A 72,089-nucleotide genomic window follows, 5' to 3' on the forward strand; every position below is an offset into this window, starting at 1 on the left:
GCTCCTTCTGCAGAGGCGAAAACCACCTCAGATGAAGGTGGGGATGTGTACTTGGCTTCTTCAAGTACACATGTAGATCATGAGGCATGGTTGATTGACTCAGGTGCATCCTTTCACTTCACTCCCCATAGAGAGTGGTTCTGCGAGTATGAGAAATACGATGGTGGTGATGTCTTCTTAGGAGATGATAGGAAGGCTAGAATCATTGGCCGGGGAAAAGTAAAGTTGAAGTTTCAAGGTGGAAGGGTTAGAACACTTCTGGGTGTTCTACATATAACTGCATTGGCCAGAAATCTGATTTCTGTAAGCAAGTTGGATGATGCAGGTGTAAAGATAGTGTTCGAGAAAGATACCTGCAAGATGGTTCGAGGAGCACTGATATTGATGCAGGGAGTTCGGATTGGAACTCTGTACAAGCTGCAAGGTAGCACTGTTGTTGATGGGTGCAATAGTTCTATGGTTCCTGAAAATGGAGTAGAAAATCTAGTGGTCTCTGGAGAGAAGACCATGTTGTGGCATCAAAGGCTTGGACATATTGGAGAGAAGGGCCTTCGAATACTTCATGGTAAAGGTATGGTAGAAGGTATGAATGATAGATCTCTGGATTTTGATTTCTGTGAAAATTGTGTGTATGGGAAGCAAAATCGGGTGAGTTTCCTCTCTGGTGGTAAGAGGACGAAACAGATATTAGAGCTTGTGCACAGTGATGTGTTTGGACCTGTGAAGGTTCCATCACTGGGTAAGTTTGTGTACTATGTATCATTTATAGATGACTTCTCAAGGAATACATGGATATATTTCCTTAAGAAGAAATCTGAAGTCTTTGACAGGTTTAAAGAATTTAAGGCTTTGGTGGAAAATCAGACAGAGAAGAAGATAAAGGTGTTGAGGACAGATAATGGTGGAGAATTTTGCAGCAAGGAATTTGAAGAATTCTGTAAGAAGTGTGGTATAGCACGGCGGAAGACTACTCCATATACACCTCAGCAAAATGGAGTCGCAGAAAGAATGAACAAGACGTTGATGGAAAGGGCAAGAAGCATGCTCAGTGGTGTTGGGTTAGGACATGAATTCTGGGCAGAGGCGGTGGATACTGCATGTTACCTGGTCAACAGGTCACCTTCATCAGTGTTGGAGGATAAGACTCCACAAGAAGTATGGACTGGTAAGAAACCCTCTCTTTCACATCTGAGGGTATTTGGATGTGATGCATATGTACATGTTCCAAAGGAGAAACGAACCAAGTTGGATAGTAAATCTAAAAAGTGCATCTTTATTGGGTATAAGGATGGTTTAAAGGGTTATAAGCTTTGGAATCCAGTCACACGGAAGGTTGTGTACAGCCGAGATGTGGTGTTTAGAGAGGTAAAAGATGTTATTCAACATGAAGTCCAACCAAAGGAACCTGAGAAGATAGAATTTGAGCCAAAGGAGGAAGAATCAGACTCTACAGCAGAGGAGGAATCAGAAGATGAAGAGCCACAAACTCCGGCTGTGAGAAGATCAGTTCGAAAAAGAAGGCAACCAGAAAGGTATAGTCCATCTGCTTTTGCTTTGTCTGTTACTGATGATGATCCCAGAACTATGAAGGAAGCAGTGGATTCAGAGGATGGAAAAGTCTAGAAAGAGGCCATGGTTGATGAAATGGCATCTTTGCACAAAAATGAAGCTTGGGATCTGGTGGAGTTGTCGGTTGGAAGGAAACCCATTGGCAGCAAATGGGTGTTCAAGAAGAAGACAAATGCGGAAGGAAAGGTGGAGAAATACAAAGCTCGGTTGGTAGCAAAAGGTTATTCCCAGGTGCCGGGAATTAATTTTGGTGATATTTTTTCTCCTGTTGCCAAGGTAACTTCTATTAGATTACTTTTATTTGTTGTTGCTGCTTTTGATTTTGAGGTAGAACAGATGGATGTGAAGATAGCATTTCTTCACGGGGATTTGGAAGAGGAAATCTACATGAAGCAACCTGAAGGATTTGCGGTGAAGGGTAAGAAAGAACTGGTATGCAAGTTAAAGAAGTCTTTGTATGGGTTAAAACAGTCACCAAGGATGTGGTATCAGAAATTTGATACACTTATACGGGGACTTGGCTTCACCAGAAGCAAAGCAGATCATTGTGTGTATTTTAAATTAATTGGTGAACATGTTATTTATCTGGTCTTGTATGTGGATGATATGTTGCTGGTTGGAAATGACAAAGAAATTATCCAGGATTTGAAGACCCAATTGTCCTCCAAATTTGACATGAAAGATCTTGGTGCTGCAAACTATATTTTGGGCATGGAAATTAAAAGAGATCGGTCAAAGAGGAAGCTCTGGTTAAACCAGAGGAAGTATGTCGAGACAATACTGCATAGGTTTAATATGCAGGATAGTAAACCGGTGAAAGTTCCTATTCCTGTAGGTGTGAGGTTATCTGCTGAACAGTGTCCCAAGACACAAAAAGAGGAAGAGGACATGTCTTGTGTTCCATATGCAAGTGCAGTGGGTAGCCTGATGCATGCAATGGTCTGTACTAGACCAGACATTGCACATGCATTAGGAGTATTGAGCAGGTTTATGTCAAAACCTGGGAAGGAGCACTAGACAGCGATGAAGCGAGTTTTCAGGTATTTGCGTGGCACTAGTGATTATGGTTTGTACTACCAAGGAAGACCAGGATTGGATAGAGTGTTGGATATTCATGGCTTTGTTGATGCAGACTGGGCTGGAGATCTGGATCAAAGAAGATCTACAAGTGGGTATGTGTTTAACCTATTTGGAGGTGCAGTCAGTTGGATGAGTAAGAAACAATCTGTAGTGGCACTATCAACTACATAGGCAGAATACATGGCAGCCACTCATGCAAGCAAGGAAGCAGTTTGGTTGCAGAGATTGTGTTCAAGTATGGGGTTAGTACAGGGAGCTATAAGAATAGACTGTGACAGCCAAAGTGCAATTTTCTTGGCAAAGAACCCTGCTTATCATTCAAAGACAAAGCACATTGATGTTCAATATCACTTTGTGAGGGATATGATAGAAGACAGAAAGGTGTTGCTGGTAAAGGTGGACACTTTGAAGAATACTGCAGATGCATTGACAAAATTTGTGAGCTCTGAGAAGTTCTCTTGGTGTAGAGAAGCAATGGGAATCTCAGGGCTGAAAAATGACTAAGCTCTCCTGTGGCCCCCTGTGGAAATAAAACAACAAGTGGGAGATTGTTGGGTTGTGTTATATTCTTTCCACATAGTTAATAGGGGGTTTGAAGGGCACCCATAACCCCACTTTATGGGGTCTGGGGCAACGCCCCGGAAAATTTTGGTTTTGGACCATATGTTAGGTTGGGCGGACCCACCTATGGTTTTGTGCATGATTTTCGCACATGTTTTTTGGATGCGATGGTTTTCGGTCCATGGTATTGGATGCTTTGGCATGTATAAATATGTATTGTAACATTGAAAGGAACATAATGAAAAATCAAGCTTGTAGTCCTGGTTTTGGGATCCAAGGAAAAATCTTTGTGCATATGTGTTTTATGGGTTATGCTCTCGCATTGTTTATTTTCTTTGTATAAGAATTCGTATGCAGGTAATTTCTATACAGGGTTAAAACTTACAGAGTCGCCATTTTGTTTCTGGGAAAACTAGTGTCTTTTCGATCGACTAGCCCTCTAGGTTTGGTAGCTACCTAGAAACAATAGTTCAAAGTAATTCAACGATTTCTTTTATGCACAATAGATAAGAGAAGGATGAGAGGACCAACCTGGAACTTTCAATTAATTCTTTGCTCGATCTTTCTCCCCCTTGACAGAGCTTGCAACTCCTCTCCGTACTTATCCCACTTGAAGAGTACCTGTAGAAACACAATAGCAAAGAACCATCAAAGCATCTTGATATATTGTAACATAAACACTATAGAATCAGATATATAATGAACATACATTGGCATTCACAAATAATAACATTCACAAGTGCACAATTATATGGAAGAAAACTTGAAGAACTTTATTAAATAGAATTGAGAATTACAACCCAGTTGTCTAATCCAGCATCATCCTCCCAGCATCAAGCCCTCTTCACCTCATGAAATAGCAAGATCACACCAACAATACAATGCTCTTATCTCAAACGCAGACTATCAACACTTCCTTGCAATTCACAATATTCCAACCCCCAGATCTCTTAGATGAGGGATCCATTTATAGATGTGTGCAAGGGTGTGAGTCATCTATGGGGTTTTGATTAGTGTCATTCCACTTGTTGCATTTGGTTCCACTTGGAAATTTCTTGGATCTCTTACTCATCCTTAGGCGAATTTAGAGAGGTGTCATAGGAGAAGTTTCTAGAAGATTCCCTGAGCATCCACTTAGCAAACTGTCTCGGACATTTGTCTGTCCTCGCTCATCACACCCTACAGAAGACTTTATCAGTATGCATCGCACCTGGCTAGTGTAGAAGTCAGTATGCATCACACCCTGACAGTGGTGCAGTCAGTATGGTCTAATTTACGCCAATTATGGATGTTTTTTCAGGTGGAACTTTTAGGGAATTATGTAATCAGATGACCATGATCTTTTAGGGTATGAAACAACACTTTTAGGGGTTGGAGAGCCCTAGTTTATCGACATATAAGATTGGGGTTGAAGTGCCCAAATATTTCTATACCACATGGGCCCCGGGAAAGGTTCCTTTAAGCAGCAAAATTAGGTGGATATGGTCATCGAAGAATACAGGGACATCTTCTCCTCACCCGCCGAGGTACACTTGCATTGTTAGGTCAAGCATTCAACTGGTCTGACTCCTGGAGCACCTCTACCCAACAGGCCAATATATCACCACTCCATTCTGGAAAATGAAGAGATCAAGTGGAAAATCCAGGAGTTGTTGCAAAAAGGGCACATCTAACCACGTTCTTCACCTTGTGGGAGCCCGATTGTACTTGTACAGAAGAAGGATGGAACATGGAGGCTCTGCATTGATTATCGGGCACTAAACAAAATCACTGTCAGGAACAGGTATCTAACCCCACGGATTGATGACCTACTAGACCAACTCAAGGGGGACAAGTATTTCAGCAAGGTCGATCTGAAGTTTGGTTATCACTAGGTTCCAATAGAGCCCACAGATGTATGGAAGACTGCCTTTAAATCAAAGGAAGGCCTTTTTTAATGGTTGGTTGTTATGAAACCAGCTCACAAAAAGATAGAAAAGAAATATCAACGCCTTTGAATTCAACCTCTTTGAGGGGGAAACCTCCTTTACATTACACAAATGAAAAATTCTTGGATGATACAAATGACAAGACCTTCTTTCCATATATAGGAGTCTAAGGGTTCATAATATAATCAGAGCCGACATAACAATAATAATGTAAGGGCACAATAATAACAATAGTGGGCTTCTATGGGGCACAATAATAACAATATGGGGACTACATGGGCACAAAAATATAATAGGGGGGTTGCAATAATAACAATAATGGGTTACACTAGTATTATAGGGACCTAACATTGGTTATGTCCTTCCGGTTCACAAATGCCCCTACTACTTTTATGAGGCTAATGGATGACATCTTGCGGCCCTTCACCAAATCATTCGTGGTGGTTTATCTCAATGATATCATCATCTTCATCAAGAGTTGGGAAGAACATGTGCAACACTTTTTGCAGGTCCTTCAAACCCTTCAGCAGCACAAACTTTGTGCCAACTTCAATAAATGCACCTTTGGTTTGTGTTAGGACCTAGATTGACCTCAGGCTTAATTGAAGCAATTCTAGGGTAACCACAAACCACGCTTAACTGAGTAGCTAGCCCTACCAGGTCGGGAGAGGGCTCTCTCCTTGTGAATCTCAATCAAGATGACTGGATCAAATATGGATTTTAGGCTAGGTATAGTAGCTCTAGGGTTTTTTATTGATTTTGTTGAGTTTTTACTAGATCAAATGGAGCAGGCAGTTTTGGGTCTGGGAAATCAAGTCAGGATGCAGGGTGTTCTATGGGGCGAGGTAGGTAGGTGCTTTGGCACTTGAAATTGAGGGAGATGGTAGGTCTAAGACTGGTGAGGATCTAAGGAGGGCATGCAAAGATCATTTATCCTACTCAAACAGTAGAAAAAATCAAAAACTGAATGGTTTCCCAAGGCAGAGCACTGTAAACAATGAATTCTACCTATATAACTTGATATCATTTAGCTAGAAGTAATGTATTAGATTGTGGCACACATAAAACATGAGGAAAAATGATAACAGAAGAAGAAACTATGCAAAAATACCATACCACAAGTATCCCATAAAAATAGCTGCAAATCCTAGTTTATTTCCTTGCCAAACTGCTGATAAAGGTGTACAATATAGCTCAGAGCATCCAAGAGAGTCCAGCTTCACCAAATGACCAATAAAACACATAATATAGACATCTAAACTACTCATCCTAACCTTCAGGGGTTGAATCCATGAGAAGGGGTGTTGTTTCAACCATTTCCCAACTAAGAACTGGAATAGAGGCAGTCAAACAACTTGCCTCTATAAGTATGGAAACTGATTCACTGACCCCCAGAACCACCTCTAACTAACGAATCTACCCTATAAGGTCATTTCACAATTACATTTACATACCATGGCATTAATTACAATCATAAATTCATCCATGAAGAGAGAAAAAGTCAACTTGTAGTGAAAATAGGCGAAAACTGGATTTTTAGACAAACTGGCTCTATGCGCAATGCCACTGGCCAGGTGCGCAGAGTCGCTTCACAGGCACTTTAGGAGGCCTTCCCCTTAGCAAAATTGAGCAAGTTATCTCACTGGAAAGGTCTTCCTGTCTAGTTTCTGGAACATCATTAATTTTTTCATTTGGATGTCATTTGCCCCCTCAAAAGTGAAATCTCCCAAAGCTGCTTCTGTGTGTCCAAAAAGAGGCAGAGAGGTCATTTTTTGATATTTTTTGACCTTTTGGTGACCAAGTTTTGCTCCAAAATTGCTGATATTTTTTGGGTTTGATGCTCTGATCATTCTTAATCCAAATATACAAACCTTTCCTCCAACAAGTGCTCCAGGGAAAAGCGCAGCGCCACTAAGGGCAATTTCCTGTGTTTGAAAAATAAAATCTGAAAAATGCAAAATTTTCCCAAAATTTGTCTAAATTTGGCACAAGGCACCACCATCAACTGCTTTGATGGGCTAGAGAGGCTTTAGCCAATATTATGAGTCTATATTTCTCTTTCTTTCCCTCTAAGGCTCTCCTTAACCTAGCTTTCATCCTCTTCATTCTCACGTTGCAAATTTTGTTCCATGTCCTGTAGCGATAGGCCATATGCCTTATCATTTGGTTGTCCTTGTTAGCCTTCTGAAATAATAGCTTGGTGATATGGTGAAGGTATTCCGGCAAGGGTTACTTCAATATTGTGCAAATGTGTCACAAATAGCCTAGCCAACTCATGATGAAATTTGACTCTTTCTATCATTTCACAAAAATCAAAGCATGCCTGATGTTGAAAGTAAGAAATGGCAAGTGGACAGGATTGCAACTCCTTCAAACTAGTGGGCTCCTCTCTGATAATCCTTTCTCCTTGATGAGGCTTCCTTTGTTGTGTGTTTCTCTCCTTGGAACTATCACTAAGGGTGTCTTCTTCAAATTCATATTCACTGTCTCTTTCCATTGTTTTTATAGTCGTGAACACTTGTGGTCGATGATGGGAAGGGTAAATAGAATAAAGATGAGTATGAAGAGATTTTATGGAAAAAGAGTAGGGCTTATGGATATGAATATGTTTTTAAGGAGTGTGGGGTTTAGGGAAGATAGGGTTTGTAGGGTTTGGGGAGAGTGTAAGTGGGACTGTGGGAATGGGAAAAATGTATGAGGGGAATGGGATTTAGGAAATAGGTAAATGGGAATGGGATTTGGTCTAGGGAAGAATGGAAAAGATGGGGTAAGTGAAACAATGGAGAGATGATGAAAACTAGGGTTTCACCCTAGAGGCTAGGGTTTGAATTTTTAAAAATATGCTAAATGTCAAGCCTAGCAATAAAAACCCTAGATAACAAGATATTGTGAGTGCACGTACTTGTTAAAGAGAAAAACTGAGGATTTTGAGGTGATTTAGCAACTTGGGGAAAGATATAGGCTTGGCTGGGTAGGTGCACAGAGCCTCCCAAGTGTGTAGTGCCCATGTAATTTAACAAAGGGAATGAGTGCCAGGTGCGCAGCGCCTCCCAAGTGCACCGCACCGGTCTATGATGCGCAATTTCGTTTTACAGACCACTTTTTGAGGCCTTCCTGGTGTCCAAATTGGGTGTGTGATAGCTCGTTGGAAATCATGTCAAGTCTGATTTCTAGAAAATCTTGAATTTTTCAATTTGGAGTTCATTTTCCCTGTCAAAAGTCCAATCTCCCAAGACTAGTCAAAATGTGCAAAATGAGGCTGCCAAAATGCATAGTGTTGTTGCAGTCAACTTTTGAAGGTCTTCCGCAATTCCAAATTGAGCTCATGATAGCTCATTGGAGAGTTATTTGTGTCTACTTATCATTTGAATCATCAAGCAAGTCATTTGGTCATTTCATATAGGAGAAAAATGTATTTTACCAAGGTCACTCCAGAGGTGCAGCAACCCTCCGAAGGCAAATGATGTTTTTGATATTTCTCCCAAACCATGAAACCTGTGTAAAAACTGAAAGAGGTTTTTCTTCTTGGCTCAATGATGCCCAAAAACCTCTCGCACGTTTTTCAAATTCATCTTCTATTGCTCAAAAACATAGTTTGAAGAAAAATCATCCCTTATGTGTGGTGAATGGCTTGTTCTTCAGAATGAATTCTTGACAAATGATGGAGACCTGATGTTTGATGATATGAAATGACCTCATACCTTCTGATATCCCTTATGCCTCCTCTACTCAGATATCTCTACTCCCATAGCCAACCCTAGCTCAGTGGGAGAGGAAATTAGGGTTTAGTGTTTTTTCTCTTTTGCTTTTGCAGGTGGATTGATGCTCATGATGACTTGATTTTTGTAGTGGCAGGTGCTTGGAAACATCACAAAATGTTTAGGAGAAGCAGTCATTATGTCCTTGTTGATCATTATTGGCATGTAATCATCAAATTTTGACCATGGTGGGACCATAAAACCTAATGAGACCAAACCCTATGTAATTGATGGAATGAACTGCAAAATGAACATGAATCATGACTGAAAAGTATGGAAGTAGATCAACAAGTACATACCATGAGGGAAAAACTGAGTCAAACCCTACCACAAATGGGTCCATGACCTAAAGGAACGCAACCTCATCAAAATGAGACTCCAACTATAAAATGCAAAAGAGCAGATTTTGATCACTGATGGTAGTGTGAAGACACTGACACTAACATTGGCTCCAATGTGGATGGTAGCTCCTTGGAGGTGCCAAGAACCATAGTTCTCTGGGAACATGTAGATTAGTGCCTCATCTATTGGGTAACGAAGTAAAAAAAAACTCAAACTGAAATGCATGACTGAATACTGATGACTCAAAGACACAAACTGACTTGAAACTGACTCAATACTAAAACATAATTTACAAACTGGAAAATATGCTCAAAATGGGGCTTATTCAATAAAACCTACTCTAACTATTCCATTCATCACTTGATCAAGTGAAATGAAACAACCAAAGCAACCAAGTAATCATTCTGGTTGCTATTTGAATTCTCCGCAAGTGCTTGCTTATGAACAACAAGAGAGAACTATTGAAAGGCAACTCCCATGAAAACTTGTAAACATATCCATTCAATAATATGGATTCTCTATCCGACTCCAAAATACTGCATAAGGATCTTGAAATTCATATGCACTGGGGCTTAGCTCATCCAATGGATTACTTTCTTCTCCTCATACCATGAATGCAAACTTTCATATGAGCTTTGAGACGAGACTCCTGTTGAAAATGACAAAGAAACCGACTGCCAAATCAAGTTTGTATCAACATTTTTTTCAATCTCACAGTTAGCTAATGGAGAAGGACTTTCAATATGGATATCATCCAACACATTAGCTATTGGATCGTTAAAAACTTGAAAATACTATTGGAACCCATTTTCTGTTGGTTCTGATGAGATTGCATGATTTTCTACAAGATGCTCATCCTTTATTGAAGATGTACTATGCAAATTTCCCTTCAAAAACTGAAATGATTCAAAACAGAATGGTACATAATCATCTTGCATCATTTGATCATATGTTCCAGCTTCCAAGTCTTCATCTGCAACTTGACAATCAATGGCATTCGGGGGCTGGAAATCTAGATATGAGAAGTCTTGAACAAGGATTCCATTACCCTTTAGATGGTCAAGATCAAAACTTATTGACGGTTGATTTCTAATAGCACGAAATTTCTCTCTGATGATCTGAAATGAAGCAAAAAAAAAGGTAAAGATCCTTCACTTACTTCAAAATTTGTTGCACTTTCCTCCTCACTTCCATGGCTGATATGTAACGGTTGATCACTGTATTTGAGCTGCTGAAATTGAACTTCCTCCTTCCACAAACCAACTACTGATTTGTCTGCAGGATTAGCTTCTGTTTGGAGAACATAATCATCATCATACTGATCAAACTTAGGGAAATCATTAATATAAAAAACATCATCAAGCATACATGTCATATCAACAGATCTCTCTTCTCCAAGCTGATCCATAAAACAATCGTTATCTTATCTATGACAACTGGGATAAGAAAGAAAATTTTTTGGATTAGCCACTTGTTCGTCTTCAATCAGTGAGCCATGGTCTTGAACATCATACAATTTCCTTGTGGTAATATTTTGCATCATCTCTTCCACTGCAATTACCAAAATGTCGAGCTTTACCTCTAAAGATATCGATTCCTTTGGATCTATGTTCTTCATCTCTTCTTCCTTCAACTTTGCCCTTTTGATCAGAAAATTAACCTCTACATCTACTGCATTATTTTGCATCTCTTCAAGTGTTGCAAGGTTCCTTTCCCTCAGCTGAAACTCCATTTCCGAATCAAAGGCTTCTGGGTAGTGTAAGAGGGTGGATCCAGGAGAAGGTCTTATAGTAATAGGCATCGAAAAATAAACTTGGTTAAATCCGGTAGAAAACTGTTGTACTGTCTCCCCTGGCAGTCTTTTAAGCTAGGTTTACTGTTCTAGAATCAAGAAAGGGTTTTTCTTGACCAACCACTTATCGAGGAAAACTTTGACGAACTGTTGGAAATCTGAGATGCTCGCATCAGGCAGGGTTTTGAACCAACTCTTGACTTTGCCTTGCAAAGAAAGAGTAAAAAGCCTAACACTGACATCCTCTTCATCAACTTCAAAAAGGTTGAGAAAAGACTCAAAATTCAGTACATGTCTCTCAATAGTGATGTTGTCGCATTCACCATCAAATCTTGGCAGATATAGGTAATGATTTTTAGGGAAAGAATGGGATATAGGAGGTAAAATTAGAGGCTTGTATCTATCTGGAATTTTACAAGGTATAGGAATATGTATAGAAGCTGTAGAATTGGTCTTGGTCTCTTGAGGCTCATTAGTTTCAATACAGTCATCACAAGATTCGGAAGAAGGGTCTTGATCAAGATCAAAGGCATGTGAATATTTCGCAATCTTCAAAGGGAAAGAATCAAATGCAAGTCTAGGATCTTGTCTCAAATACAGTATACTTTGCAAAGCCTTCTTGACATTCTCAGGAAAAGAGAAGAAATAATTTATAACAAAGAACATAATGTCTTGGATGAAATTCCAACTTGAATACCTAATCTTTCCATATTGTCCTTTCATGTTTCTTCTGGTCAGGTTCATCCTCTAGTGGAGTCCTTGGATCTAATCTCAAAACTGATTTAGAGTCGCCAAGTGAATGATTTCAGCCTTCTAATGTCTGATCGTTGTCCATCATCAACAATCAGATCTAAACTTGATACATTTTACTGAGGAACATAAAACTACGTTCCCCAATATGGTTGCCACTATGTTAGGGCCTAGATTGACCTCAAGTTGAATTGAAGCAATTCTAGGGTAACCACAAACCACGCTTAACCTGGTAGCTAGCCCTACCAGGTCAGGAGAGGGCTCTCTCCTTGTGAATCTCAGTCAAGATGACTCAATCAATTATGGATTTTAGGCTAGGTATAGTAGCTCTAGGGTTTTTGATTGATTTTGTTGAGTTTTTGCTGGATCAAATGGAGCAAACAGTTTTGGGTCTGAGAAATCAAGTCAGGATGCAGGGTGTTCTATGGGGCGAGATAGGTAGGTGCTTTGGCACTTGAAATTGAGTGAGATGGTAGGTCTAAGACTAGTGAGGAGCTGAGGAGGGCATGCAAATATCATTTATCCTACTCAAACAGTAGAAAACATCAAAAACTCAATGGTTTCCCAAGGCAGAGCACCGTAAACAATGAATTCTACCTATCTAACTTGATATCATTCAACTCGAAGTAATGTATTATATTGTGGCACACATAAAACATGAGGAAAACTGATAACATAAGAAGAAACTATGCAAAAACACCATACCACAAGTATCCCATAAAAATAGCTACAAATCCATGGTTTATTTCCTTGCCAAACTGCTGATAAAGGTGCACAATATAGCTCAGAGCATCCAAGAGAGTCAAACTTCACCAAATGGCCAAGAAAACACATAATATAGACATATAAACTACTCATCCTGACCTTTAGGGGTTGAATCCATGAGAAGAGGGGTTGTTTCAACCATTTCCCAACTAAGAATTGGAATATAGGCAGTCAAACAACTTGCCTCTATAAGTATGGAAACTGATTCATTGACCCCCAGAACCACCTCTAACTAATGAATCTACCCTTTAAGGTCATTTCACAATTACACTTACATACCATGGCATTAATTACAATCATAAATTCATCCATGAAGAGGGAAAAAGTCAAATTGCAGTGAAAATAGGCGAAAACCGGATTTTTAGGCAAACTGGCTCTATGCGCAGCGCCACTGGCCAGGTGCACAGCGCCGCTTCACAGCCACTTTTGAAGGCCTTCCCCTTAGCCAAATTGAGCCCACGATAGCTCATTGGAAAGATATTCTTGTCTAGTTTCTGAAACATCTTGAATTTTTGCATTTAGAGGTCATTTTCCTCCTCAAAAATGAAATCTCCCAAGGCTGCTTCTATGTGTCTAGAAAGAGGCAGAGAGGTCATTTTTGATAGTTTTGTGTCCTTTTGGTGACCAAGTTTTGCTCCAAAATTGTTGATATTTTATGGGTTTGATGCTCTCATCATGCTGAATCTAAATATACAATCCTTTCCTCCAACAAGTGCTCCAGGGAAAAGCGCAATGCCACTGACGGCAATTTCCTGTGTTTGAAAATTAAAATTTGAAAAATGCAAAATTTTCCCAAAATTTGCCCAAATTTGTCACAAGGCACCACCATCAACTGCTTTGATGGGCTAAAGAGGCTTAAGCCAATATTATGAGTCTATCTTGCTCTTTCTTGCCCTCTATGGCTCTCCTTAACCTAGCTTTCATCCTCTTCATTCTCATGTTGCAAATTTTGTTCCATGTCCTGTAGCGATAGGCCATATGCCTTATCATTTGGTTGTCCCTGTTATCCTTCTGAAATAAAAGCTTGGTGATATGGTGAAGGTATTCCGGCAAGGGTTACTTCATTATTGTGCAAATGTGTCACAAATAGCCTAGCCAACTCATGATGAAATTTGATTCTTTCTATCCTTTCACAAAAATCAAAGCATGCCTGATGTTGAAAGCAAGAAATCGCAAGTGGAAAGGCTTGCAACTCCTTCAAACTAGTGGGTTCCTCTCGGATAATCCTTCCTCCTTTTTGAGGCTTCCTTTTTTGTATGTTTCTCTCCCTGGAACTATCACTAAGGGTGTCTTCTTCAAATTCATATTCACTGTCTCTTTCCATTTTTTTAATAGCCGTGAACACTTGTGGTCGATGATGGGAAGGATAAATAGAATAAAGATGAGTATGAAGAGATTTTATGGAAAATGAGTAGGGTTTATGGATATGAATAGGTTTTAAGGAGTGTAGAGTTTAGGGAATATATGGTTTGTAGGGTTTGGGGAGAGTGTAAGTGGGACTGTGGGAATGGGAAAAATGTATGAGGGGAATGGGATTTAGGAAATAGGTAAATGGGAATGGGATTTGGTCTAAGGAAGAATGGAAAAGATGGAGTAAGTGAAACAATGGAGAGATGATAAAAAATAGGGTTTCACCCTAGAGGCTAGGGTTTGAATTTTTTAAAAATATGCTAAATGCCAAGCCTAGCAATAAAAACCCTATATAACAAGATATATTGAGTGTACTTACTTGTTAATGAGAAAAACTGAGGATTTTGAGGTGATTTAGCAGCTTGGGGAAAGATCTAAGCTTGGATGGCCAGGTGCACATTGCCTCACCCAGGTGTGCAGTGCCTCCCAGGTGCATAACGCCCGTGTAATTTAACAAAGGGAATGAGTGCCAGGTGCGCAGTGCCGGTCTCTGATACACAGCACCGTTTTGCAGACCACTTTTGGATACCTTCCTAGTGTCCAAATTAGGTTTGTGATAGCTCATTGGAAATCTTGTCGAGTCTACTTTCCAGAACATCTTGAATGTTTCAATTTGGAGTTCATTTTCCCTGTAAAAAGTTCAATCTCCCAATATTGGTCAAAATGTGCAGAATGAGGCTGCCAAAATGCATAGTGCTATTGCAGTCAACCTTTGAAGGTCTTACTCAACTCCAAATTGAGCTCATGATAGCTCATTGGAAATATATTTGTGTATACTTATTAGTTGACTCATCAAGAAAGTCATTTGGTCATTCCATCTAGGATAAAAATGTATTTTACCAAGGTCACTCCAGAGGTGCAGCAACCCTCCTGAGGCAAATGATGTTTTCTACATTTCTCCCAAACCATGAAACCTGTGTAAAAGCTAAAAGAGGTGTTTCTTCTTGGGTCAATTATGGACAAAAACCTCTCTCACTTTTGTCAAATTCATCTTCTATTTCTCAGAAACACAGTTTGAATAAAAATTGTCCCTTATGTGTGGTGAATGGCTTGTTCCTTGGAATGACTTCTCGACAAATGATGTAGACCTGATGTTTGATGATATGAAATGGTCTCATACCTTTTGATATGCCTTATGCCTCTGACATAAAAAAAGCATGGGAAAGCTAGTACCATAGGCATAAAGGGTCAAAACTCCAAAGTCTCCCTCTGATTATCTGTTGGCATCTCTGGCTGGCAGGAACTGCACCATATTTGACAACAAACCTGTGTACTGGCCACACACTGTTGCTTGTATTATATCAGCTTTTAATGAGATGCCAGAGCCTACCCAACCCCGAACCCTCAGGCCACATGCCCCTCTGCATATTGATAAAAATACCCCATGGGCGTATTTTGATGGCGCAGCACGACAGCAGGGGTGTGGTGGTGGTTTTATCCTAGACATAAGTGATCATAATTATTTCAAAGTCAAGATGGGATTAGGGGCTGGAACAAACAACTTCATTGAACTCATCACTCTTCGTCATCTCTTGCATTTCTCTTTGGGGCATAACTGCATGAGCATTAATATTTTTGGAGACTCGAAGATCATTATAAATTGGTTCAATAATATTACTGCTTGTCACATTCACACACTCAGTAATATTTTGGATGAAATAAACATTTTCAAGGCTCAATTTAATAATATCACATGCAATCATATTTACAGGGAACATAACAACAGTGCTGATGAGCTATCCAAGGCGGCCACGATACTTCCTAGAGGAGAGTGGATGATCCAAGAATAGCGAGGATCAAATGAATACCACTACTATCACCGCCCTTACATAGATCTACATTATCACAGGGCTGAGAGCCCATGATTTGAATATCTATTTTTGGAATTTTGAACAGAAAATCTAATATTTTTGAATATATTGTATAGGATATATATATGGCCCTGCGTGGCAAATGTACAGACTTAATAGAGACACTTTATATGAACATCCTGCATGATGTTCAGGACAGTATACAGTTATTTTTGCAGAACTTTACCAAAATTTTGATCGAGCCCTCTGAGGCTGACAGATACAGCACATGCATCCTGCATCCACAATATGTAATTTTTCAAAGTTAATGAAAGATCATGATTTTTCTAGTGGAAAAAAAATCCCTTATGCCTCCTCTGCTTAGATATCTCTGCTCCCATAGCCAACCCTAGCTCATTGGGAGAGGAAATTAGGGTTTAGTGTTTTTTCTCTTTTGCTTTTGCAGGTGGATTGATGCTGATGATGACTTGATTTTTGCAGTGGCAGGTGCTTGGAAACATCACAAAATGTTTAGGAGCAACAGTCATTATGTCCTTGCTGATCATTATTGGCATGTAATCATCAATTTTCACCATGGTTGGACCCTAAAACCTAATGAGACCAAACCCTATGTAATTGATGGAATGAACTGCAAAATGAACATGAATCATGACTGAAAAGTATGGAAGTAGATCAGCAAGTACATACCATGAGGGAAAAACTGAGGCAAACCCTACCATCAGTGGATCCATGACCTAATGGAATGCAACCTCATCAGAATGAGACTCCAACTATGAAATGCAAAAGAGCAGATTTTGATCACTGATGGCAGTGTGAAGACACTGACACTAACAGTTTGAGCCAGGTCCAATACTTGGGTTACATCATAGATGAGTGTGGCGTGCATGTGGACCCGACCAAAATCTAAGTCATTCGGGATTGGCCAGCCCCGACCACTCTAACAGAGCTTCACAGCTTTTTGGGCCTTGCAAATTTCTATCAGAGGGTCGTATTGGGATTCTCCCATATCACTTGGCCTTTGAGTCAGATTATTAAGGGCGGGGAGAAAGAAAAAAATTCTTGGTCTGAGTCCCAACAAGAGGCATTCGTTGAGTTGAAGAACCACCTCTTCTTTGCACTAGTACTCACAATACCTTACCTGCAACAGCAATTTGAAATCGAGACTGACACCTTAGACTATGCTATTGGTGCGTTCCTCACCCAGCACGGGCATCCAATGGCCTATCATAGTGAGATGCTTTTCGATACTATTCGGAAGTACCCCACCTATGATAAACAGATGTATTCCATCATGCAGGATTGCTGAGAATGGAAGCACTACATTCAAGGGAAGGAAATGGTCATCCACACCGATCATCAACCTCTTCATTTTATATAGACATGGGGGAAGTTGCAGAACAATCGCCATCAGAAGTGGTCTACATATCTACAACAATTCCACTTTAACATTAATACATAAAGGGAAGCACCAATCATGTTGCACACTACCTTAGTTGACCCCCAGTTGTAGCACTGACTATTGTTCTCAACTCTTGTGGTCACGAGACCTCTAGATGGTCGCAACTATACAAAAATGATCCAGAGTTTTCCTTGACATGCCAGATGCTAGTAGCTGGAAAGAAAGTTCCTGATTTCCACCTCCATGACGCATTATTATGCTACCTGGGCCACCTTTGTGTTCCTTCAAGCGAGCATGCCAAGTTGATTTGGGAGACGCACTACAGTCAGGTCACATGACACTTTGGTGTGGATAAAACTATGGTTGTACTACAAAAGTAACTTTATTGGCCCAAAATCTGACTTGATGTTGGGAAATATATCAGATCCTGCACTACTTGTGCCATTGCCAAGCCAACCATCAAGAAGAAAGCCATGTACATTCCTTTTCCTACTCCCAGCCAGCCATGTGAATCCATCTCCATGGACTATATGTGTAGCCTCCTTTCTACCAAGCATGGTAATGACTATGTATTTGTGGTCGTGGACAGATTTTCTAAGATGGCTATATTGGCATCCTGGAAGAAGAATATCATAGTAGAGGACACTACCAAACTCTTCTTTAAATGAGTATGGGTATATTTTTGGATCCCGCAAACCATTATATCAAATTAGGATAGCAGGTTCCTAGGCACATTCTAGTCAATCCTTTGGACACTATTGGACACCAAGCTCACCAAATCGATTGCCTTCCATCCCCAGATTGATGGTTAGAAGGAGGTCATCAATAGGATGATAGTGCGCATACTCTACATGTACAACTTCAAGCATCCTTGAACCTGGGACAAGAGTCCTCCATATGTGCAACATAGTTATAATAGAGCTATCCATATCTCAACTGGTCGTAGTCCATTTCAATTGGGTATAGGATTTCAACCATTTTGTCTGATTGATGTAGCCATGCCTCATGCAACTACGCAAAAATAATCCACAAATGTATTTTCTGAGGCTGATAAAGCAACCAGATTTATTGAACGCATCCAACACATCCACTAGTAGGTTCATGACATCCTAGAGAATTAAAATTCCAAGTACAAGAAATGACATGATCAACATTGAGTGGCACGCAAGTTTCAGGTGAGTGACAAATTCTGGTTGTATTTGTAGAAAGAATGCCTTACTGGAGCCCATCGGAAGCTCAGACCAATTTGATATGGTCCTTACACCATTACCAAGGTTGTGGGAGACAATGATTGTGAGCTCATCATTCCCCCATTCCTTGGCCTGAACCCACGGTTCAATGTGTCTTCGACCATACTTCCCACCATTGTTGGACACATCAGACATTGTAGAGCAACTCACACCAACAGAGTTAAACCCAGACTATATGGAACAGGCTACAATTGATCGGATTATGGAAACACGGGTCAAGAAAACTCACTAGCAAAATATCCAACTATATCAGGTTGTCAAAGCTGGCCAACTCATACACCAAGGCAAGTGGCTCACCAGGGACCAGTTTCAATAGAAATTTCCTCACCTCATAGAAGCTTTGCACACAATGGGGAGCATTTATTCCTAAGGGGGGAGGAATGATCCAGGTGGATATTGATGGCCACCCACTTGACCCACCTAGACCTCCATTGAGTTTCATTTGTTTCCTTGTTTATGTCAACATTTACTATTTTTAGCATTTTTTCGAGCCCTGAACTTCCAGAGCAGTTTTTACATCCTAACGATGTTTTTTTAAGTTCCGTTGTAGGCCCATTACCACAAGAAAGGGCCTATGGTAAATATTTTAGTACTCGGTGAGAAATTTCCAACAAGGTATCTTACGCACCAAACGGAGATAATATGACCAAGTTACGACCCCAAGAAATTGGCTGCCCAACTAACCCCAACGGGGCCCACAAACTCTTGGCTTTACATCTCCTAAGGTTAGGATTTTGGTTGTTTATGGTTTTCTCATGTTTTTCAATAATAAATAGGTCCTTGACCCTCATCGTAACACAGTTGAGAGGCATGTAGCCACCACATCTCTTCTCAGAGATAAGCTACCATCGCCCGAGCTAGTCTTATTTCCATTATGTTTGTAAGCATAGTTCAGTATTTAATAGTAATGAAATGAAGTGTTATTTTTGTTGCATCTTTGTATTTATGGTTATATCTGTAATTTGTTGCATTCTTGTTTAAAATCATATCAAAATCCTTACCAAGGGATGGACTACCCGGGATGGGGGTGCTAGCGGCACTTGGAAGATGAGTGACGACATGGAAGGGGGTGACCAGATTGCCTGAGGGACTGTGTAGCAGAGAAGGGAAGGTTGGGGATGGATTTGTTTTCATCATTAGCATTTCCAGATGGGATCAGATGGACATTGGGGGTGTGCCCTGAAACAATGAGTAGGTAATTGTTCACTGAGAGGACAAATGGCGCAGGATTGTAGTGTTGGATATCTGATGCGGCTTTGACTTTGAAAGTGGATTCTTGACTTCTTGAGAAGGAGGTGAATCCTAGTACTACTTTTGAGGGTGGAGGTTTGAGCCTTTGAATTCCCTTGTTGATTGATATGAGCATCGTATCCTTTTATTTGTGAGTTGAACAAATGTGTATATGTGTATATTATTGTAAATATTGTATCGAGATGGTTTATAAAGCTCCACAGACTATATGGTTATTTGTTGGGTGAAGCAAATGTGTATATGTATATGTGGTTATTGTAAATATCATAATGAGCTATGTTAAAAAGCTCCAGTAAATGTAATGTTTGTCATGTTTCAGTAGTGGTCATTGTAAATATTGCAACGTGTTGTGTTATAAAGCTCCATGGGCAGTATGTTTTGTTTTCAGTAGTCTTGTTGATTATAGGTGTCATTGAACATCGACGGCGGTGTTCCCCTAAGGGGGAGGGTACTGTAACAGCCCTAGTTAAAAATCCATGTAAAATTACATAAGACCATGGTTATGGGACATGTCTTCCAAGTTAAATGGTGGGAAAAACATCCTAGTGGGTGTTCATTTCGGTTATTATGGCTAAAGGAAATTGGAAAAGGCAATGGCAAAGGCATTGAAAAGACATGAGGCATTTATTCACATTTTATTTATGTAAATAAATTAAGAGAAAATGAAGGTGAAAGGTCACATGTTGCATGTGAGAAGGAAAATGAAGGAAAATAATGGAAAATGAAGAATAGAGGCCTCATTAATATAAAGGCTTCTGAGGATCAGTGGGTAGGCTTGGCCAGTTCAGTTTTGGAGCTCTCTCTCATTCTTGGACACTTAGATTTTTCCTGGAGCACTCTTGGAGGGTATGGCATACTTGGATTTTTGGAGCAAGAAGGCAAAGGAAGAGCAGAAAAGTGCAAGAGGACATTGGGATCAGCAGCTACAGCGGATTTGGATTACAGGTACCGAGTTGCATGTATGTTTTCCTCACTAGTTTTGGCATGCATGGCATATTTTTCATGATCTATCACTGGGATGGAGGATTTCCTGGATTGACAGTGGATTTTCCTATCCTTTCCATTTCCTAGATATCCATGGTGTTGTGGGTTCATTTCTTTGTTTTCTAGTTGGTTCTCTTGTTTCCTTTAGCTTGGGTTGAGTTACTAGTTCCTGGAAGCCTTGGTTGGACAAACGCTCTGGAATCCCTTGGTGGGTTGAGTTACTAGTCTTGGAAGCCCTGGTTGGATAAATGCTCTAGAAGCCCGGAATAAGCTATTAGTTGAGTTACTAGTCCTAGTAATCTTGGTTGGAACAAACGCTCTAGAGCCCTGGAAGGCTTGGGTAGAGACCAATCTGATGATTGTTTTGGTCATGTCCGACAATGAGTTGGAAGCATTGTTTGATGGGTTGAGGTAGTTGGCATTTGGAAGCCTTGGATGGTTTTGGATTGACGTGTTTTATGATATCCCACATTCATGCTTGGAAAATGGCATGGAGATGATTGGATGAAAGAAATATTTGGTTCAACCATGTCTACGGTCGAGTGGTACGTGGAAGTCCTGAACCTAGTCAAATTTTCCTATTTTTAATAAAAGCTAAGTTCTCTTGCTTTTGTAATTATTTATATGTGAATTTAATGGTTGTTATCTCACTGTTATTTTCATGGTTTTATGATGGTTATAATGATGGTTAATTGACTGGCTCATGTCATGGTTATTTCATGTATTTACTTGTAATTGTTAAAATGATGGATGCAAGACCTAATTGATGTCATAACAGTTCAAGGAAGAAGGTGGTAATCTTTCTTGTCATGTCTCACAAGAGTTTTCAGTCATTCATGCTTTGTCTTGTATCCTAGACCTGTAGATTGCATTGATGCCAATTGTTTGACAGAATGTTAGTCCCGGTTGGGGATGGTCAAGCTTAGTCCTAGAGCTAGTTTTTGGTTTACTAGTCTTGTCATCACATGCTTAATGGATTCCAGAAGTTACAGTGAATTCTGGGCAGTGACCGGAATTTTGGGCTGGAAATGTGCCTTAAATTCCATGCACTCTGGCACAAGTCTACTAGAAATAGTCCCTGGACACAGGCATGCAGGCTTGTGGGAGCTTCCAAAGCTCTTTGGACACTGGCATGCCCATATAATGGGAGTTTCCAAAGATTTAATAGCTTAAAAACTCAGTTGGACCTAGGGGTATGATACCTAAGTGGTTGGGATGGCTACAAGGAGTGTTGTTGTTGATGTGGAAGCTATGTTTGATGTGTTTCCATCGATTCCATTTCCTTAAGGTCAACTAGGAGGTTGAATCATATCATAGTATCCTTTCGTCACATGTTTACCCCAGTTGGTCAGTTACTTGGGTAGATGTGGGAGGAGGGGGTTACACACTCTTTCAAACAGAAAGAAACACTCATCCACTCAAACATTCATTCAATAAAGGAACACAATCAATCTGGAAAAACACTATGTAACAGTCACATAGTAAAAATCAATTAAGATATTCAAACTATAGAAGTTATTTAATATAGAGCATGTTAGTGTCAGTCTTTCCAGCCTTCCTCCAGTGATCAAATATGCTCTTACAAAGTGATTTTGAAGTGTCAAGGTCAAATTTTGTCATTTCAAAGAGTTTTCAAGCAAAATTAGGTCACTAGGCATTAGGTCTAGGGTTTGCTTTCACTCCTTCTAAAATTGCCCAAATGCCAATATATGTCACTATTCAGCTGAGCCTATCATCATTCAGAGGGTTGTCATTATCATTTCAGTGTCTAATGAGTCATTTTACACCTTGTTCATGCTTCAGTTGCGCCCAGGCAAGGTCATTTCTCTCTCCTAGGGTTTTGAAAGCTAATTTCTCTTGGATGGTCAAATCATCGGCAAAACTTGTATCCTGATGTTCATACACCTTCCCCTATCCTTAAAGTACCTTACCAAATGCTTTCCATCACTGAGATCCCCCAAATTCCTCATTTTTGCACAAACCCTAGTTTCTAGCTACAACCTGGCAATTTTCTAGGTTTGGCCTGTGTTTCGCCCTTTTGGACCCCTTCCCCTCACTCGATCTCCGCGATTCCACTTTCCCCTGCTTCCTAACATCCCTCCCCACTCCCAAAAATTTCCCCAAGAATTTAGAAGCCCCCTATCCCCTTCATTTCGCTTCGTTTCCACGAAATTCCTTGCTTCACACATCGGGATCAGTCTCACTCAAAAGCCGTTTCAGAGCAATAAAAGATGAATTTTGGAAAACTGAGAGAGGTTTTTGTCCACAACATGCCAAAGAAGAAAAACCTCCTTCACTTTTTGCACAGGTGTCATGGTTTTAGAGAAATGTCAAAATTACAATCGTCGGATCCAAGGAGGTTGGCCAAGGCACTAAAACGACGGAAAAGGCCCGATCCACTCCAAATTTTGGCCAAAGCCTCTTTGACTGAGCATGGCACTAAATAGCCTAGCCAAAGCACAAATCCCAAGAAATTTTGAGCATTTTGGGTAAATTTTGGTTTTTTCAGGCAATTACAGGTTTTCTCCATTAACGGGTCTCACCCCCCGCGCGACCCTTCATTCTGGCAACTCCATTTTGCAAAAACTCAGCATTTCCAGATTTTTCATGAGAATTTACATATGCTCATCAATGGACAAGAGATTTTATGAAGTTTTGGGCCTCCAGAAAGTCAAAAAACAAGCAAAAAATGACTTTCTGCCACATTTTTGAGACACAGAAAGCAGTCTTGGGAGATTGCAATTTTGGAGGGGGAAATGACCACCAAATTCAGAAATTCTAGTTGGGTTGGAAATTAGACTCACAGACCTTTCCAACAAGCCTACTCTTGCTCAATTTTGCCACCTGGAAGCGCCCCAAATGTGGTCCCAAAGGCGCACGACCCGTCAGGCAGAGGCGCGCGACCCGTCAGGCAAATTTCTCCAGTTTTCAGTGTACAGCTCAGAAAAACGTAGTTTGACCCTGTTTGACTTTTTGGGGTGGATTATTATCCTCTTTGATGTAATTAATGTACTTTTATGACACTTTTACACTTATGTACCTCTTCTAGAAGATTCATTCATGAAAAAGGTGAAAATTAAATGAATGAATTGGTTTCCTAACTTATAGAGGCAAGTTGTTTTGACTGCCTAGTTTGTAGTGCTTAGTTTAGAAGTGGTTGAAACAGCTCCTAGGATAGTGAGCTCGACCCATGGAGGCAGGGAAAGAGGTTAGATGATCTATATTATGTACTTTCTTGCTCATTTTCATGGTTGGACTCTGGAGGGAGAAGCTATCATTGTATTATTCACTGTATCTCTGCAATTTTTGGCTAAGGAAGACCACGGTTTTGCAGTCCTTTTTGGGATTTTTGTGGTTACATGTATTGATGGTGTGTTTCTCTATGTACCTGTAAGTGTGTTATGTGAATCATTTCCTTTCTTTTCCTGCTGCACATTAAGCAAACGAAGTGTTAAAGTAAGAATTCATGACTGTCATGCTCTGCTTTTAAGTTTGTTTAATTTCAATGTTTTCTACTGTTTAAGGAGAATTCAAAGTTATTGTTTTCTCTCCTTAGTTCCTCACCTGTCATTCCTGACCATCCACCTCAATCAAAGGCATCAATACTGTCTCCTACCTCGCCCCAAAGAACCCCCTGCAGAAACTGTGTCCAATCCCCGCACCCAAAATTGCCATCCCCTCAATTTGCCACCGAAAACCCTAAAAACCCCAAATCAACCTTTTTGATCAGTTTACTAGCCTAAAATTAGTGTTACCCTATTGGTCATCTCATCCATTGAAGATTTCACCGAGAGAGACCCGAGAGAACCCTCTCCCGCCCCGTAGGGCTAGCTACGAGGCGAAGTGGTTTGATGTTGCCTTGAGGTTTACCTTTCTCAGCCTGAGGTGAAATTTCAAGCGCTAACAGAGCACACATAACTATGAGTGGATCAGTTCGAGACCTAAGTTGGCGCACAAATAACTAAAATTACCATTACGTAATATAACTAATCAGTAACTGCAATGCATAAAAAGATCAATAATAGTAACATTAACAGTAAAACAATTATGAATTAAAACTAATAGAAACTAAACATACAACCACAATACCTTTCTAACTTAGCAATCTTTACAAAAGATAGGGCCCTCCCTCCTTAGCAGGGAGTTGGTACATGCAACTCACGACCTAATTATTAAAGAAGTATGATGTCACAAATCATAGGAGTTTCATTTATATTTGAAGTGGTTGAAATTACATGGTTTTCTCCCAAAATTACAGTGTTGATGTTGTTAGTGTCTTTTAGTCCTGTCAGTCACTAGTGATCAAATTTGCTCTTACAAAGTTTTTGATAGGATCCTACTGCAGATTTTTATGGTTTCAAATAGGTTGTCAATAAAAATTTGGTCACTGGTTAGGTTAGCCAGGTCATCACTATTCCTTTCACCTTTATGATCAATGGACATCAACATGTTATCCCTTGTTGAAATGGTGTCATTTTCATCAATTTCACCATTCATCTCATTCATTCATGTAGTGTCATCATTAGGTCGTAGTGTCAAAACCATGAAAACAAGTCATTTCACCACCAAAATCATTATTTGAAGGAGCAGTGATAGGGAAAAATATTCAATAAAGGTTCTAAAGTGATTTTATATCTCCATTATGATGTAATATATCCTAAAAGGTTCTAAAGCTACAGTTTCAAAATAAAATGTGAAAGGACATGGTGGGGCCACTACACCATCAAAGAAGAGAAAATCACTGAAACATCCTCTCCACTGAGGCAGCAAAACATTGACAAGTCCATTGAAGAAGATTTTGAGGAAAATAGGGAAAATTGGCTTGATAGAGTCAATTGCCACTTGGAGAAGCTCCTTAAGAGGGCCAACAGGGCCACTAAACTTTAGAGGCATATGGCCATGCACTATTGTACTAGAAACAAGGTCTCCCAAGTCAGAATCAAGAAGCTGAAAAAGAAGTTAAGGCAAACCCTAAGGAGGAAAAAAGAGAAATATAAACTTGACTTGCTAGCTGAGGCCTCCCTCCTTGCTTGAAATTTCATTTCAGAGCTTCATGGACCAAACTTGAAGAAATTTTGAACAATTTTGAGTTTTTGTGACTTTTGGCATAAACAGGAAGAACAGTTCAGCCAAAAGCGCAACACCTTGGTGCTGCGCTTTTTCCTCGGACCTCCAAATGCCAAATAAAATTATATGGATGGATAAATAATGACCTATACATGCCATCTATCCACTTTTGGTGCCTTGTAAACAAACAGGTTTGAAGAAAATGCCCAAAAACAATTAAAAAAATCAGTTTATGCCACTTTACTGGATTAGGCACTGTGATTTTAAAGTAGTTTTGGGAGAATGGATTTTTCTTGGTCTTGGAGTGTCCATTTTTCTTGCTTGAGGTTTCTACTGATAACTAGACATCCCAATATTTCCATTGGCATATACATAGCTAGATTTGGAGCAGTGGAAGGCCTTCAAAAACCTCCAAAGAGTTGGCGCTGCGCTTTTTCTTGTTTGTCCAAATTTCAAATTTTCTTCAGTCAAACTTGGATTTTATGATGTAATTCCTCATGTTGTGAGTCTAATTGATGTAATAGAAGGTAAATGAGCCTTTTAGAGTGATTTGATGTAAATTTAGGCCTCATTTATGAGGAACAGTTCAGTCAAAGTCTAAATGGAGGGTTTGTTCCAACCTCCCTAGTCATTAGGTTTTGGTTGAAAAATTCATGTAAGTTATTTCTATACTGAGGGATTCAACCCCTAAGAGTGGGGAAGTTGCTCTTTTGGTCTATATGTATCTAGTTTTCAGACAGATTCCAGATGGGACATTAGAGAGTGGAAATCTTGTAGCTTGTACTTCATTATATTTTTATAGGAAATCAAAGGCCAAGTTGCAGCTATTATTCAGGAATTCTTGTGGTGTGAGTTTCTGGCATTGTTTTTCTCTTGTTAAACATTTATTTGAATGGTAAATTATTTTCCTTTCCATATCTATTATTTTTAGTGATTTTCCTAAGAGGTATTAAACATAATTCTTGTAATTAAGCTATGTTTTGTTAGGAATCTCATTTTATTTGCTTAGTCTTCTGCTAGATGAATTCATGGTTCACATGCTCATCTTGATTTTCTCACCTATTCAACCCTACACTACATCAACCATCTCCTAAGCTATCACAAAAGCATGCCTACCTTTCTCCTCTATATATCATGCAACTGAACCTTGAAGACCTAGCCTAGTTCCCTTATTTGTACCTCTGATCTAGAAAACCCTAAATCTACAAAACCTGAGTGCTATAATAACTAGCCTAACATCTTTTCCCACTCCAGTCATCATTGGTTGTGATCTCACAGAGAGAGCACTCTCTAGTTTAGCAGGGCTAGCTGTTGAACCCTAAGTAGTTTGAGGTTACCTCCATCGATCTCCTTTCTCATCCTTCGGACATTGTGGAGGATAAAATTTTCGTGTCATTTCCAGGGAGCGAACAATTTCATATTCCCCGTGAAAGATCATCAAAGTTTAGATCTAATTTGTTGATGGTAGACAGCAGTCGAACATATATGAAGGTTGAAACATTCACCTCGCGACTCCAACTTGATCCAATGACTCCACCAGAAGTAGGATCTAGAAATTGAAATGAGTTCTCAATCCAGAAGGTATGTTCCTATGCATCGAGATCATGTTCCGGCTTTCCAAATCGTATGCCTCAGGTATATTGGCAAACATGCTTTCCAAAATTTAGAGATGGAAAAGGTGATGATGCTACACTTCATTTAATAAGATTTCATATGCATTTGCATAAGTTGAGGATTAATTTTCATGAAGATTGTTTAATGAAGATGTTTTCATGATCACATTAGAAGAAAGAGCATGGTTTTGGTATGAAAACTTGCCTCCTGCTTGTATTTATTCTCTCAAATATTTTCCTCAGTATTTTTTGAGAGGTATAGAGAAATCTATCCTTCTTTGCTTTTGATTGAGGATTGTTGTGATCACTTTGAAAATTTTATTCAAAAGCTAGAAAGTGCTTATGGAGATGAAGATTTTATGGATGATGAACTCTTGGATGCTTTGAATGAAAACCATTTTCACCATCATGTAAAGATCATGGATTCTACCCTGGATGACAACAAACTTGAGCATAATTCTTCAAAAGATGACATTGATATTCCATTTTCCGAAGTTGATGATAATTCGTAGTAGTCTTGCCAATTTTCAAGCGATCAAGATATATATAAAGATGTTATTTCTAGTTGCCCTTCATTCCTTTCCTCCTCTGAGTTTGTAATTCAGGAGGAAATATGTGCAGATCAGAATTTTGAGTGTGCTTGTATAGAAACTCTAGAGAGTCATGATTTATCCGTTGAGGTTAAAAACAGTGTACAACAGGTTTGTTGTCTTGAGCTTCATGAATATGATCAGCAGCCTTCAAATGATCAAGATATATATTTTTTTCAAAGCCAAGACAATTCTTTTTCTAATATACATGAAAATCCACTTGCAAATATTTGTGTTGCTACTGATTTGGCTACCTCAATTGAATATCTACAAGAACATACAAATCTTTTCTTTGATCTGGATGGTATGGAAGATCACATTGTTGCATCTCCAATTACGAAGGATCAACCAAATGAAGAAGAACAATCAGCGATTATATTTGAAAGCATCTCCCTTTTTTTTGTTGATCAACAAGAGGTGATGTTTCATGATTTTCAAGACCCCATGGGCAGTCTTTTGGAAGCATTAGAAAAGGTGGAGATTGTTTTGTTCACCAACAGAGGTTTTGAACTCAGGTTTCATTGTGAGTTTCCATTTACTCAATCTTTCTTTATGCCTCGTGGAGCTTCATACAAGCATCAATCAAGTAGTCATATATTTGATTGGTTACACTGGATCTTCGACTTCACTTGATCAGATCACTTATGGATCAGTTAAAGTAGGTAAGGTGTGATGAATAAGCTCAACATTATGAGCATATTTTTCAGTGTCATTTTCTAGCAGAGTTTGCAGTTGACTGTGTTCAGTTCAATTTTCAATTTAATTTGAGTTAGTTTTAAGATTGTAGTTGTAGTGACTCCATGCCCAATGGATTAGCCTACCTTGTCTACAGTGTTCTTGACACCTCCTATGGAGCTTTCATCCCCAGCTGGAGCCAATGTCAACGTCTTTCAGTCCTGTCAGTCACCAGTGATCAAATATGCTCTTACAAAGTTTTTGATAGGGTCCTACTGCAAATTTTTATGGTTTCAAATAGGTTTTCAATAAAAATTTGGTCACTGGTTAGGTTAGGTAGGTCATCACTACTCCTTTCACCTTTATGATCAATGGACATCAGCATGGTCATGTCATCCCTTATTGAAATGGTGTCATAGTCATCAATGTCATCATTCAACTCATTCATTCATGTAGTGTCATCATTAGGTCATAGGGTCAAAAGCATGAAAATAAGTCATTTCACCACCAAAATCATCATTTGAAGGAGTAGTGATAGGGAAAAATCAATAAAGGTTCTAAAGAGATTTTATATCTCCATTATGATGTAATATATCCTAAAAGTTTCTAAAGCTACAATTTCAAAATAAAATGTGAAAGGACATGGTGGGGCCACTACGCCATCAAAGAAGAGAAAATCACTAAAACATCCTCTCCACTGAGGCAGCAAAATTGTTGACACCTAATCAGAGGGATTGGGTGTACAGCTATAATTAATGTAAATAAATAATAGAGAAGATAGAGAGTCATCAGGAGATTAATTGAACAGTCACTCCCTCTTGTATATAATAATGAACAGCCTGAATGAATAATATGAGTTTTGATTTGAGGAGTTACCTCCTGGTCTGACATGGTATCAGAGCAGGTGCCGTTTTTGGATTCCTTTTTAATTTGTAATTCCTATTATGTTTTGCCTTTGTTTTGCATCTTTTTCATGCTGACATTTCTGTCATATCCCTGCGAAATCTCATTTATTGTTTAATACATTCGTTGAAGTGCGTTGCATTGGAGCTAGTTGTTGAAGACGAAGGTGTTGTAATGACTTGGATTTCCTCTTGCTCTAATTATGGTTTATCTACCTTTCGCATTGAAGAACCATATATCCTTTTTCGTATTCACATATATCCTTTTCCGTATTCCCTTGAGCCGGATCTCAAGTATTATAAACCCATATATATAAATTGTCGAGTCCGCTTTTTAATCGCATATCACAAATCTCTTGCCCCGATCAATACCGCTGCATGTTTGTGATGCGATCATGTCCTTCATTAAACCCGATCAGGAGGCTTCACTTTATCTATCTCGTTCTCCACTGCTAATCTCAACATCCAGATCCGACGGCTAACATTGATTTCGTGGCGGACCACTTGCACGGCAGTTACGCGCCCGAAAAGTGCATTTTAATCTCCACCGTTGATCATCACCTCAAATCCGACAGTTTATAACGATTTCAGGTGCATTAGTTGCATGAGAGTTACCCACCCGATACGAGTGGTTTTTCTCTCTCCCTAATCACTACGTGTCAATCGCTTAGTGGAATCAGGCGCTCCCCTCTCAATACCACTTACTATTTTTTATCCGCCCGAAATCCCGCTTGTAACACGAAATCCACCTTTAGCCGTGGTTATTGCCCCAACTTGTTTTTCTTGCGATAACCATTGATCGCTTACCATCGACATCCCTCCTTCGTTCATCTCCTCCGCTCATCTCCTCCATTCATCTCCTCTTCTCATCTCCTCCATTCATCTCCTCCGCTCATCTCCGCCGCTCATCTTCGTCATTCATCTCTGCCATACAAAGCAACAAAAGAACTACAGCTATAGTCAGACTCTAATATTCGGATGAATGTTGAATGTTGTTAAGTTGAACATTGTTGGTATAACAATCATTTTACGAGTAAAATTAGCAGCAATATTTTTCTCCATTGTACAGAGATTTTACAATGCATTCAATTATATCTATTGTGGGAGTAGTTCTCAATGGAAAGGAGAATTATCCTGAATGGTCGCACAAAATCCAACACACTCTCATTTTTAATGAGCTATGGAAAGGAGTGTGTGTTGGAGAAGGAGACGAAGCGCTAGTCCAACCTACCTCAGACAAGGAGCTCACCATTTGGGAAAATAAGAACAGCAAAGCCTATGCATTGATTGCAGCATCAGTAAGTGAAGAGGTGAGTCGACACATTTCGCCATTTTCAAATGCATTTGAAGCCTTACAAAAGCTGAAGGAACTCTATGACTCACACTCTACACTTGAAGTTGTTCAACTCATGATTAAACTCTTCACCCTTGAATTACAAAATAATGATCCTCTTGCTCTTGCATCCAAAGTAAAATCTATAATGCATGATATCAAAGTCACTAAGTTTGAATTGGATATTCCTTTAATCTCTTTTCTCAAGGAACTTTATCCTACTTACTCCAATAATCTTGAGCCATTGTAAGAAAATGGAAATCTCAAAGATATTACCTTTGAATCTCTTGTGAAAAAAATTTCTGAAAGAGAGAAAGCTTTTGGAAAGAAGACAACCCCTGAATCTTCTGAAGAGGCTGTGTGCCTTGTTCATAAAGAAAAGAATCTTGCCCAATATTCTTCCAGAGGAAGAGGTGGTCGAAGAGGAAGAGGAAGATATTTCAGAGGCAGGGGGGGCAGACACTCTCAAGGAAAAAAGTCATATTTTCATTGCATACGCTGCAAAAGAAATGGATCACATGATGCCTCCACATGCAAGTTACCTTGGAACAAAATTGAGCAGCAAAGAAACCAACCCAAAGGTAAAACTAATGACACAAACAAAGGTAAAGCACCTGAATCCACTAATTATGTTGTGGCACAATGTAATATTGGAGTAAATGAAGACTTATTTAATGCTTCACTTGCTTCTTCGAAAAATGATTGGTTGCTTGATTCAGGAGCAACTTGCCACATGACTCAAAGAAAAGATTTTTTGAAGAATTTACTAACAATGTTGATGGAGCAGTATACTTTGTAGACCAATCAAAACTCAAGCCATCAAGGCTTGGCACAATCAGGCTTAAATTTCCTGGTCTTCCAGAGTTTCTTCTGCATCATGTTCTATATCCACAGCTGAGGAGAAACTTGTTGTCCTTGGTCCAATCTACCAGCAAGGTCACTCCATTCATATGTTTGATGGAAAGCTTGAGGTGAGAAAGGAATCTGACCACTCACTTGTCATGACGGGGATAGAATAAGAAAGGCTTCTCAAGTTGTTGGGTACCTCTGCTCGTGCACAACATTTCTCATACAACTCTCATTATGAAGAAGGTACATTTCCATCAAGTTTATTATGGCATGCTAGATTTGGACACTTGAACTATGACAGCCTCCACTTGTTGAAGAAAAATGGTGTTAAAGGTTTGCCTACAATTCCTAGGAAACTTAATCAATGTGATGCTTGCATTCTAGGAAAGCATAGCAAACAGTGTTTTCATGATTCACATTCAAGAGCACATAGAAAACTTGAACTCATTCATTCAGATTTATGTGGTCCAATGCATGTTCCTTCTGCAAATGGAAATAAATATATGATGACATTTATTGATGACTACACCAGAATGTGTTGGGTTTATTTATTGAAGAACAAATCTGATGCTTTTCAAACATTCAAGAACTTTCATACATGGATTGAAAATGATGCACAATCTCATATTGGCTCTATTCGCACTGATAATGGAAAAGAATACACTTCAAATGAATTTGAAAACTATCTTTGCCAACATGGGATCAAACATCAAACTGTGCCTTACAATCCCCAACAGAATGGTGTAGCTGAAAGAATGAATAGGAAAATATTAAATATGGTACACTCCATGTTGCTCTTCAAAAATGTAAAAATGATGTTTTGGGTTGATGTAGTTCTATGTGCTGTATGTATAAAGAATAGATGTCCATCTAATGCTATCATAAACAAGACTCCTTATGAAATGTGGTATGGGCACATTCCTTCGGTAAAGCATCTCAGGGTCTTTGGTTCTGTTAGTGTCGGTATCTTCATCCCTCCATCAGTGATCAAAATTTCTCTTTTTGCATGCATTTTAGGTGTCTCATCTGATCAGCTGCATTCCATTAGGTCATGGATCATCTGAAGGCAGTGGCATATTATCAATTTTCCCTCATGACCTTTACCTGCTAGCCTATTTTCACAAATTCAGGTCATTTACAGTCAATTTCTGTCTTTACATTTGTAAAAACCATTTTAGGGTTTTTACGTCTCATTAGGTCTAGGGTTTTCCATTAAAGTCTTGTAAAGCTCAATAATGGTCAGCAGGCACATGAGGAGGTCAAATAAGTTCTCAGCATCAAAAATTTCAATAATCACATGTTCAGTGATTGATTTTTCCTCAAAACCCTGTTTTGAGGAAAAACAAAGTTTTTTCTTCTATGTATATAATTTTCATGTAATTTTATTCTTCCTATATGTAATAAGTCCAGAAATGCAGCCCTGGTCACCTTTCCAAGCTCCTACACTTCAGCTCTTGCAAAAGAGACAAGAGATTCAAAGCATTAGTCCATCAATTTTCAAAAAACAAGTCAAACTGCCAAAACAGAGTTTAAATGATAAAGTGAAAGGAAAAACATTAGAAAGTGGGTTTTTGTAAATGAAAAATTAAAGTCCCTTGTATTTAAAATGTTTCTCATGGTGAAGGCTTCATTTCTTATGTTAAAGAGAAAAGAACAAGTCAAAATCGTGATTTTTAGATGAAGGAAGGCGATTTGCAGCAAAATTTGCAAAGCTTATTGGGCGCGGTGCACTTGGGTTGAGGCATGACGCACCTAGTCGGCGCGGTGCACAGAGCGTAGAATTAAAATTGGAGAGTGAACTCGCGCAGCGCACCTATGTCTGGGCGCAGCGCACCGGTCCTCCAAACCCAAACTTCACTCAAATCAACTTGCTAAGCTTCAAAATCTTGCCATCTTTATTCCACAAGTAAGTGAAACATTCCTAAGTGCCATTGCAAGGGTTTTAGTCCTCATTCATGGTGTTTCAATAGGTGAAAGATAAAACCCTAGTTTGTTGCATAGTCTGTTGAAAAAACTGCCTAGGGTTTGCAAAATTGTCATTTTTGTTGTTTGTTCCCCTGCATCATTTACACCATCCCTCTTCACTACATTTCACTCATTTCATTTCCCTTACCCCTCTCCCATTCACACTCATCCTACCCCCTCATCCCCAAAACCCTAATACCTAACAAATTCCCACTATTCCCAAACCCTAATTGGCATTCCCAAAACCCTGCCACTCCCAAAAAACCCTACAACCAGCATCACATTTCCTCATTCACAATCCCACTCATCAATCCCTTTCATTAAACAGCAAACAACTATTCTTCATTTAAAATCTCTTCATACTCGTCATTGAAACACCATACAATGGCAAACATGGAAACAGATTCACCTTATGAGAGGGATGAGGAAACAGTGAGTGATTCCTCCCAAGAAATTCATGCACCAAGAAAACCTCACAAGAGAGGAAAACACATCCGAGAGGAGCCCACTACACTTACAAAGCTATTGGCTTGTCCTCTCGCTATAGCATGTTTCAAACATCAATATTGCTACCAGTTTTGTGAGATGGTGGAAAGAGTAAAATACCACCATGAGCTTGCTAGATTGTTTTTCCTCCATCTTCACAATAGCCAGGTCAATTTGGCAGGTGTTACATTCACTTTGACACCTGAAACTGTAGCTGAAGCAACAGGTATTCCGAATGTGGGCGAACAATGGAACAAAGGACAGCTGGTGGACAAAGAGCATTATGAGCCTTATATCAAGGCTGCCTATCAGAAGCAAATCAATAGGGTCTTTCCTTTCAAATACCTACAGGACACTTATGCTCCACTCATGAAGCTCATAATCAAATACTTCAGCTGTGAAGGCAGATTTTCTCGCTTATACACCTATCATGTCAGATTATTGATGCATTTCACTAGGGTGAGGATGATGAACCTCCCCTATTTCATGTGCCGGAATATTGAGAAAATGACCACATTGGTGCAAAGGAAACCTCCTCATCAATAGTACAACAACATTTATCACTTTGCATTGATCAAGATTGTGGTTTTGCATCAGCTGAGCTTGCTGAATGTTTCATGGGATGATTTCATTTCACATGAGGTTTTCACAAGTCCTCAAGTGACCCCATCAATTTTTCATGAGGCAGGAGGGCCTTCACATCAGCAAGAAGTTCATGAGACTCAAACAACCAGTGTGCTAGTATTTGTCACTTATCAAAAGGGCACAAGGAGATTATTTGCAGCAGCCAAACGAGTACTATCTCCACCCGAGGTGGAAGGGGTCTCGTTTCCTTCAACAACAAAGTAGGTACAGGAAAAAGGTAAACAACCAGTGCATGATGAAGGGCCTTCTAAAGGTCAAGAGAGAGATTTCATTCTCATTCAGGATGAGGACACTGATTTGGGCTCCCAAAGCTCAAAACTCAAAGAGATCATCTAGGAACAAGAAGCTGACATTCATGCCTTAGCTCTTAACCTTGAAAGGGCTAAGTGGATTATCAATTACCTTGAGCAAAGGAACAAGCAGCTGGAGGATCAGCAGACGATCATGGAGCTGCAAACCATAAGAGAAAACCAGCAAGCAGCCAAGAGGAGGAAAATCAAATTGACACCACTAGAGCAAGAGATTGAAGCTGATCGTGAATCTTGGCTAGAGAGGACAAATATGCACTTGGAGAAGCTGTTGGAGAAGGCAAACAAAGAGAAAAATATGTTGAGGCACATGGCCTATCACTATTTGGCAAGAAACAAGATTTGCAAAGTGAGAATAAGGACCTTGAAGGCCAAGTTGAGGAAAACTTTGAGGAGGAAGAAAGACCAAGATAGACTCAAAATATTGGCTGAGGCTTCCTTAGCCCAACATAGTACTTGATGCAGGTCACTCAACCCAAATTTTAAGAAATTTGACACAATTTTTTGTATTTGAATTTTTGAAGGAAAAAACAGGTTTTTCAGCCTAGTGCATAGCGCCACCGGGCGCTCGCTTTTGCTAGGGACCTCCTCTGGAGGAAAACTCTACATTTTTGGATTCCTCATGCAAAATTATAAATGCCTAGAAATTACTAGAAATTTTTGTCAAATTTTGAGCTACCAAAAGGGTCAAAAACACCTCAAAAATTCCCTCTCTGCCCCTTTTTGGCCACACAGGAAGCAGTGTTCGGAGAACTCACTTTTTGAGGGGTAGATGGACACCAAATTTAGAAATTCCACTTATTCTGGAAATTAGACAGACAGACCTTTCCAAAAATCCCACTTGGAGCAAATTTGGTGGACGGGAAGGCCTCCAAAATCAGCTGCAAAAAAGCGCTAAGCACAAGGAAAGTGGCGCGGCGCACACGATGGAAAATTGCTATTTTTGCCAAAAAAACTTTGTTTTTCGCCTAGATTTTTCTCAGTTTGACTTTTTTCTCTCTCATGGTCAAAATCATGATGTAAATTGATGTAACTTGATGGACTTTGATGTAAAAATGTTGAAAATTCACTCATGGAGGTAGATACATCATGAAAAGGTAGTTTTGAACTGAATGAATCAGTTTCCTAGATTTTAGAGGCAAGCTATTCCTCTGCCTACTTTTCAATTCTTAGTTTATATCTTGTTGAAACAAATCCTAAACTCATGAATTCGACCCATAAATCCTATCATGAGTTGTTTGTTGCCTATATCTAGTACTTTTTCAGTCATTTGTCGAGGTTGGACTCTTGTGAAAGCTTTGAGCAGCATTGTACATTCATCTCTGCAGTTTGGCAAGGAAATAGATTAGGGTTTGCAGCATTTTGTGGGATTCTTGTGGCAAGGTGATTTAGTATTGTTTCTCCTTCTATAATTCAAGTTATCATGTGTTTATGTGTGCCATTATCTCTCCCTTTTTTAGCTTAACTAAATGAATCTAGTATAAAGGTAGAAATCATTGATGTTGTAATGCTCTACCTTAGGATTTGTTTAGCTTTTCATGTTTTCTGTTGTTTGAAGAGGACTCATGACACATTCATGCCCTCTCCAACTCCTCACCAGTCTCAAGACTCACCATTACACCTAATCTGAAGTACTAAAGCACTTGCCTACCTCACCCCACAGAAACCTCTGCAAGACTGAGTTCATTCCCCGGACCCAAAACTGCATTTCACATTTGATCCAACAAACCAACATAAAATTCAATAAAACTTCTTTGAGCATATACCTAGCCTAAAATTAGTCTTTATATCAGTGATCTCAAGCCTCATTTGCTATATTTTCCTGAGATTGACAAGGAGAGAGCCCTCTTCCAACCTAATAGGGCAAGCTACCAGGTTAAGCGTGGTTTGATGTTACCCTAGACCTGCCTTTCTCAGCCTGAGGTAGATTTAGGCCCTAACAGGTTCCACCTGTTATGCCTTGATACCAAAGCTACATAGAAACAAACTTGGTGCAAGAATTCCACATCATGAAATATACACAAAAAGGTGGCAATTCCACATCCCAACACTTTCAGCTAATGTTATTAAGCAATAATTATTATTATGATATCAACAATAATACTAATAATTTTTATTTATTTTAGTAACAACAATTATATATTATTTAGATTATATTAATTGGAAGTTTATCAAATTCTAGTTAACATGTACCTTGATCATTAATCATTTTTCCAATTTATTTAGCATATTAGAGCACGGTAAGTGGAACTTTATTAAGTTCTAGTTAACATGTACCTCGATCATTAATCATTTTTCCAATTTACTATCAAATTCTAGTTAACATGTACCTTGATCATTAATCCTTTTTTCCAATTTATTTAGCATATTAGAGCACGGTAATTGGAACTTTATCAAATTCTAGTTAACATGTACCTCGATCATTAATCATTTTTCCAATTTATTTAGCATATTAGAGCACGGTAATATGTAATTTTAATATATAATTGTTGTTACTAAAATAAAAATAAAAATAAAAATAAAATTATTAGTATTATTGTTGATATAATAATAATAATAATTGCTTAATAACATTAGCTGAAAGTGTTGGGATGTGGAATTTCCACCTTATTGTGTATTTTTACAGGAAATCAAAGGCCAAGTTGCAGCTATTACTTAGGAATTATTGTGGTGTGAGTTTTTCGTATTATTTTTCTCTATTAAACATTTATATGAATGACAAATTAGTTTCCTTTCCGTATCTATGATTTTCAATGTTCTTCCTAAGAGGTATTAAACAGAATTTTGTAATTAAGCTATGTTTTGTTAGGAATCTCATTTTATGTGCTCATTCTTCTGATAGATGAATTCATGGTTCACATTCTCATCCTCATTTTCTCACCTATTCAACCCTACACTACATAGACAAACTCCTAAGTTATCACAAAAGAATGCCTACCTTGCTCCTTTATATCTCATGCAACTGAAACTTTGAAAACCTGACCTAGCTCCCTGATTTGTACCTTTGATCCAGCAAACCCTAAATCTGAAAAACCCTAGTGTTGTAATAACTAGCCTAACATCTTTTCCCACTCCAGTAATCATTGGTTGTAAGCTCATAAAGAGAACCCTCTCTAGTTTAGCAGGGCTGTCTTCTGAACCCTAAGTGGTTTAGGGTTACCTTTGTCGATCTCCTTTCTCAGCCTTGGGACATTGTGTAGGATAGCAGATGTCATCCCCTGCAAAGCAGAGGGTCTTCTGTTTTATAGATTACATTACATTTATCTTTAAAACACATTCAATCATGAGAATCTCTTTATTTTCATGATTACCCAAATAAGAAACCTCTCATAACATATTACAATTGTTTGTTGTGAATATAGGGTGTTGTAGCAAACCTTTCAAAATAACAAAAAGACCAACAAGTAAAAGGAGACAAAGTATTTGCGCAACAGCAACAGTATCAGCACATCTTTCATTCTGAAATTGGCAAGACAAAACTAGAACATGAGATCCCTGCAGCAACATCTCCAACAAGCCAAAATTTCCATGTAATAGCCCCTTGTTATTTTCATTAATTAAATTGCCTAAGATAATCAACCTCGTACCAAAATACAAGCAAAGCTAATAAATTAAGGTGACATAGAAAAGAAACACACATTGGTTACAACACGACGAATAGGATAACAAGGTGTGGCTTTTAAGGCCAAAATGGTGAGAAATATACACAAAAAGGTGGCAATTCCACATCCCAACACTTTCAGCTAATGTTATTAAGCAATAATTATTATTATTATATCAACAATAATACTAATAATTTTTATTATTTTAGTAATAACAATTATATATTATTAAGATTATATTAATTGGAACTTTATCAAATTCTAGTTAACATGTACCTCGATCATTAATCATTTTTCCAATTTATTTAGCATATTAGAGCACAGTAATATGTAATTTTAATACTCATTTTCCTTTAAGTATTACTTTAACCCTAATTCTTCTCCCTCTCGGTCAAAATTCTCCCTTAAGTTTCTCCTTGTTAACCACTTATATTAAAATTGTTTAATCTAATTGTCACCCCTTCTTCTATTTAACCATATCCAACTCTCTCTTTACAATCACATAAGCTTCATTTGTCCCTAAAGATGAGTCGATCGTACACTTTGAATGTTACACTTTTCATTCATATTCCATAGTAAATTCCAGAAACAATAATATAGGAACATATGAACTCGAACTAGAAATCCTACACTCAAAACCATTGAGTATGCTTTTTTCTCTTTCCATTAGCATCCTAATCATCATTTTTGTGATTCCATTATGTTGAGGTGTGTATGGAGTAGTATTTTGCTTTGAAATATCACATGTCTTATAAAATCCTTCAAACTCACTCGTAGAATTCTCCACCATTATTTGTCCACAATTCCTTAAGTTTCTTCCTTGTTTGATTTTCCACAAGAGCATTAAACTCTTTAAATTTGTCAAAGAATTTATATTTCTTCTTGAGAGAATATATCCATGTATTACTTGAAAATTCATATATAAATGAGACGTAATACACAGATTTACCCAACGATGGGACTAAAAGAGGCCCAAACACATCACTGTGCACTAATTGTAATATCACGTTGCCATTGTAGCACCAAAGGAAAATATTACTAAAATATGCTTCCCATGTAAGTAATGTTCACAAAAATCAAAATCTAGAAAGAAATTAGATACCCCTTCTACCACACCATTACCATGTACTACTCAAAAGCCCTTCTCTCTTCTATGTGTCACTCATTGATGCCACATACTAGTCTTTTCTCCATATGCTATAAGAGTTTTCCCTTCTCCTTCTCCACTCTTAGGAAGAACGAAACTATTGCACTCATAATTAATAGTGCTTCCCATAAACTTATATAGAGTTCTCATCCAAACTTCCCTTAGCAATAGCATTACTCCTAAAATGATCTTGTAGGTATCCTTTTCAAACACTAGTTTTACACCTACATCACTCATCTTACTTCAGAAATCAAATTTTTGAATATTGTGTTGTCCTTGATGTCAAAGCTAGGGGGATATTGTTGGAATATTTTTCTCATTGATGTCAAAGACAGGGGGAGACTACAACTATCCAAGATAGAGATTGCAAGGTGAAGACTATTGGAAATATTGTCTAGATACCCAAAATTTTCTTTATGCCTAATTTGGTTACCATATATTTGAAGGAATTTTAACTCTCAATACCTAGCTCAAATGGGAGCAAGGATATATGGTTGAAAGACTTATTTTGAGACCTTTCCAATGATATATAGCACTCCCTTTAACTCCATAGAAATGAGGAGATATGAACAATTTTGTCAAGTCACCCTAACTAGTTTTATAGGTCAACCCCATAAGTGAATATAGAAACATTATAAATAAAGAGTAGATGAGTGCATTTGAAGATCATCCAGGGCATAAGTGATTTTTGGTGTGCAAAATAAGTTGGGGAATACCCTCAGGATCTTAAAGGTGGAGAACAAATGTGATTTGTAGAGTGAACAGGTCAGCTTGTTATTTTTGTTATAACTTTCTATTTTAGATGTTTTAGTGATTCGAAAATTTTCATGGACATTCAATTGCACAATGTTTCACAACATATTTGATGAAATTATACTTAAAATCTGAAAACTGCAATATGAGGGTTAATTTCTCCTTAGATTTATGGATTTGTTAATTACAATGTTATGTTTATGCAAGTAATAGATAAAATATGCAAAAAATAGAGAACACTGGAATAAAATTCACAAATTACAAAACATATAACATGGGAAACCATTTCGGGAGAAAACCTGACTGTAAGTTAGGGTCGCTCTACTCTCTTTCTATGAATGGAAATGGATTCAAGTATAAAGAAGTGAGGTATGTCACCCATGGGCTACTACGATGCAAAAACCCTCTCTACTTTCTCTCTCCCTATCCACTCTTAGATACTTTACTCATCTATGGAACAAAATACATTTGAATAGAATGAAAATATTTTTCCTCCTAGTGGCTTGGTCATAAAGCAACTTGATAGCCTATAAGTGGTTAAGTTTGACTCTTTCAACTCTTAACTAGAGTTACAATATCAATATTCTAGCATTTTATTTATCATGATCACATGCCTAGCCCCTTTTACATGGCATCATCTCCAATCATGGTAGTCAAAAGAGGAAGGATGACTTCTAGGTGGTATAATTTTTGCAGACTGACTTCGATTGAGATGATTCTTGTGTCATTGGAAAGGCATCTATGTATACAATAACGTTAGGCAACATCACACTTGAGCAACAAATTTTTAACCCCAAAAAATGTCGCTTGATGCCTCAAATTACTTTTGGAAGGTTTCAAACCCCTATTTTCCAAACCAAGACCCATTGGTAAAAATGTGAGTTGATTCCTCCACTTTTCCCACTCTAAAAGCATCGATATAGATGGAAAATAATATAATGATTTGATCTATATTAGAACTCCCCATTTCGGGGAGCCCACTTTTCCCACTCTAAAAGAATTGATATGGATGAAATATAATATAATGATTTGATTTGGATTAGAATTCCCCATTGTGGGAAGCTTTTGGTTACCAAAAGCTTCTACTCAATGAGGAGAGGAAATTTTTACTCCAACTTCTTTTAGGGGTACCACTTACCTTTTCGTCAAATCTATCTTTTCAACCAAATTTTCCAAAGGTCATCCTACCCCTATCTTACAATTTTGGACCTCTTTTGTAAATTTATATCCTCTGTCAACTTTAATTAAGCATACGGTGCCAAATCATTTACAAAAGGTAGTATGTGCTCCTCTTCCTTATCTACCATGGAAGGCTCGTGGAGTTTCGAATTCTCTACATTCACCATTGGATGAATGCACATGTATGCTGCTAGACTGAGTTTATAGGTGTTTTTTTTGTTGGGTAATATGTGCACTATCTATAAAAATTGCACAATGATCACATACATTGCAATGGCATTCTAGTCCATAAGGATCTAGGCTTTACTATTGCAAAAACTAGTCCTAACAGGCTTAATTCTGAAACAGTTGTTTATATATAGAAAAACTAAAACATTAAACCAAAAAAAAAAAAATTAAAAATAAAAATAATAATAAAAATAAATAAATAATAAATAATAAATAATTAAAAAAAACAAATAAATAAATAATAAAATTAAATTAAAATTAAAAAATAAATAAAAATAAATAAATAAATAAAAATTAAATTAAATTAAAATTAAATAAAAAATTAAAATTAAAATAATAATAATAATAATAAATAAATAAATAATAATAATAATAATAAATGAGCGAACCAAAGCCTCCATCAGACATGACCAGATGAAAATTGTAACACATAAACAAAAATAAACATAACACGTTATACCAGACCTTTCTCGGGTCCAATTTCAATGCAATGCTTGGCACGTCCCTTGCTAACATGATGGCAATCAAACTAAACTCTATAAGGCGGCTAGTGATCAACTCCTTCCCACCTCTCATCACAATCATGCTCCATGCCTTCCTTCCCCTGTGCCTCCCCCTCACGAAATCACCAAAAAGACCAATCCATCTATTTAAATTCTCGCATAAATCTCCCTACCATAAATGATGGAGGAGGTGGCTGGTGTGGGGGTTTGAAATTTATTAACCATTATTATCAGTTAAGAGACCAAGGTTGTCCCCATTGGCAAGCACAGGAACCCTTATGTGACCAACACCCATATCCAGATGAGTATATAAGTATTATCTCCCACCTTTTCTAACATATTAGAGGGACCATATCACAGAGCCTTTATTTTCTTACCAAGACATTGTAGTCTCTCCTTGTTCAACTATAACCATACTCCATCTCCAACCTTCCACCAAAGTCCTATTGGATACTTCTATTTGCCCATATATATGTGGATGGAATGTTGTATACGTCTTTAACTTGGTGTGCATTTTGTCCCATAATGTATTCTAAAATGAATTGGGAAATCTTGTGCCGCTTTATGAAATGATGCTTCTTGGTATCCCAAAGTGCACGTAGACCTGTCCAAAGAATAATTTCATTGCTTATTTCCTATTTATGGACTTTTTACATGGCATTAGAACACACATGTTGTTGAACTTGTCAACTATCATGAACATGTATTTATGTCCCTTCCTAGTTGTTGGTAAACCCCACACAAAGTCCATGGAAATGCTTTCCCAAGGATGAGTAGGTCTAGGCAAGGGATGATATAGACCATGTTTCCTATTACTAGGCTTTTTGGTACAACAAACCATGCATCCTCTTATGAACCTAGTTACCTCTTCTTGCATCACAAGTTAATACACATACCTCTACAAGTTTTCCATTGTCTTCCCTACACCAAAGTGCCCTGCAACCTTGGAGGTGTCAGCCTCCCTAATTAGCTTCAGATCCTCACCTTTATGAACACATAACTTATCCACCTCTAGAGTAACTCATCCTCGAGATGGTATTCAACTATTTTGTCACCATCGTGTACGTGATTGTAGCTAAGAAACTACTTAAACATCTCCTTCAAGTCCTTATCCTCCAAATATGCCTCTCAATATGCATCGTGAGTGGCTCCATGTTCATAAGAGTTTCCAAAGTTGTGATCTTTGATGTGAGTGGCCCTGAAATCATGTCGACCAAAATTTTTTTGTTGCCCTACTTGTACTCAATAACTAAATGAAATTGTTGTAGAATCACATAAATTTCTTCTGTCGTCAATATCGCATATCGCAGTTTTCCGCTGATTGTTATATCCAAGTCTTATTACCGCTCCGCTTGTTGATTGTGATAAAGACCTGTCTGTCGATTGCGTAAATACCTTCTCGCTAATCGCAATATTTCCTCCTCCCCTTCGATCGCATAAAGTTTCATTCCCCTGCCAATTGTGATGTCGCAATCGGGGATCGCACATACATAACTCCCTCCTCTGTCGAACTCCCTTCCTATTTTTGATTGTGATGGATCCGAAAGGTTATTTGTTGTACTTTTGAGAAATTTCAAGTATGGCATAATGGGAAATCACCATAAAATCAATGTCAAATCTCCTTTTCGATTTCTGACGACATATTGCAATTGCGACAACAGCATGCCTAGATTAACAGCCCAGATTGAATCAAGCCCTGATCAATAGCCCGAATTGAATCAGCCTAGAACAATGGCCAAAATCAACGAATATTAAATTTCCCTTTTTGCTTCCGCTTAGTGGGATAGAGAGGGTGTTTTTCAGCATTTATCCAATAGCATGGTCACCAAACTAAATGCAAACAAAAGAGGATAGTGAGACACAGAGGACAATGAAAGCACTTTCAAACATGGTTCAAATAGCAAACAGTACACCTACCAGCACGATAAACCATATTGCTTATTTAAAGGCCCAGAAATAGCACAACAGAATTCAAAAGACTGGATGCTCTGAATTTCCACAAACACAGTGCCAACATTACAAACAGTTACAATTTTTTCCTAAATTATTGTAACAATTGGATGAAGTAAGTTTAGATGTGACTCCTATATGTATTCAAACTCTGTCAAAACATAAAATTCCTATGAAAACTCTGTTAGCTAGAAGAAAAAGGAGGAACGGGTCTCTAGAATAATAGGTCGAATTTGGCCCAAGTGGCAAGATATGTAAAGGGATCCTTTCTCTATAAATAGGTAGATTTTCGACTCTGAGAGGGGTTGATGGAGAGTGTGAAAAACTAACCTTTTGTAATATTTTGTTCTTTTAATAGAAAATCAGCAGCAACTCTGTTTTTGTACCTGGGATTCATGTTATGGCTTTTATGAGTTTTTATTATGTTGTTTCAAGTTTTACATAGTATCTTGATTACATGGAAATCTGTCAAACAACTCCAATTTCATTCATTTACTGAGTATGATTGTGGGTGTCCATTTTTATCAGTTTTAAAGCCATAGATGCCTCAACTTCCATTAAACATTATTGTTGATCATAATCTGTTTTAATTTGACTCCATGCCCAATGGTGGCAGTCATCACATTTTTCCTCACCTACAAAATCACAATAGAGATCAGAGTTAGTCATCTGAATTTTGAGAGAGCCCTCTCTGATTGGAAGGAATAAATTCCAGTCTAAACTTGGTTTGAAATAGTTACACTTGGTTGAAGGCTGATACAACCCAACCAGTCCCAACCTAGTGATAACACAACACATCCGCCAACAGGTCCATGATATATTGGACATAGCCAATCCTAAGTACAAGTAGCGCCATGATCAACATCAAGTGCCGCAAAAGTTCCAAGTGGATGACAATGTTTGGCTACATTTGCAGAAGGAATTCCTTACTGGACCCCACCGCAACCTTCACCCACTCCAATATGGGCCATACACCATAACCAAGTCCGTCAGTGACAATGCCTTCGAGCTCAGCATCCCACCATTCCTTGATTTTCACCTGGTATTCAATGTAGATCGCCTTCAGCCATACTTTCCACCATTGTTGGACACATCTGACATTGCAGAACAGCTCACACCAACAGAGCTCAACCTGGACTACATGGAATATGCCACAACTGATTAGATCATGGACACATAGATAAATAACACTTGTCAATAGAGGATACATCTATATCGAGTTGTCAAAGCAGGCCAACTCCTTCACCAAGGCAAGTGGGTCACCAAGGACCAGGTTCAACGGAAATTTCCTCACCTCATGGAGGCTCTACACGCAATGGGGACCATTGCTTCCTAAGGGGGCAGTAATGATCTAGGTGGATATTGGTGGCCACTCGCCTATTCCACCTAGACCCCCCAGTTAGTTTCATTTGTTTCCTTGTTCATTTCATCAGTTACTATGTTTAGCAGTTTTTCAGGTCCTGAACTTCCGGAGCAGTTTTGGCCCCCTAAATAGAATTTTTTTGGGTTCGCGTCGGGCTTGTAGCTCATGATTGTAGGCACAGGCCTATGGCGAAACCTGTAGCACTCGGAGAGACCTTTCCAACAAGGTATTGTATGCACCAAACGGAGATAATATGACCAAGTTACGAACCCAGGAAGTTGGCTACCTAACAGGGCCCACAAACTCTTGGTGTTACATCTCCTGGGGTTAGGGTTTTGGTTGTTTAGGGTTTTCTCATGTTTCCCAATAATAAATAGGCCTTTAAGCCACATTTTAACACAGTTAATAGGAATGTAGCTGCCACATATCTTCTCAAAGATAAGATACCATCGCCCGAGCTATCTTATTTCCATTTTGTTTGTAAGCATAGTTCATTATTTTTTTATTAATGAAAAGAAGTGATTTTCTGTTGCATCTCTGTGTTTATGATTATATATGTAAGTTGTTGCATTCATGTTTAAGTTCAGATCAACATCACCATGTGGGTCAGTCATCATCATTATGCCAAAGAAAGATGGGACTTGGAAGATGTGTATAGATTATAGGGAATTGAACAAAATCACACTAAAGAACAAGTACCCCCTGCCCAAGATTGACAATTGTTTGGATCACTTGTAACAACAAAAATACTTTACTAAGTTAGACTTAAAGCTTGGATATCCCCTGGTTCGAGTCAAAGAAGAAGATACCTAGAAAACCAACTGCACAACTAGACAAGGTTTGTATGAGTGGTTTGTCATGACATTCAGCCTATGCATTGTTCTTTGGAGAGGTCTAGGTACAGTTTTGGGATACCAAGTAGCGTCACTTCAATAGGGACAAGAGATTTCATAATGAAGTTTGGATTACCTTGTGGGAGAAGATGGAAACCAAGTTCAAGATATCTACAACATTCCATCCATAGAAAAATGAGAAAATAGAAGTAGTCAATGAGACTTTGGTTCAACTTTTGAGGGTTTAAAATCAAAAGCATTAAAATACCAGGGATGAAAATCTGGTATATATACAACATTATTGTAATAAAGCAGGCCACAGTGCTACTATTATGTCCCCATTTGAAATTGTTTTGGATATTTGTCACCTCCACCTTTGGATATTGCATATGGGCAAAAAAGAGGAGTGAAGGAGGATCTTCTAGGGCATGGCTTGCGGGCTGAAAAATTTGTAGAGAAGATCAAATAGATCCATATAGAAGTATAAGAGACACTGCGGAAGTCACAAGAAATATATGTGTGTTGAAATTGTAGCAAGAAAAGTCTTCATTTGACTTGTGCCTTAGTCAAATGGAGAAATTCGAATTTCCACATTAGTAGGATGACTTGAGTTGCAGTTAGCAAGAGTGACATGGCCTTGTCACTTAGTTAAATCAGTCAATTTGAGTTTGTGGGCTAGAAGTAGGGTTGTGCATGGGTTGTTTGTTAAGATCTAGCAATCTAGTGGATTTATTTGTAGTTAAGCTTAATTATCTAAGCTCTAGTCATGAATAGAGTCAGTAGGAGTTCAATTGAGTAGTTGTACTTGTTGTTAACTAACTGATCTCTTAGTTTACTAGTTAATTTACTAAAAATAGCCCTAGTCATGCATGCAATTTGAATTACTTAGTTGAGTGGAGGGAAAAGGCATAATTTTATTTATTGTTGTATACTAGAGAGTGTATTAGGTTTGCATGTAGTAGGTGAAACTCTTCTCTTAGGAATTGCGCAAGCAAATAGGGGATTCTCCTATTCTTTAGGAGCTAATTTCCTCAGGAATTGCGCAAGGAAATAGGAGGTGCAGGACGTCAAGAATTTGTTAAGTATTTTGTAGAGCAGTCTCGGGAGGAGGAGATCAGTATTGCAGTGAAGTTTGAGCTTCGGGATTGAATCTCTCATTGTATTAACAGTGTTGGACCCGCCAAAATTCGTGGGGTCTCCCCTATATGAAGTCACAACTAGATCTCGCACCATTTGGAGTAGGAGTCCCAATAATGGGTGGTAATATTATGCCTTGACTGCAGAAACTCATAGAGGGAAGTATGATAACTTTAGGTGAGCACAAGTGTGTGACCCTATGGAGAGTCAAGTACGATGCATGAAGGTTCCAATACACGAAGGGAAAAGGAAGTGTGCCCCTCGGAAGCCTGTAATAGTACACAACTTGAAAGGAACACACAAGCATAATGACATTACAATATAAGATGCAGAATAGTCCACAAGTTAAAGTGATGAATTAACACAACAACACACATTCAACAAGATTCATACAAATTCAAATGAAATAGTTCATAAGCATAAGTGTAAGTTAAATAACATACATTGCAAATACAACAAGAATAGTCCTACTATATTCACAACATATGCATGAAAGCGTGTTGGCTCTGATTTTATTATTATAAGTGAAAGTTTCATTCATACATACACCATTGACAACCATTAGCCCCAATAGTGGAACATTACAATTAAGAACACCTTCTCCTCCAAAGAAGTATACTTTCACTATGCTACGCAGAAGCCAAGGCTCTTCACAGTACTCCCAAGCTATTCCTAAGCCTAAGACTAGCCAAAATCTTAGCTCCCAAAAGCATGTTACATGAGTTATGAGGTTTTATTTATAACAAGAGGGGGTGACTCTTCAACTCGCCTTTGTGACCTTTGGACTACCCTCATGACTCGTCAACTTCTTTATAAAATGACTCATTACATTACATGATGACTCTTCATATTCCAATATTGGCACTCGGAATTTCACTTACAACACAATTACAAATAATATTACATTTTACACTTGTATCCATACAAGACGAAATAGGGTAGAGACAACTTGACAGTCTAAAAAGACACAACACTATGATGCTTGAGTTTGGGAGAAGTCTAGCTTAGCAACCTCCACTTGCTACTTCTCAGTCACATATTGGTTATTTTGTGATGATGTCACCAAATTGTGTAACAGTGTCTAGTTAGAAGCGGACTTTGGCCTCCATGGCATTCGTGTACACTGTCTTGGAACCTGTGTCCAGTTGGTTCTAAAGCATGAGAAGCATTGTTCTGACTTTGATAGAACCACTGATGAAATTCTGCATGTTTTTTTTGTTCAGCTCCAAGTCCTCCTTGGTGGCATTATGTCTTAGCTTCTCCAAGTACTCTTCGATCTCCTATCGGACTTGGTGTTAGCCCTCGGTTTTGACCCTTTTTTACCATACATATTCCACCATTTTTTCATCCCTTACCACCATATTCTGATCATACTTGTCACATTTTACCTCTTTTTTCACACCAAGGTAAAATAATTATGCCTTTTAATTTCTTAGAATTTTTAGTAAAAATAAGCATTAAAATTTATTTTTGGCAATTTCTCATACTGACTTCATTGAAGTGATATGTGTAGGATACTTGGGCACGAATTGAAATCATATTCAGAATCTGCAGGAACCAAGGATGGAGAGATGCTTATTGGTTTGCTCCAAATAAGTTAGAACAAGCCTGGTCAACGCTAGTCAAACTGGACCAGTCACTCAGGAAATCCCCCGATTTAGGGGCAGTTTTGGGATTTTATAGGATATTTCCATATTTTGTGTAATAAAGGGATGAATTCGACCTTATGAGGTGGTATAGGACTCTTGTTAGTTGTTACAACCATTATAGCTAATTTTGTTACATTCTTAGCCTATTTAAGTACATCGACTAAGCAATTATGGATTGGTATCATTGTGATTGTTATTTTTCTGAATATAATTGACGAACTTGCTTTATATTTCTTATGCATCATTGTTGTGTGATGTGAATGGTGAATTTCTATAGTTGATTGTCTTAAGGTGTATTAAGCAAAGGTGGATGGCCCCCATACTGATCTAAGTACACTATATTGTTAATTGTTGTGCATAATTGTGAATATGTTAGTATCATAGTTTTCTGCACATTTAGCTTATAATCTCTTTTGAATATTTTCTGTATAAACTTATTAGTATGCCATGGCCATTCAGATTTTGGAATTGATCTCCTTTCAGCGATTAGTTTGAATAAGGAAGGACAACCCAGGTCTCTAAGTTAGAGCCTCTTCTTTGTGAACTAAGAATTGAACTGGGACTTGTAATTATGCGCTCATTCCTTCCTTCTTTCTTAAATTTGGTGTGTTATGCTTTATGGTGAAATTGGTTTTGTTGAAATAGAAATAATAAGGAATGATAACCAGGACCACTGAGACAAGAGCCTCTTCCTTGCTGACTATAATTCAAATAAAATCACTATTCACTTGTTCATGCTTATAGATTAGAATTTCTATGCTTTCTTTTCACTAAGTAGTTTATACTTGTAATATGCATTTCCATTCTTTTGAAAATCTAGGAAATTCCTTTCTAAACTAGTTAAATCTGAGATCCATATACTTTGGATGTGTTTCCAAGCATACAAACCTGGATTGATATAAAATACATGTTTTAATTTACCCTAGTAAATTGGACTGACACTTGGTTCTTGGATTTGAGTTTGGTGAGGGAACCGACTGATGGGATCTGGTTTGTTCTCACCCAGACATACAAACTACTGACAAACCATACATATGAGGCTTGAATGTTACCAATGAATGAGGTGAGCCACTTGTTATTCTGAATCAATATTTGAGCCTTCGCTTTCTCCATCTCTGCCTGTGGCTTCATTTTCTTCACTAAGTCAAGCAATGCCCCTTTGTATCGCATTGTCCATGCTTGCACATAGGCCATGGCAGCTTGTACGTTCTTGAGAGTTTTAACAAACTCTTTACTCTGTTGTTTTAAGACATGCAAAAGACAATTGTTTTATGTACAGTGACAAACCCCTCATAGAGCTTCCTCATGGTATATCCAAGTGTTGATACTTCAGTGAATATGACTGCTCTCATCTCCTCCAAGTAAACCTATGTGGCTCTTGTGGCTCCTGTTCCATCTCCATTTTTTTCACTTCAATCAATTGCTCAATCTGTTGAGCAAGCTCTTGATCCTGCATTTGTTCACCTTCCTCCTCAACTGCTAGCTGGTCATGTTCCTACTCTTCAACCAGTATCGGCGTTGTTTCCTCTGTCATTGTGCCTTGCCTATGTTCTTCTTCCTACTTTTACTTCTCTTCTCATTCCCTCCTCCTCAGCTCTTGTTCTTCCTTCAACTTCTACTCTGTCACCTGCAGTTTCAGTTCTGCTTCCTGTAACCTCCGCTTTTCTCTCTTCCTCTGCTCTGCTCTCTGCATCCTTTGCTTCCTCTTCACTTTTGTTGCCAAAGTTTCTTTCATGAGAATAAGATCTTCTTTCAATTTGTAGCTTTGTTCTCCCTTTGGATTGTCAACAATCTTCCTCTTTCCCTTATCTTTCATGGGATTGTTTCCTTCTGTTGTTGTTGTTTTCGGAGTTGCTATCGTCTGCGAAGCATCCTGTGAAGTTCCTGCAAGTTGACCGACTCTTGGAGTCTGGAGGAATTGTAGCAGTACCTCAAAGGATCCTCCTATGAGCAATGAAATGCCAGTCGATCATAGAAAGTAAACTCTCGCACAGTGGTATTTGTAAATACTACGGGGATCATGATACAGATTAAAGTCCTGAGTGCCTAATTTAAATCTCACTATCTCCTTTGCCTCAACATCCACAACTTTCAAGTTCTGCATCTCATATAATCCAATCCGCAAAGGAAGAGTTAGACATGGTGCTTTCTTCTTCTTGTGCAGTACTATTGATAACCCTATGGCAAGGTGATATGACACTTATTACACGACAAGTTTTTCAGTGGCATACCGAGGTAAAACATGTAGAGGCTTCTCTCTGTTAAACACTCTAATGAAGGTGCCACCTAGTGCGGCATACCAATCTATGATTTATTTTATCTCCTCCATTTCTTTTCATGACATGCAAGGTGGATCTTCTTCAAAGATGAGCTTGTAAAGTGGGATGATGAAGTGGTCAATTAGTCGTGTCATTACTCCTCAATAACTGCATTCTGAAAACAACTTGCAATAGATGTGCACAATGGTTTCTCGTGGTGTCCACGTCCAATTCATGCTAGGGAACTGTTGTTGTGCACAAATTTCATCCACTAAGTATGCAGACATATAGAACCTTGCTCGCTCACCCTTGGGCAGATTCTAAGCCTGTGCTACATGGGCCTTCAATTGTCAAGCCAACAGATCTGACCAGTTGAACGACTTCCCATCGTTCACCACTTGGTCCAATAAGATTTCCCACCTTCAGGAAAGGTTTTCATGTTCTTTTGACCATGGATTCTGCAAGCAAAGATAACCAAGAGCTAGTAAGCCTTCTTGGGGGACTTTATCTTGTACACATGGGTGGGTGTTTGTCGAAACTTTGATGGCTCCTTCACCTAGACTTTGACAATGTATCTTGTGTTCACATAGTTGTGGGTGGCATAGAAGAGTGAGTCGATGTGCTCTGCTAGCTTGGGAAAGTGTTGTGGGGAAAAGTATCCGATGCGGATGACCCTATCCCTACTCTAAAGGTGACAGTCTTTAGCAACAACTGAAAGTAAAGTTTTGATGTTCCACTTTATGAAAATACAGAGAGAATGAAAAGAAGGTCAACCAACCTGGTGTCTTTCGCTTAGTCGATCCTTGTCCTTCTCTCTTTGTATCTCGTTCCCAGCTTCTTGCTCTCTTAGCCGGTCCAGCTACACACAGATCCTGCACAAAACAAGAGAGCAAACTACAAGATACATGTACTCATAACTGAAGCATGGATTAGGGTGCATCAAATATACATATAAACACAAAACATCTATGTAATACAAGTATATAGGAGAACATGCAAAACTTTATTGATAGAAAGTAACAGGGTTCTGAGAAGGTTACAACCAATGATGGCTCCAATCCAGCAGCACCTCCCCAGCAGCAAGAACTCTCCTCTTCACCTCTAGTAAAACAATCACCCAATAGCTCTAACTGTAATCCAACAGCACCTCCTTGCTTAACACAAAATTCCAGCCTTCCTTAGACCTCATAGAAGAGCTCTATATATAGGAGAGAAGAAGAGAGGATGAGTCAGCTTGAGACTGACATGAAGCTGCCTTGTGTCCTCTCCCTCTTCAGTTCATCTTCAGTTCTTGAGTCCACTTGGAGATCCTTGCTTACACATGGTGATCAAGTACCTCTTACTCATCACAGGGCGAATCTCATGAACCAAGTGTCAGTTTGGAAGCTTCCTGGGCAGTTGACACCTTGCAGGATGACTGTGCCACTTGGCCAATCTCGCCCAGCGCAGGTAGCCTTCATTAATTTTGACTTCCAGCGCAGGCACAAAGAGGGACAGTTGCATTCCAGCGCAGAAGCTCAGTGGAGCAGCTGACATGATCCAAAATAAGCCTGTTTTGAAGTGTTTTCAGGTGGAGAACTGATTGGAAGTGCTGTTGTTTGGTGACCTTGTTCTTTTGGGGGTAAGAACAACATGTTTAGGGACTGAGGATCCCTGTAATTATTGATATTCCATGCTCCTTGACGCGAGCCACAAAAATGTCTATAACAGTTGCCCCCTAAAGTATGAGGCCGTTTATCGGGTGAAATGCTTTAGCTAGAGGGTCCGAAGTTCGTTCCAGTGCTGAGGAGAGTGCCCTGTAATACAATACAATACAATACATTATTTTTCATTCAATTTTCATGATCTAGCTGAGGCGGGCATTCCCATGCTCAGCTTTTATAAATACATTTTGGTACATATGACAGACGATCGTCTGAAGGTAGACTGATAATTTTCTGCTGAAATTATCATCCTTTGAATAGGATGATCATCTGCTGCAATGATGTACATGGCAAATGCTTTTATATTTCCTGAATATATATCGCAGCCCGGATGGATGAAACTAGATCCGGGGTCTTCAAACTCGTTCGATCTTCACTCTAAGTACAAGTCGATCCATGTGAGAATTGCGCTGAAGTCGAACATGGAAAGACATCGCTTGATTACCGGTCAATAATGAAAACCGTTAACAAGCGCGAGAGGAATCACCAATAATGACGATGACCCTCAAGGTACTGCAGTACAATTCACGTGGCGTGAATAAAGGACTTGGCGTCGAACGCCACGCAAAATCTTCTGGTCGAAGGTCATTGATGTATACCTGTCGCCGGAAGTGAGAAACTTGCCATTGAGGCATGCAAGCTTCAAAGTACTGATGGGGGTGTTCCTAGATCAACTTCTTGGATAATGAGCTGAAGTCGACAAGAAGCGATCCGTCAAGGGAGGGCCTTAATGAATCCCACATCAATGACATGGAACGGAGCTAATGATTTTAGTGGAGGTGAAAACAAACTGTGAAATATGATTCAGGGTGGCGATCATGAATGGATGAAGGATAATGTATGGTAGTGGATGGGACACGGTTGACACTTTCAGAATGACCCCTCTTGAACATATAACGACACTGATGCGATGGATCGGTAGCATTACCCCAAATGTGGATGGTGTGGCGAGGACCATGGTGATGAGACCGGTGAATGAAACAACCCAACCCGATGTGGTACGGAGGAAAAGTGTCATGTTCAAGAGTGACTTGCTACCTTTAAACTTTGAATGTTCTCCCAATTTTTCCCCAGTCATTTCTGACCAGTACCTCTTTATTTTTGTCAAGCTTGAGGAGGATAACATATGCTTGTTCTATAACCTGCCCTTCGGGCAAGCCCATCGCTACGATTTAACGAGCCTAGCGATAGGGAAACTCGTTCTCGTCTAAAGACAAGTTTGTCGCTATTTAATCATTTTAACGAGTCTAACGACAATGAAAACTCGGTCCTTTTCATTTTTAGAGAGTCTGAAAAGGTACAGAAAGTCAACTCCATAATTCCTTTTTCGTCATCTAATCCCTTAAGTCCAAAAAAGTATAAAACAATACAGAAGGGATGGCTGTTCGGTACTTTTACGAGCCGAACAAGACAAGCGCTCGATCTTTTTGTGCAATAATCCCTCAGGTCCAAAAAGATTAAAATCTAGAGGAGGGATAGCTTTCGGTCGTTTAACGAGCTAGAAGGCCAAAAACTCGGCAAACTTTTCATATTTTACGAGTCAGTGAAAAGAGCTCAAAGAAGACTCGTCTTTTGAGGAACGAGTGATAAACAGGGATAGCAACTGATTCCAGGTACAAATTGGAATTTTCCAATCACGGTAGTGTCACAAGGATGGCTAGGTGAAATCACTCTTCGCAGCTGTTCCTCAAAATAGGTAAACACACATATGGGGGTGAACGATCGGCCAAATGAAATGGAGGTGATGGATGAAAACACGACCAAGGCTTTTAAGGCTTATAAATTTACGATCGCAATGGTTATTTACCGAGATAGGTTCATTTTTTAATGAGCTTGAACTTTGGCGAAAAAACTCTGCTCACACTTTTCTATTTTTTAACGAGCATAAATTCCGTGGTAAAACTGCTCGATTCATGGTCAAATTTAATTTTTTACTTTTACTAGCTTTTCTCTTTTCAAATGTAGTACTTCATCTTCAATTGTTGCAACAAATTTTGTTAGAAATGGACAAATTTTGCATGAAAATGAGATTATAACCCTAATATTTAACTTTAAACTGTGTAAAAAGTCATAAAAAGGGGTTTTTACCTCTCATTTACCATTTCATTTGCATTTTGCTTGTTGGAGCTCTGGAGGTGCCTCTTCTTCCTTGATTTTCACCAGCTGATTCCGGGAGATTCTGTGGACGATTTTCGGCGCCGTTTGGACCAGGTAGGAGCTAAACCTTAGCCCTTCACTTTCATGGTTTCCTTTTTCAGTTTCATGCATGTTTTTCAGAGTTTCTGGGCCCCAGGGGTTTCATTAGGGCGCCCTGGCATCAGCGCAGGTTCCCCTTTCGAAATCTGCGCTGTATTTCAGGCAGCCTTAAGGCAGACTGAGTTCCAGAGCAGGGGGAACCAGAGATTCTGGGTTCGATCCCCAGCGGAGTCGCCAGTTTGTTGTGGGGAAAAGTATCCGATGCGGATGACCCTATCCCTACTCTAAAGGTGACAGTCTTTAGCAACAACTGAAAGTAAAGTTTTGATGTTCCACTTTATGAAAATACAGAGAGAATGAAAAGAAGGTCAACCAACCTGGTGTCTTTCGCTTAGTCGATCCTTGTCCTTCTCTCTTTGTATCTCGTTCCCAGCTTCTTGCTCTCTTAGCCGGTCCAGCTACACACAGATCCTGCACAAAACAAGAGAGAAAACTACAAGATACATGTACTCATAACTGAAGCATGGATTAGGGTGCATCAAATATACATATAAACACAAAACATCTATGTAATACAAGTATATAGGAGAACATGCAAAACTTTATTGATAGAAAGTAACAGGGTTCTGAGAAGGTTACAACCAATGATGGCTCCAATCCAGCAGCACCTCCCCAGCAGCAAGAACTCTCCTCTTCACCTCTAGTAAAACAATCACCCAATAGCTCTAACTGTAATCCAACAGCACCTCCTTGCTTAACACAAAATTCCAGCCTTCCTTAGACCTCATAGAAGAGCTCTATATATAGGAGAGAAGAAGAGAGGATGAGTCAGCTTGAGACTAACATGAAGCTGCCTTGTGTCATCTCCCTCTTCAGTTCATCTTCAGTTCTTGAGTCCACTTGGAGATCCTTGCTTACACATGGTGATCAAGTACCTCTTACTCATCACAGGGCGAATCTCATGAACCAAGTGTCAGTTTGGAAGCTTCCTGGGCAGTTGACACCTTGCAGGATGACTGTGCCACTTGGCCAATCTCGCCCAGCGCAGGTAGCCTTCATTAATTTTGACTTCCAGCGCAGGCACAAAGAGGGACAGTTGCATTCCAGCGCAGAAGCTCAGTGGAGCAGCTGACATGATCCAAAATAAGCCTGTTTTGAAGTGTTTTCAGGTGGAGAACTGATTGGAAGTGCTGTTGTTTGGTGACCTTGTTCTTTTGGGGGTAAGAACAACATGTTTAGGGACTGAGGATCCCTGTAATTATTGACATTCCATGCTCCTTGACGCGAGGCACAAAAATGTCTATAACAGAAAGTGATACATTAGCTGAAAGTCTTATGCCCGGAGGTTGGCAAGTTTTTTCCCGCTAGCACTACTTAATGTCATGGTCTTATCATCAATGTGTGAGATAATCTAGATCATGATATTTGCACATAGGAAAGAGGGATACCTACATGCAACCTTATATAGCTCGACCACCTGATGATGAGATAAACCTGCCAGTCCTCTAAGTCTGCCTCAAAGTCCTTTGCAAAAGCATCTTTAATTCGCGACCATGTCAGTGATGATCCCTTTTTTATAAACAATTGAGTCTCTGCACACATTGGAAAATCAACTGATGTTTTCTCAACTACTTCCCCAGTACTACTCTTAGTGGTTTCCTTTGAAGAAGCTCTCTTAGGTGCCATGGTAACAGTGACTATTGGAGAGGTGCTCAACAACTGCTATACCTATGGGATAGAAAGGACACTCATGGAAAGAAAATGTCAGTCTTAAGAAAATCTACTTACAAGGCAAGTTCAAGTAGTAAACTAGGCATCAGATGGCGAGGACTGCAAAATTCGTATTGGTAAGAGGAATTGGTTATTAGTGGGAACTATGTGGTGCCAGCAGCTAAGGTTGAAGCTTGTGGCTTGAACTGCACAACACACAGTTTAGCCTAGGCAAAGACCTGGGAGAGACTGCGCTTTGCGCAGTCTAAGTGGCCAAGATGATAAGTTAGCTCCTAGAACTGTGCAGTGCATAGTTGGAGCCAGTTTGGACTATGCACTGCGCAATTCCAGAGGCCAAACTTGTGGCTTGAGCCTTATGATTGCGTAGTGCCAGCTAGGCAAAGTGAAAACCAACCAAGGGAAATGTAGATCTACCGAAGGGAAGTGTGGAAAATGAGAAGACATGATGGATAGTGTGAAGATGAGTGCAGATCTGATTAAAGTGTGAGTAAATGTATGTGAATCAAGTGCATCAATTAATCAAATGAAAGGAAAATCAAGTATGTGAGCAGAGTCGCCGCAACGACGACCATTGGTGCCAAAACAAGAAAACTAATACGAAACTTGGGAAAGGAAATCTAAGACTTAAAATAACACTTCTACAAGTTAAAATAGGTTAAAACACCAAAAAACATGAAGATAAACAAGTGAAACAACACTCACACAAGCCAAACAACAAAAAGCGACTAAAAAAGTGGCAAAAGACGACAAAAAACAAAACTCACCCGGAAAAGTGACTATGATCACACTGAAGTTTACTTGATATCCTCGGGAATGCTAGAGATCCAAGACCAAGTTTTAAAATGATCTCTAGAAGTGTCAATTAAATAGATTTGATCAAATTAGGGTTTATGTCCCGCATGCCTAAAATCAAGGAAGAAGTGACACTTGGCAGAACTTTCTAAACATAGTGCAAGTGCCTCCTTCAGGATACTAAAAGTATATCCTTATTTTTTAGGGATGCTTTTTGATTATTTTTCTTTTTAGGGAAACTTGCCATCCAAACTACCAAAAAATATTGCGTAGTTCCAGGGAAATGGGAAAATTTTGGGCTTAGTGCACAGTGTAGTTTCTGGGCTTAGTGAGTGTTGTGTAATTTCTGGGAACAGTGTTGGGTTGCCTCCCATGACAGCATAGTTCTAGAGCTCAAGTTGACTTCCAGTCAGGACTGTGCAATTCGCCTCATCAAGATTGCTTGCCCTCAAGGATTCAAAGTTTCTGGAGGCAAGCCCAAAACTGTTGTGAGACCAAGTTGGGAGATCATCTTGTGACTTTGAAGAATCAACTAAGTGAGCAAACATAAGAAAATATGAAAAGACAAGTATTATTCGAACCATGAATACCTGGATCAATGTAAGATGATCTCCTAGGTATAATAAGGGAGGCTCCAAAATTGAAGCATAGGCAAAAATTGGGAGGGTGGTTGTGGCCACTACAACACTGGCGACCACTCTAGCTCTCTATATGGATCTTGTCTCATGCAAAGTAGGTCTAACTCTTCTGGAAGTATTGCTCAATTATTTGATTATTATAGCTTCTTCACTTAGCTTGAGCCAAGGATATAGTCCCTACCATTATCTTCATCCACAACACAAATATCAAGCCAAGTCAGACTGAGTTATTTCGATTAGGGATGAGGAGTATATAAATGCACAAGTAAAATATATTCTCAAAGTCTTAGTTTTCATCTCTAGTGTTGCTCCGCTGCCAGCAGGCTTGGACAATACCTCGGTGGAGTCACTTTAGGAACACAAGCATTTCTCCCTTGCTAGCAAGCCTAGACAATACCCCAACGGAGTTACCTGTTTTTTCATCTCTATTGTTGCTCCACTGCTAGCAGGCTTGGACAATACCTCGGCAGAGTCACTTCAGGAACACAAGCATTTCTCCCCTACCAGTGAGCCTAGATAGTACCCCAGCGGAGTTACTTGCTTCACCTCTCTGCACAGGAATCCTTTCTCTTCTTTCACCCTTTATTTCATATTTTCATTTTTATTTGTTCAAAGAACTATGCATAGGTGCTCGTTTATTTCATGGGGGTGGAAGACGGATCTTGACTTATTAAGAATAGAAGAGGTTGCACCTTCAGAGAGGATATTTATATATACCTCTGACATACGTGTTAAGGTTTTCCCCCTCTCCTTACTTTACTCGACTTAGCTAACAAGGATTAACCGAAAATTGGTTAAAAGTGCAAGCATCGTGATTTCACTAACTCTCTCCGAAAGGAACGTATTTTCCATCAAGGTATCATCGATTAGAAGAAATGCAAGATTCACATAAAGAGAGGGAATAAATAGATAACCAAGCGTTGATAGCAGTACAACTTCCTCTTAGATTTCACCAAGCTTGCTTAGAAGTCATACATGGTCTCATGCGGAAGCTAACCTACAACTGAAAAGAAAACAAACTAAAGCAAAGAAGCGAAACAAACAAAACGAAATGAAGTGAAGCAAATCAAAGAAACAACAAAGAAAAGCAAAACTACTCCTACTCATAACCTAAACAGATCATAGGCCATACTTACGTAAAGTGATACTTCCAATGCAATGATCAGTGCATTAGCTGGCCTATGTAGGCAAGGGAATGCATGTCAACAATGATATACAAGCATACCAACAAACAAGAAAGATAAGACAATGCAAAACAAGACATTCGAAGTTTGAAAGAACTCACTAAAAAGTAAAAACGAAAAGCGCATGAAAGACACTCTACGCATGTATTATGGTGTTCAAACACATTATGAGTCGAAGAAAAGCAGGCACAAACTTTCGAACTTGAAAAATGATCAAACATGAAGAAAGAAGAATTTTTTTGTTTTGCAATAGTGCTTTCTATGTACAACTCCTCCAATGGTTGAGTAATAGGATCGTGTTATAGAGATGCAATATGCGAAAATTGTAGAATATATTTATTTTCAACTTGTACAATAGAGTGATGATGAGCCTAGAAAGATTGAACACATTTCTAATCGGAAGAGGAACTAACCTCAATTCTACGAGAACCTGACATAACCATCAGCTCGGACTGAAGTGCCTCGACAGCTTGGGGAAGTTCCATTTCATTAGAAGATGGATCATCAAAGTTTGGTGGCTTGGAAAGATCAACAGTGGAAAAATCATAATCGTGATCAAATGGATCAATGAAAAGATCACGACATCCATAATCAAAAAGTTCAAGATTACAAAGAAAGGCATCCTCATGATCTGAAGAATCATAAATAGGGGATGAGGAAATGATAAATTTCACCCTCTATGTTCTCAGAAAGATAAGATGAGCAATTGGGAGGATTAGCCAGAAAAAAATTGTTATCTCCACATTCAAATGAAAAACTAGCATTCCACGTGTTCTACAAATGATCGAAAGTAGTAACATCAGAAACTGAATTTTCACAAGATTAAACAGAAATGACAGAATTGTGGAAAATGTCAGAATAATGCAGAAGAGGTGTGGACAGAGGGAGGTCATCCTTCACCACAAATTCTTATTCAGACTCCTACACATGCTCATCAAAAATGATATAATAGGTTGGATGTTCAACACCAACTCCATTCAGAATTTGATCATCGTGAACATCAAAAGAGAGAATCGAAAGAGGTGAGCACAACACATCACAATCTGGAGGATTGAAGGGACAAAAATATGGAGGATGAGGAGATAACACTTCATCACAATTGTTAGAGTCACAATCCAAATATACACTAAAATTGAAATTGGGGTAGGAGAAGATGGTGGTAGATTAACAGATGAATTCTCAACTTCTCCCACCTCGACCTGCAGAACTAGAGTTGTTTGATGAGAAGGGGATAGAGGGTCACTTGGAACAGAAACCTTGCCTATCACATATTTAGAAGCTCTAACACCGAGGTATGTTGGGAGAGGTTCAAAATATTCTAACTCGTGTGGATTTTTTGAAATGTGAAAAAGATATATAAATATGTCTACCAAGAAAGACAAATCAACTTCATCTTCAGGAAATTCAAAGTAGTAATGGATGAAATTATCGTGAAAACCCTTAACGGATTCATCAGGTGCTTTTCGTAAATTCAAAATTTTCTTATTAAGAGCTTTACGATCATAGAAATAGAAAGCACGACATGACTCGATGAAAATTTGTTTGAAAGAGTGAATGGAATCATTAGACAATGTGTTACACCATTCTCGCACGCGCCCTTTGAACGTGATAATGGACAACCTATAGCCAACATCCTCACATTGGATGATGTGCCTTATGCAGAAATCAAGAAACTGTGTGGTATGTTCAAATAAGGTTGTTTCACCCTCACCATTGAATTTCAAATTGGACAATTCATCAATAATTATCGTCGACACTTTGAGATTTTTGTGTCTAGAAAAACATGTTAGGGTTATGATTTGGGGAGAAGTCATTAAATGTGTGCAAAATTTCAAAATAGACTTCGAGGTCTCAGCTTGTCATCTGTCCCTCCTTCTAGCACCAAAAATTTTGACAGTTCTAGACCCGCCAACATTCAAGGGATCTCCCCGATATGAAGTCCCAACTAGACCTCACACTGTTTGGAGTAGGAGTCCCAACAGTGGGTGGTAATGTTATGCCTTGACTGCGGAAACATGCAGAGGGAAGTATGATAACTTTGGGTAAGAGCAAGTGTGTGACCCTGCGGAGAGTCAAGTGCGATGAATGAAGGTTCCAACACACGAAGGGAAAAGGAAGTGCGCCCCTTGGAAGCCTGTAATAATATGCAACTTGAAAGTAACACACAAGCAAAATGAGATCACAAGCTAAGATGCGGAATAGTCAACAAGTTAAAGTGATGAATTAACACAACAACACACATTCAACAATATTCATACAATTGCAAACAAAATAGTTCATAAGCATAAGCGTAATTTAAATTACATACATTGAAAATACAACAAGAAAGTCCTACTATATTCAAAACATATGCATGAAAGTGGTTTGGCTCTGATTTTATTATTATAAGAGAAAGTTCCATTCATACATACACTATTGATGACCAATAGCCCCAATAGTGGAACATTACAGTCGAGAACACCTTCTCCTCCAAAGAAGTATGCTCACTCTACGCTATGGAGAATCCAAGGCTCTTCACAATACTCCCAAGCTCATCCTATGCCTAAGCCTAGCCAAAAGTGTGGCTCCCAAAATCTTGTTACATGAGTTATGAGGTTCTATTTATTACAACAGGGGGTTTATTACAACAGGGGTGACTCTTCAACTCCCCTTTGCAAAATTCAGGAGGATTGTTCTGGAGGGTGTAAGAGACCATATAGTTTCGGCAAGGAGGTTGCTTTTTCTATGTGGAAGACCCTCACAGACCTATTCGAAAGCAATAATGATGCCAAGAAATTGGCATTGAGAGACAAGCTCAGGAACATTTGAACGCAGAAAAATGAAATTGTTGTTCAATAAATATCTAGATTCATTCAAGTAAGTGATGAACTTGGAGGAGTTGGATAAAATGTGTCACCATATGAACTTGTGAGTTTAGCACTCCTTCACCTTCTGAAGTCCTGACAAACCTACCAGGATTCAGTAAATGGAAGAGACAAGCTACCAAATTAGGAGAGACTCTGGTCTAATTTGGTTTAGGGGGAGATGAGAAGAAACACTAGATATGGTGTCACATCTAGAGCTTAGGAGGAATAAAATTTTACCTTAGTAGGAAAGGGAAAGAAAGTCAAAGGAAAGACGGCCCAAGGCAAGGCATAATCCAACTAGAACCATGGCAAGAAGAAAGACCTCGATAAAATTAAATGTTTCCACTACCACTAGTATGGACACTATACAACCAAGTGTCCTCACAAGAAATCTAATAATAAACCTTCAAGAGGAGCAAGAGGTGATGCTCTCACATCATAATTTGAATCAGATTTCACCCTCATTGCATGCATGGCAAGTTCTATACAAGGTTGTGTATGGTACTTAGACATTGCAACATATTTTCATATGACAAGAAACAAGGAGTTCTTCAACAACCTAGATGAGAAGGACCTACAATTACACATAGAGCTCGGAGAGGATGGGAGGTATAGTACCAAATGGATCAGTATTTTCACCTTTAAGAGGGAGTCAGGATCCCATCTGCACCTAAATAATGTAATCTATGTACCTAGTCTGAAGAAAAATATAGTTTATATAGTTGTACTTGAAGACATAGGATATGATGTGATGTTGTTACAGGTGATTTTGTCGCATTAGGCAAATGACCATCTGTTTGGATCATTTTCTATCCACACATGTGTTCTAGATCATTACCTTTCAGAGTTTGAAACTAAATCTGATCCAAACCTTGGGGGGAGGCCCTCAAGATCTAAAAGATTGAAATGGATCTTGGGGGGCAAGCCCCCAAAATCTGAAAAATTGAAATTGCCAAAAGAAAAAGAGGATAGTTACCAATAAACAAAAGCACAAAGAAATGTTTTATTAAAACAAATAATAATTGTAAGGACTGCATTGTGGTGGACAATATTTCCTTTTACAAAATGCGACTTGTTACTTATAGTATTTTTCAGTTACAATGCCATAGGTCAATTCCATGGGTGAATGAATACCATGGGTGGATGTCACAATACCACGAATCAATTCCATGGGTGAATGAATACCATGGGTGGATGTCACAATACCATGGGTGAATGAATACCATGGGTGGATGTCACTTACAATACCATGGGTGGATGCCACTTACAATACCATGGATAAATTCCATGGGTGGATGAATACCATGGGTTGATGCCATTTTCCATTCAGATCATTCCTCCATCCTTAAAAAGGAATGGTCCCCATTGCGTGAAGTTCCCTCCTACGAAACCTTTGTTGAATATGAAGACCCACTGAAGAGAAGGGTTTTATGTGGTTAACCCATAACCATGATGAACGAAGATCCAAGGATAGAGATACCCTATAATGCTTGTGACCAACTGTGATACTGACGGTGTGTGGCCTAGAAAATGGACTTTGTTAAAGTGTGGGTTTGTGGATGACCCATAACCACGATGAACGAATATCCAAGGATAGAGATAACCTATAATGTTTGTGACCAATTGTGATACTAACAGTGTGCTTCCTAGCAAATGGACTTCGATGACAAGGATTTTTTGCAGTTGACCCATAACTGTGATGTTGGTTGTTGATGAAGTAGCAGGTGCCTACATAGCCTGGGTGGGAGGGTACATCTCCAAAGGAACCAAGCTAAATGTTTCTATGATGAAATTTATGAATGTGAAGCAAGTGCTTACTAAAGTGGGGTGGGAGGGCACGTCTCCAAAGGGAACCTGCTCCAAATGCTACTCCAGAATTAAAATGGACATAACTCAATCAATATAACTCATAATATTTATTATAACCTAATTTTGGAAATAGAAGGACCATTTTTCATCTTCCCATGTGTTGGAAATCCTTATCTGGACACTCTAGAATGTCATATTCGCACTGCAACTTTTCCGCCATCACAAAAGTTTTGAAAAAATAGCTTATTTAAATCAGCGATGTCTCCACATCCGAATTCCGATTCAACCCATTTTTTTTTTAAATTGAACGATTTTTCGAGAGGAGCTCAGATCTAGAATCACTTTTCTGAAATTCTATACCCAAATTTCAAAAATAGATAGGAGAGATGTCGTCCACGAATTTCCGTCAGAAACATTTCTGCAACATAGCTGATTTTAAATCAGCGATATCTCCCTCATCCGGACTCCCATTTGACCAATTTTTTTTTTTGAATTTGGGTATTTTTTTTGCAAGGAATCCAAATCTTTCTTTTTTTTTTGTAAATTTTTCACCAAAAGTTTCAGATTTGATCTGCAAACTCTCCACCCAAAAACATTCCTGCAAAAAAAAAATGAAAAAAGAAAAATTATTCCCGCTTGGCCCAAGAAAATGCTATGTGGAGGACGTAACACATGCCTGAAGTTTGTTGAATATTGCGGAAAAATTTGAAACTAACATATGCATCCAACCCTCATTCTCGTGGAATCATAACCTGCTCTGATACCACTGATCCAGATCTTGGGGGAGGCCCTCAAGATCTAAAAGATTGAAATGGATCTTGGGGGGCAGGCTCCCAAGATCTGAAAATTTGAAATTGCCGAGGAAAAAGAGGACAATGCCCAATAAACAAAACCACAAAGAAACGTTTTAATAAGAAAATAATAATTGTAAGGACTACATTGTGGTGTACAATCTGTCCTTTTACAAAGTGCGACTTGTTACTTGTAGTATTTTTCAGTTACAATACCACGGGTCAATTCCATTGGTGAACGAATACCACGGGTTGATGTCACAATGCCACAAGTCAATTCCATGGGTGGATGTCACAATATCACGGGTCAATTCCATGGGTGAACCAATACCATGGGTGGATGTCACAATACCATGGGAAAATACCATGGGTGGATGTCACTTACAATACCATGGGTGGATACCACTTACAATACCATGGGTAAATTTCATGGGTGGATGAATAACGTGGGTGGATGAATACCATGGGTTGATGCCATTTTCCATTCAGATCCAACTCATCCCAAAGAAAGTGGAATTTCTAGATCCTATGGTACAAAACCCTAATTTTAGCTATCTTCTTAGTTACCTAGTTGATTCTTGCGCATACACAGGGAAAACCATTATTATTTGCATAGAAGTACGCATTATCTTCCACTATGACCTACAAACATGACTTGAAGTACATAAAAAATAAAAAGTAAGTCTAGAAGCATTTTTGGTATCATTTATCCCAACCAACAAGCTTCGAATGAGTGCCTATTCAATGTTGATCCCTCCCATCATGGAGTAACTTCCCTTATTTTGTGGTACGTCTATCCCACTAATAATGTATCTCATCTATTGGAGAATGGATCCATAACTTCTCATCCTTGGCCTATAAAACCATTATAGGTCTTAGGTTTGAGAGAGGACTATTGGAAGTAGGTTTATGCTGTTGAGATTAGGTTGGAAGGCTTATCTTGCAAGGGAGAGGGTTGGAGATTGCAGAAAGGGCTTGCTACATCAAGGCTACATGATTGTAAGGATTTTCTCTAGTTTTATGAATACAAGCAATTGTTCTTTCTCAGTTACATCTATATTGATTTTATTTGTAGGATTCCTTGATCACCTAGCGAAGTTTTGGTTGCATAATTGATCAGTTTGCATGTATAATTGGTTAATTAGTTCATTATACCTTTGATTATATTTTGTATGCTTTGATATCTTGTTTGTCTCTGTCTTTGCATATCTCTTTTAGAACATTGCGGAGAATTTGTTGGGAGCGACAAGAGGACATTTGGAGCATCAAAGAGCGAGTGATTGAAAGCTTTGAGGGACTTCATCAATCAGTTCGCTAAACCGATAAGGGACCTCTTTCATTCTATTGCTTTCAAATGATCATAACTTAGAGAAAGGTAGCAGTTATTGTGTGCTTGTTACTAGGACTCTTAAAAGTCTAGGGCGATTGCTTTTTTCCACAAGAGGGATTTGTCCTCATAACAAATTGGTGACCATGCTGGGGAATCATTTTAATCTATTTCTTTTTCCTTCTTTTATCTTTTCAACCTGCTACAAAATCCTTACTTGAGTGTCTGGAAAGTTTAGAAATTTGGATTTTGGGTTGGATTTGGTTTTTTTTTCTTGAATTTCCCCACTATGTGCACTTTTACTTTAGGAACAGTGCGCATATACGCGCACTTACTTCTTAGCAACAAAGCACATGCGCACTGGTTTACTCCAAAGCCTGCGCACATGCTTGAAACTTTTGAAAAACTCACTTGTTTCCTCTTCAAATCCAAAATTTTAGTTTTTTCATGTTGTTTTACACTTGTTAGAAATTTCTTTGAGTGTTTTTGAGTCTGATTGAATGTTATTTTGGTTTTTTTCTTGTGATTGGTCTTGTTTTGCAAATTAGGGTTGAGTCTTGCCTTATGAACGAGGTACCTATCAAGAGAGAGATTTGTTGATCCTCTTGAATTGATTATATATCTTTATTCTATCAATTAAATCAAGTTTTAGGTCCATAGTGTTCTTTTACAAAAGTTTATTTTGAATGTCAAATTGAATGATTTACAAGATTAGGTTTAGTTTATGAAAATCCTTCATACACTATTTTTGGAATGACAATTCATTTTTTATTTATTTGTTGGAAGTTTTCATGAACTGAATTAGTGACTGCAAGAAAAGTTGAAGCATTCAATTAGGGAAAAGTTCAATCTTAGTCATCATTGGTTTCTTGTTGCATTTTTCGAATTTTTGAGTGCTTGTATGAAAAGAGAGATTTTTTGGTTTACTTGTATTATTATAGTGAAGATTTGAAATTGTTTTCAATATTCAGGTGATTTAAAATTGGTTAGTTGCATTTTAGGGAAAGGTTATAATGGGATCTTGAGTTTTCGTTTATATTTCAGTTGAAAAAGTGAAAATTTCTTTCCCTGCCTCAGATATATTTTCACTGAAAAAAAAAATATCATATCAACATTTTCGATTGCAATAGGATTGTGTCAAGTCATAATTTCATCAAAGTTTCACATCCATTATCTTTATGTAACAACAACTATTAAAATCAATGCCAATTGAAATTGATTCAAAAAGTTTTATTCTTAGGTCTCTTTTCCACTTACAGTAGATTAAGTGTAGGGATTTGGAATAGGGAAGTGAGTAAACTTTCCAAAGTTGCAGACAAACACTAGAATCTTGCGATAGGGAGATAAATTGTTAATTTTAGGTATGTTCTATGCTAGAGCAATTTATTTCAATTTTCATAGTTAGCTCAATATCTTTTCCAGATTAGCAATCACATCAGCATTAAAGTAAACTACAAATAGAACATAAATATAAATCGGAGAAGACAAGCCAAGAAAAGAGGACACAAGATGTGGCGCCAGCCAGGGACAAACCCTAATGTGGGGGAACCCTTGATCAATTCTTCTTTTATGTTCTTCAATAATTCAGTAGGGAGAGAGAGATAGTACGTATACAACAGAAGTCAACACTTTGACTTATCTAGATATAAGCATGGATCATCTCCTGTCGTGATGATACATGAGATCAGTTGAAGACATTCTACTTCAACTGATTCTCCAAGGTGATGACTTCACCTATCTTAGTGTCGCAGCTTGTACTCATGTTGTTGTACTGCACCTAGTCACTGAGCTGCTCCCATCTGCTCCTATCATTATGCTACCCCTTACTGACATGCCCATGATTTCATTCATCATCATGTCGCCCTTTACTATATAACTGTGGCTTATCAAACAATCCTTAAGGCATATGAAAAATACCTTCTTTTATCGCAGCAAACTGGTTGTCCCAACACATACAAGATACACTTCAGAATGTGTGCATTAGCTCACTGTTGGAGGGTAATTAGGCTGTAGCAATTATGGACTGGTTATGGCACCCAACCATAGTCCCTAACAACCCTTAAACTAACCCAAAATTGCTTCTTCTTACTATGGTTGTCCTCCAATAGGGTGCTGCCCTTCACACTACTATTTAAGGGCAGTTTCAAGCCCAACACATAATCCTTTCACCCAAAAACTAACTGCGACATTCTCTTAACAAAATTGTTCACCCTTCAGCAATGCTCTGAGATAGTCCTTTCATTCTCGGCCTTCAAGATCAAGACTACAACCCGCAAGGCAACACCTCGGCCTGCCTGAAACAGTGTTCCATTCCTCGTTGTCCTATCCTTTACTTGTTGTGCGTATTAGGGTCTATTTGCTGCGGAATTAGGGTCTCCCTCTGGCTATGGGATGAGATCCTCTTAGATCTATGGTTAGGTCTTCTTTTGTTGTCTCCTTAGCTATGTCTTTAGGGCTTCTTTTGATGGGTATTAGGGTCTCCTCAATGCCTGCAGATCTAGCCTTATCCAAGCCTTCCTTTGTTGCGGATAGGGCCTTCCCTTTAGCTGCATATGAGGCCTCCTTTATTGCAGCCAAATCTCCTTCAACTGCAGCTAGAGCAATGTACAGTAGCTAGGGCATCATCTATAGCTAGGGCATTATACACTTAGCACAACATATCTTCTTAGTGTCTCTCCTTCACCAAAAACCCAAAGACGTGGAGAGGAGGAGATCACATGAAGAGTGTGTCAAAATGACTTCAAGTCCTCTTCTATTTATACTAAAACGTAGATGATGAATAGACATGACTATTGGGCTTCTGAGCCTACACAAGTTGTTGGCCGACTTGACAATTTGTCCTAAAACACAAATAAATTCATAACTCCATGAATACTTATCAGAATCAGATGATCTTTAGATCAATCCTACACCTCTCAATGAGAGAGATGTAATAAAAGTATCATCTTCCATAAATAAGATGACCCACATGGAGTTTGGCCCTAGTTTCCAATTTTAACACTCTCTCTCAACTAGGGAGAACTCCATCCGTTGATCCATATTTCTGATTATACTATCTTCGCCATCAGTGCCCTACACTACTTTGCTCTGCCTTGCCCAGATTTGCTCAGCTCTGCTCAACTCTATTAGCTCTGCCTTGCCCAGATTTGCTCAGCTCTGCTCAACTCTATTAGCTCTGCTCAGCTCTACTCAGCTCTACTCAGCTCTGGTAGCTCTGCTCAGCTCTACTCAGCTCTACGCAGCTCTGGTAGCTCTGCTCAGTTCTTCTCTGCTCTACTCAGCTCTGCTCAACTCTAAAGAAGAAGAATTGATCAAGAATTTCTCATACCATTCTCCACTAACCCGAAGCCAGTCTTAGAGTGTGTACCACTGGTCCCAGACCAGTCCTCCACCGACCCGAAGTCAGTGTCATAGTGGGTACCACTCTCACTGGTCCCAGACCAGTATCATTGATCTCAGATCAATGAAGGTCATCCTAGCATAGGGAGTACAGTAGTACAATGATGCATTCATAGGTACTACTATGGTCCATATCTTCATTTCCCTACTCATTAATCAGATGAGAGGTACTTCCCATGAGTCCCAGACTACATGGGTAGGATGCCTTGAAAGGAGAACTAATCATCCTGTCCACAGGAGAGTGAATCATCCTGTCCACAGGAGAGCAAATCATCCTGTCCCACAAGAGAGCGAATCATCTTGTCCCACAAGAGAGCAAATCATCTTATCCACAGGAAAGCGAATCATATTGTCCATAGGAGAGCAAATCATCATGTCCACAATCGCCATGGAGAACACATCATCCAGGCCCACAAGAGAACTAATCCTCATGTTCCATAGTCGCCACGAAGAACGAATCACCTTGGCCCACAGGAGAACTAATCATCTTGTTCCATAGTCGCCATGGAGAACGAATCGTCCTGGCCCACAGGAGAACTAATAATCCTATTCATAGCGCACCACCAGGGGAGGGTGAGTCACCCTCTTGTCATATGTTGCTCTAGTAAGTACCCCAAGCCCCCTAGAGCTCCAAGAGCTCAATGCATGCAACATGTAGGACGCTTATGAGAAGGTCTCTTAAAAACTCCAAGTTGTTTGGGAAAGTCACGGATTTGACCTTTCCCCAGGGCTTTGAAAAAATGTCTGCAACCTATATATCATCTCAGTGTGATGGAGCCTCCTTGCTCATCGACTTACCATATCCCAGATAAGGCAGTATCTGATGTCTGTCTACTGGAGCAACTATCAAATATAGGATTTAGTGAGCACCAGTATTGCAGCAATAATGTTGCAACTCCTGGGCTTCCTACTTTACTTTTATCAACCCGATAGTTCGTAACAAACTTGGAAGTGATGGTGTTGTATGCACAGGTACTAGTTCTTACTACAGGCTGTCACTTGGTCAGCTGGCACAAGATCACTAGAAGCTCAAGCCAACTTCTATGAATTTCAGAAGAAGCTTTATATGTGATGAAAGAAAGGAAAGCTTACTCTACAGAGGCTATTCTACTTGCAGAAAGAGAAAGAAGACTGAAATGTAAAGTAAACCTAGCAAACCCTACTTAACCAACTAATCCTACTTTTGCAGAAAGGGAGATGAAAAACCACGAAATGAATGCCATTACCTACTTAGGAATCAAACAACATCTATTCAAGCTATTTCTAGAAGGAAATGAGAAAAAAACATCTTTTTGGATTTTTATGTATTTTTACGTGAAATTGTCATGAATGTAATTTATTTGTTTGTGAATGTCACAGTGACTAGGTGGCGATGGAGGGCGACTTTGGGGTTTGCATAGGTGTCGGAAGGTGTGGATGGGCCCTAAGAGGCCTCTGGTGGCCTTCTAGAGGCTTTCCCTGCAATCAGACTTCAAAAAGTCACCTATAGGAAAATCTACAGGAGGCTGCAAGGGATCTACAGGCGGTTTACAGGAGGTCTACAAGAGGATGCTGAGAGCAGTTTTGGAGAGTTTGAAGGTGGGAAAGTGGGTGGAAAGGGTAGCTGAAGGCTAGGATGAGTTGTTAAGGTGTCTATGGTTCATTAAGAAGGATTAGGAAAGAGAAAGATGGTTGGACTTGTTCAAGGAAAGAGAGGGAAGTTTATGAGAAAAGTTCAGAAAACTAAGGTAGATTTGTGAGGGACTTTGGGCGACCTGTGGAACACAGATCCAAGAGAGATGGTGATGGTTGACTAGCTGACTTATTGTGAGAATATATTTTTTGCAAGATAATTGAAACTCAAACAGTGAGATTAAGCAAGCAGGGAACCTAAGTACATCAAAAAACAGAATTTTGCATCAAGCTAGTCTAAACTCTGATCTAGGAAAGTAAATGCTAAGAAATGCTACATAGAAAGAAAGCATGGAATGAAATTTATTGCAAAGACA

Source organism: Pinus tabuliformis, chromosome 2_1, assembly GCF_031772625.1.
Source record: "Pinus tabuliformis cultivar Carrire ecotype Pingquan chromosome 2_1, CPIR1, whole genome shotgun sequence".
Lineage (NCBI taxonomy): Eukaryota > Viridiplantae > Streptophyta > Pinopsida > Pinales > Pinaceae > Pinus > Pinus tabuliformis.